The following is a 68,133-nucleotide window of genomic DNA, read 5'->3' on the forward strand; positions in this document are numbered from 1 at the left end:
AATGACTTGGGATGTCTTTCTACATTAAAGGTGTTCTAAAAATGCAAGTTGTTATTGTTTGGCTACATAATAGCCACCGTTCTATTAAAGTATTCAATAACAGAGACAGTTCAGTGACATAACACACTAAATATTTGTACGAGTATTATTAAATGTGGCTTTATTCATGAAGTCTAGTCTTGATTATTAGGCGACAGCTTGGAGATTCTTTTTAGATCCTTAGGGCCTACTGAATTGCTTATTAGTTGGTGATAAATTAGGATCTCCCTGATGTATGCAACACAAACATACTTCTGAGGTTGGGGTCAAGATGAATGAAGGGGACATCAAAGAGGGAGCTTATTTTGTGACTGATCAATTCCATATAGAATCATGGAAAGTTTACGGCACCGAAAGAGGCCACTTGGCCCATGGTGTCTGCACCAGCCAAAAAAACGGCCTAATCTCACTTTCCAGCATTTGGTCCATAGTCCTGTAGGTTACGGCACTTGAGGTGCATGTCCAGACACCTTTTAAATGAGTTGAGGGTTTCTGCCTCCACTACCTTTTCAGGCAGTGAGTTCCAGAGCCCCATAACCCTCTGGGTGAAAAAAAAATTCCTCATCTCCCCTCTAATCTTTAATTATATATGCATACTATATATGCAGAACCAAACTAACACATGGGCTAACTTTTCTTTACTCAAATTCTATCCTAACTTTATCTACCTCCACAAAAGCAGGATGGTTTGTTGAAAGGGCAAGCAACAGGAAGGTCTGAGTCATGCTTGTGTCTACTGCATTCACTGCTCCCAATGCGGTCTCTACATCAGGGAGACCAAAAACAGGCTGGATGACCACTTTGTGGAACACCTTCGCTCAGTCCGCAAGCATGACCCAGATCTTTCTGTCACTTGCCATTTCAACACCCCATCCTGCTCTCATGCCTGCACCAATGTTCCAGTGAAGCCCAATGCAAACTGGAGGAACAGCACCTCATCTTCCGATTAGGTACTTTACAGCCTTCTGGACTTAACATTGAGTTCAACAACTTCAACTTCAGACCATGAACTCTCTCCTCTATCTTCACCCCTTTTTTAAAAATGAATTTTGAAATAAGGAATTATTTTTCATCCACTTATTTTTATTTTCATTCATTTATTCATTGTTTCAACCCCTTTTTTATCCCCCCCTTTTTATCCAATTTTCAATCCCTTTTTCCCCCACCACCCCCTGCAAGGGCCATCTGTTACTTGTTCATAAGAGCAAAAAACTACGGATGCTTGAAATCCAAAACAAAAACAAAAATACCTGGAAAACCTCAGCAGGTCTGACAGCATCTGCGGAGAGGAACACAGTTAACGTTTCGAGTCCATATGACCCTTCAACAGAACTAAGTAAAAATAGAAAAGAGGTGAAATATAAGCTGGTTTAAGTGGGGAGAGGATAGAGCTGGATAGAGGGCCAGTGATAGGTGGAGATAGCCAAAAGATGTCATAGAGAAAAGGACAAAGAGTTGTTGAAGGTGGTGATATTATCTAAGGAATGTGCTAATCTAAGGAATTTTGATTCCTTCACCCCACCCCACCCCCACTAGGACTATCTGTACCTTGCTTGTCCTGCTTTCTACCCTTAATTAGCACATTCCTTAGATAATATCACCACCTTCAACACCTCTTTGTTCTTTTGTCTATGACATCTTTTGGCTATCTCCACCTATGACTGGCCCTTCCCCCCACTTAAACCAGCTTATATTTCATCTCTTTTCTATTTTTACTTAGTTCTGTTGAAGAGTCATACGGACTCGAAACGTTAACTGTGTTCCTCTCCGCAGATGCTGCCAGACCTGCTGAGTTTTTCCAGGTATTTTTGTTTCTGTTACTTGTTCATGTTGTTCTTTCCAAAGTGCTTACCCTTGTCCTGCTATTATCACATTCTGCTTTCTTACCTTAATGCCTATATCAGCACCTTTTTTTAGCCCTTACCACTACCATTAACACTCCCTATGTCCTTTTGTTCATGACATCTTTGTCAATCTCTCCTTTGCCCTCATCTATCACTGGCCTTCTATCCAGCTTCACCTGTTCCCTCCCTCTTAAACGGTATAAATTTTATCACATTTCTACTTCTCTGTAGCTCTGAAGAAGGGTCATAAGGACTTGAAACGTCAACTGTTTCTCTCTCTGCAGATGCTGTCAGACTGGCTGAGTTTTTCCAGCATTTTCTGTTTTTGTTCAGGAAGGTCAGGAGACTTGCTTTAGGACTGTGGTTTTTTCTTCAAGTTTGGAATGGTGAGATTAGCAGAAAGACAAAAGTGCTTTGTCTTGTAATTTATTTATAGTATTCAGGATAAATTGATTTTTACTGTGTAACAGTTGCTGCACACATCATTGAATTAAATGTAAACAATATGGATGTAAGCTTACTTAGCTTTCTTGTCTGTGTATGTGGGTTAATCTATGCATCATTCATGCCTTTGTTAATCTCTGGACTCAACAATTCCAATGCACTCCTGGCTAGTCTCCCACATTCTACCTTCTGTAAACTTAAGCTCATCAAAACTCTGCTGCCCGTGTCCTAACTTGCACCAAGTTCGGTTCTCCTCCCACCCCTGTGCATGACCTACATTGGCTCCTGGTCAAGCAACATCTTGATTTTAAAATTGTCATCTTTGTTTTCAAATCCCCTCCCTATCTCTCTAATCTCCTCCAACACCACAACCCTCTGAGATATCTCTGCTCCTCTAATTCTGGCCTCACATGCATTCCCAATTATAATTGCTCCACAATTGGTGACTACGCCTTCAGTTGCCTAGGCCCCAAACTCTGGAATTCCCTCCCTACATCTCTTCACCTCTCTACCTCTAATCTCTCCTCTAAGACACTTCTTAAACTCTACCTCTTTGACCAAGCTTCTGGTCATCTGACCTCATATTTCATTATGTGGCATTGTGCCATGCTTTGTTTTATAATATTCCTGTGGAATGTCTTGGAAAATTTCATTATGCTAAAGGTGCTATATAAATAGAAGTTATTGTTGTTAATAACTTGTGGCATTAATGGTAATATGTCTGGACATTGTGGGTAGGTTTGTGATGTTTCTGCGTTTTCCTCACCTCTTTAGAATTTCCTTTTGCACCTTTTTGATTGAACCAATAAGGGTGAGACTTGGCGGCCAGTTTTTTTTTGGCTGACTGGCAGGGAATAGTGGTGAATCGTTCTTTTTTGGACTGGTGGGAGGTAAAAAAGGACTAATGGTGCCCTGAGGAAAAACCTTTATTACGCAGCAAGTCTTCAAGTTCTGGAATGTACTTTGTGAGGAACCCGTTTTTTTGCGAAATTTGAAGGACATTGAATTTTGAACATTCTTCTTCTCGAGTATTTTTAAAAGTTTGCAATATTAATTAGAGGCTGTGAATATGCCATTCTTCAAAAAAAACCATGGGTCAAGATACATGTCTGACGGGGAACATCCAGGCAGGGAAGAGCTTTTTTGTGTATCTAACAATGAACTGCTGTGACCAGGCTAAAGACTCTTGCTGATTGGTTAAAAACACCTGGCCTAAGAGAAGCATCCTTTGAACATCTTTGTCTTTAAAAACTTTGTTAGAGTGAGTGTGTGGGTGCCTTAGAAACATGCTGCAAGGTCAAGGCTCTCTCTTTCCCCCTCTCTCTCTGTCCCACCTTTGTGTTAAACCTTCCCCAGAAATGTCTCTTCGGGATAACTCATCTGTACTTTGAAAGTCTGCAAAGTTGTGAGAAGTAAGAGTCATCAAGGACAGTTTCACCAAAAAAATCCATCTGAAGGAACTTCCAGACCTATTGTGACCAGAATTTTGTTTGATCAACAGCGTTGAGATCTCTTCAAATTTTATCCTTTCAAAACAAACATTCCCATCCTCCAGCCTCTTCAGGGAACTGTGTTTGTTTTGTGTGTGTGTGTGTGTGTGTGTATATGGGGGTTTGTGCGACTGTAAAGGGGGAAATCATTAAACTTCGAAATCAAAACTCATGTTAACTAGTTTATTAACTTGTTTTTAAAAATAAGTTAGTTTTATAATAGATCAATTATTTCTTGGTGTAAACTGAAAGGAGCCTGGTTAGAGTTTTTTTTAATACTGGGAATAACAGTATCAAAGGGTAAACAATTGGCCAGTTTTGTGGGTAAATTAAACATTTAAACTATTGTTACAACCTGTGGAGAAGTGGGGCTAGAATTAAAAAAGGGATTACTGTCACAAAAGTATAAAAATTCTCACATTATTGTGCGTTATTGTAAAAGCAGGTTAATAGCGGGGTTTGGATAGTTTCTCTGTGTGTGGGATTTATTAGATTGGAGATAGCTGGTCTGGAGGCTTTAACTCATCAAAAGAAGCTATGTTTGAAATGTTAAATATGTAAACATGGCTGAAGTTTTAGAATATGAGGTATGGAGAATTTACATTTTTAGATAAATCAGGGTTGTTTGAATTTCAAAGAGATTGTAGGATGTTACACCTAGTCAGAGAAGCTAGGCCAACAGTGTGTTTATTTTTCCCAAAGTTTACTGATAATTAGCACAATGCAATGATTTATATTATGAGAAAAGTAAAGTTCCAAAGACATATAGGAACATTGGAATTTGCATTAAAAGGGAGAACCATGTATAAAGGATTGAGGCTATGTGTCAGGGAAGGAATTGTAAGATCTACCACCTGTGTGAAAAGCCTCTTTTAACACTGAAGTGTTAGTGCATTAAGCTGCTGTCTACAGAAACTGAAGCTGGGAATAGCCACTTTGAATTCTACTGTCCAGGGTATCGTCGTGATTTGCCTGGATCTGTTTAAAATCTATTTAATTTTACTGCCACCTTAATGGGGGTTTAACTGGAAGCCAGATTAATTACGGGTTTTGGGAGTTTTTATCGTAGTAATTTGTAAACCTATGTATGTGCTTGAAATCTTTTCTTTTGTTAATTAATGTTTAATTTAGCTTTCTAAAAATCTCCAAAGTCGTGGTAGACTTATTACTTCTGAATTCAGGGCATGCATCTCGAAATAAAATACAAGTTGCAAAATCATTGTGACCGCGTGATCAAGTTTCCCTTGTGGATTTGATCTGCCTGGCACACATCATCTGCCGTGTCATAACATCACAAACAACCAAGAGCCAAATGAACTTAAACATGTCTGCGCACTCTTCCCATCACAGTCTATAACAACTGCCTGAGAGTGTGGAAGGGACATTCAATTGGAGCTTCAAAAAGGGATAAGTGCCTGAAGAGAAAAAAGTTGGCAGAGCTATGGAGAAAGGATGGGGTTGTGGGATTAGCTGAGTTGCGCTTGAGAGCTGGTATGGGCAAGATGGGCTGAATGGCCTCCTCTGCAGTGTAAACATTGTATGATTTCATGATGCTATGATGCAGATTTCCCTTGGCATTGACACTGCGAGCCAGAAAATACAGTATTTTATAATACAGGTGTTAGCAACAAATGTTTACAGGGATTGTATTACAAGAATGACATGTTGCATTTACAGCATGTGGCCATAAAATGCAATTTTTTTCAAATACTAATTAATCTCCTATGACACTACACATGGAGTCAGGTGGAGGCATTAGTTTAGGCTCATGTATGGTATTTAGGACTCACAGATACGATTCAGTTGATTTGGCTCTTGCTGGTTTGTGATCCCTTTTGTTAAATTATTTTGGAGTTGGGTGGATGACCTTAGGGCAACCCAGTGCAGTACCTGCACAATGGGGAGGATGTAATTACTGTGTAACATAGTACATTTACAATGGGAACTCCCTATTAGAAATTTACAGTGTAAGAGGTTGTCAAAAGATGTGCACATAGGGAAGACGTTGATATATTATAGATCTGAGTTGATCTCCTGTAGGATTGCACACAGACAGTTGAGCTAAATGTACCCCTCAAGTGAAGCAGTCCCAAAATGGACCAGGGCTGTTATGTTTTTATTAACTAAGACTTTGTACATTCTAATCCATTTGAGGGATATTTTGGTGAAGGGAGATCTTTAAATAAAAGCAGAAAATATTGGAAATACTCAGCAGGTCAGACAGCGTCTGTGGAGAGAGAAACACAAGCCCTGATTTTCACTCCCGGGTCAGGAGCATAGAGATGGGCATTTCCAGCTCCACCAACTCAACCCGGCAAAAAGAAGCCCAGAAGATCAGATTTTCATTTTTGGTGGTGGTGGTGGTGGGGGGTGGTGGGGGGGGGGGGGGGGGGGGGGGGGTGGGCAGGCAGGATTAGAAGTACCAAAGGGTGCCATACCTCTCCCAAAGGTGTCCCGGGGCCATAACCAAAGGGGTATCTTACCTCTCTAATGGGGTATCCTGGCTATCCAAATGAATCTGCAAGGTTCAGACCTGTTTCTACCAGGTCTAATCTGTAAACTTTGGCTTTCAGACACCTACCTCCCCAAAATCACATGAGTGGAGGCTGCTGCTGATTTAAATGGGCAGGTGAGCTATGGATGTGCAATTTGTTATTTGCCCCCATCCCCCAACCCCTGTGAAAATAGCAGAGGCTGGGTCTTGGGGGGGGCGCAAGACTTCCAGATTCAGGCCTCTGACTGCACTTTCACCAAGGTGGAGAGTCTGTGCGAAAATTCAGGCCAAAGCTTCAGATATCGCCTGATCTGCTGAGAGTTACCAGCATTTTCTGCTTTTATATTAGATTCTCAACATTTACCGTATTTTGATTTTGTCTCTGCATATCAGTCATACATTGAAATTAATATTAATTATTAATTGGACCAGGATTTTGGGAAGTGTGATAGATGTGAATCCTATTGGTGTTTGAACCATTGTCAAAAGAAGAATTTTCTCGACTGTAAAACGCTTTGAGGTGTCCGGAGGCGGTGCTATATAAATACAAAGTTTCTTTTTAAAAGGTTTTTACTCCAAAAAACAAAATGCCCAAATCACCTTAAATTGTCAATAGAAATGTCAAAATATTGTTCCTGAGCTATGAATGGCTGGCTCACAAACCAATCATTCAGTACCTGCGCTGTGACTGGCTGATTCTGTACCGGTCATTCAGTAGCTGAGCTGTGATTGGCTATTTGTAAGCCAACCATAGACTTGCTGAGCTGTGATTGGCTGTTAACCACTCCAGCTGTTAGCAGTTTTGTCTCTGGAGCTGAGAATCCGCTCGGGCCCAATCCAGGCGATCGCCCGTTTTAGGGGGTGAGAGGAAGTTCGCGCCTGAAACAGGGAAAGAGCGGTCCGGGTTTGTGTCTGGGTCTGGGTCTGGGTCTGGGTCTGGGTCTGGGTCTGTGTCTGGGTCTGGATCTGGGTCTGGGTTTGTGTCTGGGTCTGGGTCTGTGCTTGGGTCTGGATCTGGGTCTGGGTTTGTGTCTGGGTCTGGGTCTGGGTTTGTGTCTGGGTCTGGATCTGGGTCTGGGTTTGTGTCTGGGTCTGTGTCTGTGTCTGGGTCTGTGTCTGGGTCTGGGTTTGTGTCTGGATCCGGATCTGGGTCTGTGTCTGGGTCTGTGTCTGGATCTGGATCTGTGTCTGTGTCTGGGTCTGGGTCTGGGTTTGTGTCTGTGTCTGTGTCTGGGTTTGTGTCTGAGTCTGGACCTGGATTTGGGTCTGGGTTTGTGTCTGGGCCTGGGTTTGTGTCTGGGTCTGGACCTGGATCTGGGTCTGAGTTTGTGTCTGGGTCTGGGTCCGGTGATTGAATAGTTTATGCTGCCTGCTGTTGCCGATCTGCCGTCTCTGCTCTGCTGAAATGTGGTGAATGTTGAGCAGTTCTCGGAGTCGCTGATGCCGCTCCCTGTGGATCGGGGGAACCGGCCCGTGAAATGTGAACATGATCCAGGACTTTGTGTTCCTGGACTAACCCGGGGTGTGGGGGCAATGATCCAGCTAACGTGTGTCTGTCTGTTGTAGGATCATCCGTGCTTTTTGTGAAGATGTTGGGTTAATGATTGTTAATGCCCTCGGGACAGAGATTGAGAACTACACAAACTGGAGAGAAGCAGAGTCCAACTTGGAGCCTGGACTCAGCAGCATGGCCCGGTCCTTGTGGGGAGATTTGAAATCATTCCTGCAGAGAGACAATGTCTCCTCCATAGACCTGACGGCTGACACCGTCACCCTCCATTTCCCGGAGGATGAGGAGGAGTTGCCGACATTCAGCGATGCCAACAGACTGCGAATAGCCACCCAGGATGAATTGGCTGTCATCCCCAGTGTGGTTTGTAACGGGAGCAACGTTGACAGCATCAACCTTCAGCCGGGATACAAGGAGCAAATTCTGGGGGTCCGGGAGGAACCTCAGGCAGACACAGGGGGCAACGAGAAGAAGTGCAATAGTTGCATTCAGAATTCAGAATTGGTCAGGAAAAGGAGAGTAAAAAGAAAACTCTGGATTGCAGTTACACTCTACACTCTGTTTACTATCGGGGAACTAGTGGGTAGGTTTGAAACAGATTTTTTAAAGTATGTGGACCATTTATGCTAACTTAACTTTTGAGGGATGTTTATCACTGTTTTATTCCTTTTCCAATCTTCTGAGGTGTCCCTCCCTGGGGTGAGATCCCTTGATGCAATTGCCCTTTTTAATAAGGTAATAATAGTTCCTAGATAGGGAGAGGCTAGTGGGAGCTGAGCAGGAGTGGAAGGGGGTAGGGTGCGTTTTGGGGACAGAGGTTGTGACAATGGGAAGAGAATTCCAGTACAGAAAGCCGAGATAGGTGACAGTTTTTCTACCAGTGAGGGAGAATGTCAGGGAGGTTGGTTAGAAAATCAGAATGGAAACTAGAAGACAGTCTCAGGAATAGAGTGAAGAGATGGAGATTGCTACGAGGATTTTGAATTTTCCGTAACATGGGGGCGCTGGGGGTTAAGACTGTGTAGGGCAGAGGGACAGGGAGGGCAGTGGGTTGGTGACTTGACATTTCTGTCGGGAGAGGATGGGAAGTTTCAGTGATGGGGTTGAGATTTGGGCACAGGTAATTTAGATCAAGGTTCAGGATCTGCATTATTTATTTCAGCTAAGTGAGAGCAGTGGGATGGAGTTGGGGCTGGGCTGGAGGTGAATTGAACTGCTTTTGCCCAGTTTTAATTGATTTTCATCTGTGACATTGCCATTTCATTTTGATTGTGTTCTAAGAACTGAATAGGTTATGTTGCATCAACTTATTGTTGCGAAATAAGATGTACTAAGTAAACTTTGACATTTAATTATTGGAACTATAATTATCAATTCAAATTTCATGAATTGAAAAATCCGCTTTTCTCTTTGGGATTTTACTTGGAAATTGTGAACCGTCTGTACAATATTGTCAACGACAGATCATTTCTTGCTGAATCCACAGTAACATAAAATTGTTAATCTTCTCTTTTTAAGGGTCTAAAGTACAATTTCACTTACCATTTCCAACAGCACCTGGTGCTAAAGCTGAGTTAACATCATCAAATGTGTTCCCATGGAGGGTGATCATGCCTGTCATCTGGAGTCACACGTATGGGAAAGGCAGGGAAAGACTGTTCCAGTATTTGTGAAGAAGAGAAATTTAACCCAAATGCCCCTCACCTGTTGATTCTGCTGTGGTCTAACTGTGGAGATGAGACACAGATTACAGGCGATTCAAGCTTCCAGTTGATACCTATACTGCTAGATTGGTACATAGTCTGTATTCACTCTGTCTAAATGATTCTTTCTTTGATATACTGTATAGGAGGATGCATCTCCAACAGCCTGGCAATTATGACTGATGCAGTTCACATGCTGGCTGATGTCCTTGGGATTGTTGCTTCCTTGGTTGCACTTTACCTTTCTGGGAAACCTCCCAGCAGCAGGTTTACCTTTGGATGGCATCGCTTTGGTATGTGAGCAGAATCTGTCCTTTATTAAGAAGGCATTGCTTTACTGTGTTCACTTTGTTTAGGGTTTTTTTTTACAGGTTTTAGTCCATAAAAAGTTTTGGTGGGTTAGATGGGTGACCACCTTCTGTTTTTTGGCTTTGAAGGATCAACGAGTGTATTTCCTAATTTAGTTTGATGGATGGTGGGCACTCTGACATTTAGCCCAGCAGACAGCGATCGATCTCCTGGTGTTTCAAAGGAGCAGCAGTGTCAGCATTACTGCAGTACTCCTCACTTACAGAAAGATATCTCACAGCATTTACGTGGCACCAGAAACAAACCAGCCACTGGCCCAAAAGCCAGTTGAAGAGAGAAAATTTCAGGAGGCTTTTTCTGGGGGAGGGTGACCAGCCAGAGGTCATGGTCCACATTGGGACCAATGGATTGGGTAGGAAGGGGGATGTGGTCCTGCATTTAGAATTTAGGGAGCTAGGTAGAAAATTAACAAGCAGGACCTCTAACGTAGTAATCTCCAGTTTACTCCCAGTGAGTACAGAAATAGGAGGATAAGGCAGATGAATGCGTGGCTGGCAAGATGGTGCAGGAGGGAGGGCTTTAGATTCCTGGGACACTGGAACTGGCTCTGGGGGAGATGGCACCTGTACAAGCTGGACAGGTTGCACCTGAACAGAGCTGGGACTGAGTTCTTTGCGGGTCGTTTTGCTAGTGCTGTTGGGAGGGCTTTAAACTAGGGGTGTGGGAACCAAAAGAAAATATTAGAGAGGAATACCAGGGTGCACAAAACACTGGGAGGGACAGACAGCTTTAGTATAGAGAATAGTAAGTTAATAGGTAAAGTCAGGGTGAGGGAGAAAGTAACAAAATCTAAATTGGGGTTACTGTGCATGTATGTAAATGCACAGAGTATAGTAAATAAGATTGGGGAGTTACAGACGCAGATTACCATGTGGAAATATGATGTTGTGGCGATAACAGAGACCTGCCTCAAGGAAGGGCAGAACTGGGTGTTAAATATTCCCGGGTGCAAGGTGTTCAGGAAAGATAGGAAAGGAAGGAAAGGAGGAGGGGTGGCGGTATTGGTTAAGGAGAGAATTGTAGTGCTGGAGAAAGAGGATGTCCCAGAGGGTTCAAGGACAGAATCAATTTGGTTAGAGCTAAGGAACAAAAAGGGTGCAATTCCATTGCTCGGTGTAGCCTATAGACCGCCAACTAGTGAGAAGGACGTAAAAGAACAAATCTGCAGGGAAATTACAGAGAGATGCAGGCATTATAGAGTCGTTATAATGGGTGACTTTAATTACCCGAATGTAGACTGGGACAATGGTTGTGTAAAGGGGGGAGAGGGGCAAAAGTTCCTAGATTGTGTTCAGGAGAATTTTTTACAGCAGTATGTGTCCAATCCAACAAGAAAAGATGCACTGTTGGACTGGTTCTTGGAAATGAGGTGGGCCAAGTAGATCAAGTGTCAGTGGGGGAACATTTAGGAGACAGTGATCACTGTATTGTATGTTTTAGGATGATGATAGAAAAGGACGAAAGGGGGTAAGAACAGAGCTGGGCCAGATAGACTGGAATGAAAGATTGGTGGAAAAAAACTGTAGCTGAACAATGGGCTACCTTCAAAAAAGAATTGGTTTGAGCACAGTCAAGGTATATTCAATCGAAAGGGAAAGGTCGGGCAAACAAATCCAGAGCCCCTTGGATGAAAAATGAGATTGAAATCAAGATAAAGAAGAAAAAGTGTGCTTATGACAGGTGTCAGAAAATATAATTGAGAACCAAGAGGAATACAGAAGGTTCAGAGGAGAGGTGAAAAAGCATATTAGAGAATTGAAGAGGGATTATGAGAAAAGACTGGCAGCCAACATAAAGGGGAATCCCAAAGTCTTCTATAAGCATATAAATAGTAAAAGGGCGGTAAGGGACCTAAAAGGGAATTTACACATGGATGAAGGGTCCATGGCTGAGGTACTAAATGAATACTTTGCATCCTTCTTTACCAAGGAGATAGATGCTTGGTGACAGACGAGGAAACTCTGTCACTAGAAGGATTCAAAATTGATCAGGAGGAAGTGTTGAATAGACTGTTGGTACTTAAAGTTGACAAGGCACCGGGACCGGATGAGATGCATCCAAGATATTGACGGAACTGAGAGTAGAAATTGCAGGGAAACTGGCCAGAACCTTTCAGTGTTCCCTAGACTCAGTGGGAGTACTAGAGGACCGGGGAATTGCAAACATTATGCCCTTGTTCAAAAAGGTTGTAAGGATAAGCCCAGCAATTGTAGACCAGTCAGTTTAACTTCAGTGGTGGGCAAAATTCTAGAAACAATTATTCGGGATAGAATTAGTCGTCACATGGAAAAATATGGGTTGATAAGGAAGAGCCAGCATGGATTTCTAAAGGGGAACTCGTGTTTAACTAACTTGGAGTTTTTTGAAGAGATTAGAAAAAAGGTCAATGAGGGTAATGCTGTTGATGAGCTGTACATGGACTTTGAAAAGGCATTTGATACAGTGCCACACAACTGACTTGTGAGAAAAGTTATTGCTCATGGAATAAAAGGGACAGTAGCAACGTGGATACCAAATTGGCTGAAAAATAGGGAGTAGAGAGTAATGGTCAATGCTATTTTTTGGGCTGGAGGAAGGTTTGTAGTGGAGTTCCCCAGGGGTCGGTATTGGGACCCTTGTTTTTCCTGATATATATTAATGATCTAGATCTTGGTGTGCAGGGTCAATTTCAAAGTTAGCGAATGATACGAAGCTTGGGAATGTCGTGAATTGTGAGGAGGATGGTGTGGAATTTCAAGAAAACATAGACAAGTTGGTGGAGTGGGCAGATAGGTGGCAGATGAAGTTCAATGCGGAGAAGTGTGAGGTGATGCATTTTGGTAGGAAGAACATGGACAGGCAATATAAAATAAGGAGTGAAATTTTGAAGGGGGTACAGGAGCAGAAAGACCTGGGTGTATATGTGCATTGATCATTGAAGGTGGCAGGACAGGTGGAGAGAGCAGTTAATAAAGTATATAGTATCCTGGGCTTTATTAATAGTGGTATAGAGTACAAGAGCAGGTCGGTTATGCTGAATTTATATAAGACACTTGTTAGACCTCAGCTGGAATAGTGTATACAATTCGGGGCACCACATTATAGGACGGATGTGAACACATTGGAGAGTGCAGAAGAGGTTTACAAGAATGGTTCCAGGGATGAGAAACTTCAGTTACAACGATAGATTGGAGAGGTTGGGACTGTTCTCCTTGGAGAGAAAGTGGCTAAGAGGAGATTTGATAGAGATGTTCAAAATCATGAGGGGGCTGGACAGAGTATTTAGGGAGAAGCTGTTCCAACTCAAAATGATAAATAACAAGAGGACACAGCTTTAAAGTGATTTGCAAAAGAAGCAAATGTGACGTGAGAAAAAAACTTTTCTTTTTCACACAACGAGTGGTTTGGGTCTGGAATGCCTGGAAGTGTGGTAGAGGCAGGTTCAATCGAGGCATTCAAAAGGGCATTATATGATTATTTGAATAGAAGCAATGTGCAAAGGTAAGGGGAAAAGGCAGGGCAATGGCACTAAGTCATAATGCTCATTTGGAGTGCAGACATGATGGGCTGAATGGCCTCCTGTGCCATTAAGGTTCTGTGATTCTGTGAAAGCTGGAGGATGGGTGTTAAAGGGCAGGAGTGACTGAAAGAGCATCTGATAGTTGTGGAGTAGAGGGAGTAATATGTGAGTGTGTTTGAGGAGTGATGGCTGTGTTGGCTGCAGAGTATTATTACTGGACAGTAATTGACAGTGTTATTTTTGTTTCTTTAAACAAGGAACATTCCCTCAGGTTGAAATATTTTGCTTGGATTTCAAGTTTCTTTTCCAGGTGATAAAGCTGTGTCTGTTGTTATATTGTGTGTTATATTGCGTGAATTTGCCTCGTTAAACAGAAGCAGAGGGTGACTGGACCAGCACTGTTTAGTGGGCTAGCTGTTCAGAATATGGCATGGTACAAAATGGGAAGCTTTCACTTTTGGATTGTTCCTTCGTTGTGAGTATAATAGCTAGAAACTGAGCACAGAGAGAAATGAATGGAGGAAGAACATGGGACAAAGAAGAATTATGGAATGACCTTTGAGGAACATGGAGAGACAATATAAAATAAAGGGTACTATTCTGAAGGGGGTGTAGGAGCAGAGGGACCTTGGTGTATATGTGCATAAATCAGTGAAGGTGGCAGGACAGGTTGAGAGCGGTTAATAAAGGATACAATATACTGGGCTTTATTAATAGGGGCATGGAGTGCAAGAGCAAGGAGGTTATGTTAAACTTTTATAAGACACCGGTTCAGCCTCAGCTTGAGTATTGCATCCAGATCTGGGTGCTGCACTTTAGGAAGGACGTGAAGACATTGGAGAGGGTGCAGAAAAGATTCACGAAAATGGCCCCAGGGGTGAGGAACTTCAGTTATGAAGATAGATCGGAGAAGTTGGGTCTGTTTTCCTTGGAGAAGAGAAGGCTGAGAGGAGATTTGATAGAGGTGTTCAAGATCCTGAGGGGTCTGGACGGAGTAGATAGGGAGAAGCTGTTCCCACTCATGAAGGGACTGAGAATGAGAGGGAACAGATTTAAAATAATTGGCAAAAGAAGCAAAAATGACATGAGAAAAAACTGTTCCACTCAGGTGTAAGGTTAAGGTTTGCAATGTACTGCCTGAGAGTGTGGTGGAGGCAGGTTCAAGTGAAGTGTTATCTGAAAAGGAAGAATGTGTGCAGGGTTACAGGGAGAATGGCTTTAAGGGAATTGCTCATTCAGAGAGCTGGTGTAGACATGATGGGCCAAATGTGGAATATTGCCCAGGTATGTCCTGTACACAAAAAGCAGGATAAATCCAACCCGGCCAATTACCGTCCCATCAGTCCACTCTCGATCATCAGTAAAGTGACGGAAGGGGTCATCAACAGTGCTATCAAGCGGCACTTGCTTAGCAATAACCTGCTCACTGTCGCTCAGTTTGGGTTCCGCCAGGGTCACTCAGCTTCTGACCTCATTACAGCCTTGATTCAAACATGGACAAAAGAGCTGAACTCCTGAGGTGAGGTGAGGGTTACTGCCCTTGACATCAAGGCAGCATTTGACCAAGTGTGGCATCAAGGATCCCTAGCAAAACTGGAGTCAATGGGAATCAGGGGAAAACTCTCCACTGGTTGGATCCATACCTAGCATAAAGGAAGATTGTTGTGGTTGTTGGAGGTCAGTCATCTCAGCTCCAAGACATCACTGCAGGAGATCCTCAGGGTAGTGCCCTCGGCCCAACTATCTTCAGCTGCTTCATCATAATTGTAAGGTCAGAAGTGGGGATGTTCGTTGATGATCGCACAATGTTCAGTACCATTTGTGACTCCTCAGTTACTGAAGGAGTCCATGTCCAAATGCAGCAAGACCTGGACAATATCCAGGCTTGGGCTGACAAGTGGCAAGAAACACTTGGGCCACACAAGTGCCGGGCAATGACCATCTCCAGCACAATAGAATCTAACTATTGCTCCTTGTTATGGCAGAGCAGATAGCAAATGTTAAGCTGCTCAAAACCGAGGGAAGCTTGAAACATCTGCCACAACTATTTTTGCAATTCGTATTTTTATTTCAAGATACATGCCTTGAATTCGGTAGTAATAAGCCCACCAGCTCTTAGAGGTTTTTACAAAACTACATTAAACATTTATTAATAAAAGAAATGATTTTATGCACGTACATAGGTCTGCAAATTACTATTATGATAACTCCTAGCTCCCCTAATTAACCTGACTCCCAGTTACACCTCCATTAAGGCAACAATAAAACAAATACATTTCAACAGACCCAGGAAAAACACACAATACCCTGTACACTGAGTTTTCTTAGCTTCAGTTCCTGTAGACAGCAACTTGATACCTTGAGGCTGGAGGCTTTTCACACTTGTTAGATCTTAGAATTCCTTCTTCTTACATATGACCTCATTTCCTTTACTCATGTTTCTCTCTCTTTAATGTAAACCCCATTTACATTGGGGGGGAAGTGCGGGAGTGTGTGTGGGTGGGCGGGTCTCCGACCGGCGACTCCGGTTGGGGGGGGGCGCCGCCACTTTATGTGGGCGGGCCAATTAAGGCCCGCCCAGCATGGCGCCCGCCAGGAAGCACTGTGCGCTCCCTGTGTGGGCGAGGGGATTCCCTCAGCTGGGAGTGCGCTCTTTCACGCATACAATAAATCACAATAATATTATGAAAATGATTATACTTTCATGACACCCTTGACATTCAATGGCATTACCATTGCTAAATCCTCCACTATCAGCCTGGGGGTTACCATTGACCAGAATCTGCACTGGACCAGCCAAATAAATACTGTGGCTACAAGAGCAGGTCAGAGGCTGGGAACTCTGCAGAGAGTAACTCACCTTCTGAGTCTCCAAAGTCTGTCCCCCATCTACAAGGCACAAGTCAAGAGTGTGATGGAATACTCTCCACTTGCTCAGATTAGTGCAGCTCCGACAACACTCGAAAAGCTTGACACCATCCAGGACAAAACAGCCCGCTTGATTGACACCCCTTCCTCAAACATTCTCTCCCAACTCCACCACTGAGGAGGAGCACAGCAGCAGCAGTGTGTGTGCACCATCTACAAGATGCACTGCAGGAACTCACCAAGCCTCCTTAGGCAGCACCTTCCAAACCCATGACCACTACCATCTAGAAGGACAAGGGCAGCAGATAGATGGGAACAACACCACCTGGAAGTTCCCCTCCAAGCCACTCACCATCCTGACTTGGAAATATATCGCTGTTCCTTCACTGTCGCTGGGTCAAAACCCTGGAACTCCCTCCCTAACAGCACTGTGGGTGTACCTACACCACATGGACTGCAGCGGTTCAAGAAGGCGGTTCACCACCACCTTCTCAAGGTCAATTAAGGATGGGTAATAAATGCTGGCCCAGCCAGCGAAACCCACATCCCGTGGATGAATTTTAAAAAAAAGAATGGTCTCCTTCTGCATTGTAACAATTCTGTCATCTGGGCCAGAACCATTCTTACCACATTGAAGTTGCCTTTCCCCCAGTTGATTATCCTTACTCTGGATTGTTTCTTGTCCTTTTTAAAGTCCAACTTAATCCTTATGATACAATGATCACTGTTTGCTAAAAGTTCTCCTACTGACACTTGACCCACTTGGCCCACCTCATTGCTGAGAACCAGGTCTAGCAGTGCCTTCTTTCTCACTGGACTGGAAACATACTGTTGTAGAAAATTCTCCTGAACACACTCTAGGATCGCTTGTCCCTCTCTCCCCTTTACACTACTCCCATCTCAGTCTATATTTAGATAATTAAGGTCCCCCATTATAACTATTCTAAAATGATGCACCTACCTGTAATTTCCTTGCAAATTTGTTCCTCTACATTTCTTTAAGCTGAAAAGGAGGAGTCTGAGAGGTGATCCAAAGAAAAATCTGGAATCTTACTTTAAATTAAAGTGCAAGAATAGGACAAGGGGACACTGAGACCACCCACTTATATTGCCGTAGCATTACCCATCTCTGCCCATCTGTTGTTGAAACCCTCATCCTTGCTTTCACTGCCTACTTTCCCTGTGCTTGCTGCCTGGTCCAGCAATGCTTCAATTTTAAAATTCACATGCCAAGGGTCTGAATTTTTCCAGGGAAGCTGAAGTCCTGGAGCTGACCCCACTGCAGCGGGCAGCAGGATCCTGGGGTGGCATTTTTGAGGCCAACAGCTCAGTGGCGCCATCATGGCAGTGTTCGTGGTTGAGGCTGCAAGTCCAGGATGAGGGCACACAGGCAAGACGCCCTCAAAGAGCAAGTAGGTTTTTGTGGGGAAGCCAAGTCGGGGTGGGGTGGGGGGATGGGGGCATCATGGTGCATGTGGAGGCAGCCAATCCAATACATCCAGGAGCCGCTCTGTGGGTCATGGTGTGACCATAAAGAGGGCTCCACCCTTGGGAACCCGCTCGGAGGTCACCAAGGTTCTCCTGGCAGTTGCCCCAAGCAGCAGTGGCCCTTATGCAGCGATGGGACATAGCCTTTAATTGAACCTTTTAGTGGCTCAATTGGCATCTGAGGGTGGCCAAGCTGCTGAGTTGCCCACTGCTGGCACTATGCCACGACAGCAGGAAGACATCAGTCTCCCCTTCCAATTAATAAAAGTAAATTTAGAACTCATCAGGAGCATAATTCATAGAGAGGTCAGCACATTGCTCCATCTGGGAGTTGGTTCCATACAGAGAAACCCTGCAATCGTTTCAGATAACGTTAGCTGCAGCAATCGGCTGGGGGGGGGGTTCCAGGATCTTTATGGAAAGATGAGTTACAATGAATTGAAGTGCTTCCCTCATTCATAACAACCTCATGACTAGACATGGTTTTGTAAACTTCTGTTCACAAAAGCTCCTGCATCTTCAAGGTTTATCTTTTATCAATGTAAAGAATTGAGTTGTTTTTGGAAATAGTTTGTTTTTTTCAAAGATCCAGCACAGGTACAATGGGCTGAATGGCCTCCTTTTGTGCTATATTATTCAATGAATATTTATTTGGTGCACTAGGGTTACGGGAGAAGGCAGGAGAATGGCACTAGGTGAAATGCTCATTTGGAGAGCCAGTGCAGACACGATAGGACGAATGGCCTGTGCTGTAACAATTTTGTGAAAGTAACTCACTCCTGGATTTGTAGCTGAGTTTACTGTAGAGGAACACGTGTATCTGTAGCCCAGCTGAAAATCATTACTTTGGAATAACATTCTGTGATTAGTTGAGTCAGCAGAGAATTGCTATCTGAACTTTGTATCATGTGCTTGCTGGTAAGACAATAATCACGGTTGGATTAGTCTGTACACTGAACCCTCAGCTCAGCAGCTATAACAAGACTGGGTGTTGCCTTGCGCAGTTCAATACTGTGAGGGGTAACCTTGAGCTTCTGTCAAATACAATGTGATTGTGATTCTTGTTGGCCAAATTAGAAACACAGGTTGATAGTGCAGTTTGTGAAAGGCTGAACTTAGTGCCAAAACTTGGCAATGCTACATTGATGTGTATTTTTAGACTGCAATATCGTGTTGATGATGAAACTTCAGTTTTTTTCAGTCCCGTGGTCTCTTGCACATCCCCCATTCTCTTTGTTTTATCACCGGCAGTGTACCTTTACCATTTAACTCTAAGCTCACGTTATGAAGTGTTTCACCATTCTCTCCTCCTTTAAAACCACTTCTGCCTAAGTTTATTGTACCCCCCCCCCCCCACCCACCCACCCCACTCCCATAGCTTCTTTCTTGGCTCAGTATTAATTTTTATCTGATTATGTTTTTGTGAAGCACCTTGGGACATTTTTAAAAAGTTAAATGCGTTATATAAATACAAGTTGTTCTGTTTTGAAATTTGATGGGTTTGCAGGTGGGTGAGGGTGGCCTATAAAATTCTCCAGGTGGCTGCTATCCAAAAATTCCTGTCCCAGGTAATGCTCAGGCCAATGCCTGGACTGGTAGAAACATAAATAGCTAACAGGAGTAGCTCATTTGACCCTTATGGCACAGCCGATGGTAAATGCTGAGCTGCTCAAATCCCAAAGGGAAACTTGAAACAACTGCCACAACTCTTTTGCAATTTGTATAAATTGATATGCGTGCCTTGAATTCAGTAGGAATAAGACCACCGAGTCTTATAGGTTTCTTACAAAACTAAAGTAAACCTTTAATAATAGAAGAAATTATTTTAAGTACACATGTAGATCTACAATTTACTACTATGGTAACTTCTAAATCCCCAAGTTAACAAAAGTGTAACTGTGAGTTAGGTTAAAGCAACAGTAAGACACATAGGGCAGAATTTTGCCGTTGGCGAGCAGGGGGTGGGGCCTGCTCGCTGACGCGTAAAATGACGTCGGGCGGAACCCCCGACGTCACCGTGCCCCATTTAAATTTTCAGGAAGGCGGGGGCGCAGCAAAATCAGCTGTGCGCCCGCCAACCTGTCAATGGCCAATTGAGGCCATTGATAGGATCATTTAAACAATTAAAGGACCTGCCCATCCAACCTTAAGGTTGGCGGGTCGGCCAGGAGCACCGGCGGGCAATAGAAAAAACATGAAACCTCATCCACCGGCGGGATGAGGTTTCATATAGGGTTCTAAAAAGTTTAATAAAGTTTTTTTGTAATTTATGAACATGTCCCATCTCATGTGACATTGTCACATGAGGGGGACATGTTAGGGAATTTTTTTTTTCTATTTTTAATCTTTTAAAAAGTGTCAGCGATCTCCCTGAGGCAACACTTCGTGCGCATGCGCGAAAGAGCGCCCTCTCGCTTTTGGGGAAACCCCCTCCCGCCCGCTGGACGTCATGCTGGGTGGGCCTTAATTGGCCCGCCCACGTAAAATGGCGGCGGGTCCCGCCTCTCTGGCGGGGATCGTCTCACTGGACCCTTAGTTCCCTAGTATTTCTGGGAAATTATTCGTGTCTTCCTCCATGAAGACATAACTAAAGTAGTTGTTTAATTGCTCTGCCATTTCCTGGTTCTCTAGGAGGGTGATACTGGCTGGCTGGCTATTGCTGCTCAGACGTTGTATTGATAGACTCGATATTTAGCAGTTTTGGTGACCATCAGCAATCTGCAGATATTTAGGGTAGGGAGTCACAAAAGCCTTGGCACTTTCCAAGCTTCACTTAAGATATTTGGGTTTGAATGTGACATGTCTCATGAATAGAGGGAGATGATGTGTTCCTAACAAACCACATGTGGATTATAGCCGGTGAAATGCAGCAATGGTCATTGGAGGCCTAGCTGACCAGGTGTGCGTGTGCACACACAAAATAAGTTGTGGGAAGCAGAGAAATTAGACAAATGCTCCAAATTATGTGATGGTCAAACCTCATTTATGAGTTTCACTCATTAGTTCATAGAAACAGGAGGAGGCCATTTGGCCCCTCGAGCCTGTTCCGCCATTCAATGCGATCATGGCTGATCTGCGATCTGACTTCATATACTCACCTTTGCTCCATATCCCTTAATACTTTCGGATAACAAAAAAAAATCAGTCAATTTCAGATTTAAAATTCGCAGTTGATCCAGCATCAGTTGCTGTTTGTGGAAGAGAGTTCACCCTTTGTGGGAAAAAGTGTTTCCTAATTTCACTTCTGGAAACTCTGGCTCTAATTCTGGCCCTTAGTCGTAGACTCCCCAACCAATGGGATCTCTATCTACTGTTCACCTGCTTGAAAACTCAAAAAAAAAAATCACCATTTAACCATCTAAATTCTAAGGAATCCAACCCCCCAGTTTGTGTAATGTCTCCTTTTAATTTAACTCTTGGAGTTTATGTATCATTCTGGTAAATCTACACTGCACTCTCTCCAAGGCCAAAATATACTAAGGTGTGGTGCCCAGAGCTATTTACAATATTCCAGGAATGGTCTAACTGGGTCTTTGTATAACTGAAGCACGACTTCCACCCTTTTGCATTCCAGTCCTCAAGACAGAGAGAGCATCATTCATTAGCCTTTGATTATTGTCTAAACCTCGTGACATTTTAATGATCAATGAACCCACACTCCCAATTCACTTTGAATTGCCAGCGTTTCTCATTTTAACATTTAGAAAATGCTCTGTTCTATTTTTTTTTTAAGATCCCACCTGGATGATCTGATGTTTTCCTAAATTGAAATCCATTTGACAATTTTGTCCATTCACTTAACCCATCATTTTTTTAATCTTATGTTTCCATCTACACTGGTTACATATTCCATCCGTGTGTCATTGGCAAATTCAACTGTGTGGTTTTCCATTCAATCATCTAAGTCCTTAATTATACAGAGCGTAGCTGAGGGTCCAACAGGGAGGCTTGTGCAACACTAGTCATATGCTGCCAGTGGCTGCCTGTTATTGCTCCCTTCATAGTTGTTGGTGCTGACATCTGGCTTCTTTTTGATTCTAACGTTGACATTGTTGTGATTGGAGTACACTGTTTCCTTAGCTTTGTGGTATTGATGTGGTCCCTTTGCTCTGTTGCCCAGAGGCCCTAGCTGCAGTGCTCAGTGTGATGCTGATCTATGCTGTGACTATTGGGCTTGTCTATGAAGCTGTTCAGAGGACCATACACCAGGACTTTGAGATCCAAGCCGATGTGATGATCATCATTGCAGCAATTGGAGTTGCTGTTAACCTTGTGTAAGTCTACTGGTTGCTTTTAACAACCTCATTATCTTTCTAATGTCACAGATGTGCTCTGCTGGTGTCAACACATTAATGCACAAAATATATTTACTTTGCTTTCCTGAGCTGGTTATTTGTTTTGTAATAAGTAATCCTGGATTAATTGCTTATAACTTCAATTTTCAGAGGCCTGTCCTCTGAGCAGTTGTGTTTTGACCAGTGTTGTGAGCTGATAGTGCCTAACAGTGTCATCATTCACATCACAGGGGAAGGAGGCCATTCAGCCCATCAAGTGGCTGTGAGTAACTCTGTCTGAACAGTGACCCAGGGGTGCAAATGCTGCCCGGTATATACTTCTCCAGAAACACAATTCTAAGTCTAGCCTAAAACATTACGCTGCAGAAAATTTACCACAATGAGAGTTTATTTCCATTCCAGCTGAATAAAATTATGTTGTTTGGTTGGAAGTGGATTGTGATTTTCTACTGCTGGTTGGGGTGATCAGCACGCAGAACACACCAGAGACAGTGCAAAAAGATAAGGCTGAATCATTTGCTACAATCTTCAGCCAGAAGTGCCGAGTGGATGATCCATCTCGGCCTCCTCCAGAGGTCCCCAGCATCACAGATGCCAGTCTACAGCCAATTAGATTCACTCCATATGATATCAAGAAACAGCTGAAGGTACTGGATACTGCAAAGTCTCTGGGCCCTGACAATATTCCAGCAATAGTACTGAAGACTTGTGCTCTAGAACTTGCCGCGCCCCTAGCCAAGCTGTTCCAGTACAGCTACAACACTGGCAACCACCTGGCTATGTGGAAAATTGCCCAGGTATGTCCTGTACACAGGAAACTCTTTCGAGTTATCAACAGTCACAGATTGCAACTCTTTCGAGTACAATCACAGTTCTTGGTTTCCGGGAGTGGGACATGAACCCACAACCCTCTGATTCAAAGGCGAGGGTGCTATGAACTGAGCCACAGCTGACACCTCCCTGTACACAGGAAGCAGGACAAATCCAACACAGCCAATTACTGCCCGATCAGTCCACTCTCATTCAAGAACAAAGTGATGGAATGGGTCATTGACAGTGCTATCAAGCAGCATTTACTCAACAATAACCTGTTCACTGACATCAGTTTGGGTTCTGCCAGAATCACTCCGTTCCTGACCTCACCCCGAAGGGGAGTGAGAGTGACTGCCCTTCGATGTCAAGGCAGCATTTGACCGAGTGTGGCATCAAGGAGCCCTAGCAAAACTGGAGTCACTGGGAATCAGGGGAAAACTCCACTGGCCGGAGTCATTCCTAGCACAAAGGAAGATGGTTGTGGTTGTTGGAGGTCAGTCATCTCAGCTCCAGGACATCACTGCAGGAGTTCCTCAGGGTAGTGTCCTCGGCCCAACCATCTTCAGCTGCTTCATCAATGACCTTCCCTCCATCATAAGGTCAGAAGTGAGGATGTTCGCTGATGATTGCAAATGTTCAGCACCATTTTCAATTCCTCAAAATACACCTGGACAACATCCAGGCTTGGGCTGATAAATGGCAGGTTACATTCACACCAACCAAGTATCAGGCAATGACCATCTCCAACAAGAGAGAATCTAACCATCACCTCTTGACATTCAATTACATTACCACCACTGAATCACCCACTAACAACATCCTGGGAGTTACTATTGACCAGAAACTGAACTGAACTAGCCATATAAATATGGTGGCTACAAGAGCAGGTCAGAGGCTAGGAATCCTGCAGCAATTAACTCATCTCCTGACTCCCAAAGCCTGTCTATCTTCTACAAGGCACAAGTCAGAAGTGTGATGGAATACTGTCCACTTGTCTGGATGAGTGCAGCTCCCACAACACTCAAGAACCTCAACACCATCCAGTACAAATATTGGCACCCCAGCCATCACTTTCAACAGTCCATCCACCACTGACACAGTAGCAGCAGTGTGTACCATCCACACTATGCACTGCAGGAACTCACCAAGGCTCCTCAGGCAACACCTTCCAAACCCATGACCACTACCATCTGGAAGGACATAGGAACACCATCTCCAGACTTGGAAATATATCGGCCGTTCCTTCACTGTCACTGGGTCAGAATCCTGGAACTCCCTCCCTAATAGCACTGAGTGTATCTACACCACATGGACTGCAGCAGTTCAAGAAGGCAGTTCACTCCCACCTTCTCAAGGGCAGCTAGGGATGGGCAATAAATGCTGGCCTAGCCAGTGACGACCACATCCCGTAAATGAATTAAAAGTCAGTCAAAATGACAATTCATTTTACCTGCAGTTTAGGTTCGTTGTGCTGAGGTGCACCAGCCTTAAAGAGTTTGAGTTTGACAGAGGTATAACCATCAGGCAAAGACTCAAACATTGAATTAACAAATAATGGCAAAGTTTATTGAGCCTAAACAAAATGAAACAAACCAAACACTTTTCAATTAACCAAAGACTAACCAATGAACTGAAACTTAAGTAATAAGAGGAAGCAAATGTATTTATCAATAAAAGCTGACAGACTTCACATGTTCAAATGGGTGCTCCAATCCAGAAGAAACAGAGAACAACATCAACCCTTCACACAGACAGATGTTCACATCTCCCTTCAAAGAATATTGCACCATCTTAGGATCTAGGATGGCAGGAATTTCCCTCTGTCTCAAGCCCAGCACAACTCTCACCTCTGTTCCCCCAAAGATCTAGACCAGTCTCCTTTCACTTGGTATACACAGCAAGATGGGTTCTCAGCACCTCCTTTTAGGCCTAAAAAGACATGTCACTCCCTTAGCCCAGGTTGTTGCAACAGCTAATTAGTGAATGATGTTGTAAGGGTTAATTTAATTGGTTCTGGCTAATTGTGCTCATTACCTTTAAACTTAAGACAATGGTAAAAACAAAAAGCTAAAAGCTACTGCGGATGCTGGAAATCCAAAACAAAATAAAAACAGAATTACCTGGAAAAACTCAGCAAGTCTGGCAGCATCGGCGGAGAAGAAATCAGTCAACGTTTCGAGCCCTCATGGCCCTTCAGCAGAACTGAAGCATAGTTTCAACAAGGGAGAAATATAAATTGGTTTACTTCAGGATGTACCCCTTATCTTAATGCCTTTACGAGTATCCCATTCATCAGACCAGAACTCAGCCAGTCTAGGCCAGTGTGTTCTTGATAGGCCAATACTGGATAGCGTAGATTTCTTTTTCATAGCCAATGTTACAGCACTTCTAAATTTCAAACTTAAAATCTTAACATAGAAATACCACAGAAATAATATAATCTGGCTCTTAATAGCTATTTGATTAATTACTCATCCTTCCGTTACAGGGTAATTGAGTACTTCTAACAACATGGAAGTATGATGTCATTGCTGTCGCAGAGACATGGTTGAGAGAAGGGCAGGATTGGCAGCTCAGTATTCCAGGATATAGGGTCTTCAGGCGAGACAGGGAAGGAGGTAAAAGAGGAGCGGGTATTGCAATATTGATCAAGGAATCGATTACAGCAGTAGGGAGGGATGACATCTTCGAAGGCTCCTCAAATGAAGCTATATGGGTAGAACTTAAAAACAAAAAAGGAGCAATCACATTGCTGGGAGTGTACTATAGGCCCCCAGACAGTCAGAGAAATAGAAGAGCAGATATGTAGACAAGTTTCAGAGAAGTGTAAAAATAATAGGGTAGTAATGGTGGGGAATTTCAACTTCCCCAACATTAACTGGGCTAGTCATAGTGTGATAGATTTAGAGGGACTGGAATTCTTAAAATGCATCCAGGACAGCTTTTTAAGCCAGTACGTAGAAGGTCCTACAAGAGAGGGGGCAGTCCTGGATTTAATTTTAGGGAATGAAGCCGGGCAAGTGGTAGAGGTATTAGTGGGGGAACATTTTGCAGATAGTGATCATAACTCCGTTAGATTCAAGGTTGTTATGGAAAAGGACAAGGATGGGCCAGAAATCAGAGCTCGAAATTGGGGGAAGGCCGATTTTAATAAGATCAGATATGATTTGGCCAGAGTAAACTGAGAGCAGCTAACTTTAGGTAAATCTGCGTCAGAGCAGTGAGACTCATTCAAGAAGGAAATAGGGAGTGTACAGAGCCAACATATTCCAGTAAAGACAAAGGGTGGGACCAACACATCTAGGGAACCTTGGATGTCGAGGGATATACAGGATTGGATAAAGAGAAAAAGGGAGGCTTATGGCAGATACCGAGGGCTCCAAACAGCGGAAGCCCTAGAGGAGTATAGAATGTGGAGAGGGGAACTTAAAAAGGAAATTGGGAGAGCAAAAAGGGGGCATGAAGAAACATTGGCAGGTAAAATAAAGGAAAATCCAAAGTTATTTTACAAGTGCATTAAGAATAAGAGGATAAAACTAGGGAAAGAGTAGGGCCCATTGAGGACCATAGTGATAATTCGTGTGGAACTGGAAGAATTAGGCAGGGTTCTAAATGAATACTTTGTGTTGGGGACAATGTGGATATGGAAATCAGGCAGAAGGACTGTGATATAATTAAAGAAATTAGCATAGAAAGGGAGGAGGTTCTAAGTTGGCTGGCAGCCTTATAAGTGGATAAATCTCCAGGCCCGGATGAAATGTATCCCAGGCTGTTGAGTGAGGCAAGGGAGGAGATAGCAGGGGTGCTGGCAATAATTTTCAATACCTCTCTGGCCACAGGAGAGGTGCCAGAGGACTGGAGGACAGCCAATGTAGTACCATTATTCAACAAGGGAGGAAGGGATAAACCAGGGAACTACAGGCCAGTCAGTCTAACCTCTGTGGTGGGGAAACTATTGGAAGCAATTCTGAGGGACAGAATTAATCTAGGCTTGGAGAGGCAGGGATTAATCAAGGACAGTCAGCATGGCTTTGTTAATGGGAGGTCATGCTGATCAATTTGATTGACTTTTTCGAAGAGGTGACCAGGTGTGTAGATGAGGGCAATGCATTTGACGTAGTCTACTTGGACTTCAGCAAGGCTTTTGATAAGGTCCCACATGGGAGACTGATAACAAAGGTAAGAGCCCATGGGATCCAAGGCAATTTGGCAAATTGGATCCAGAATTGGCTGAGTGGCAGGAAGCAGAGGGTGATGGTTGAGAGGTGTTTTTGTGACTGGATGCCTGTGTCCAGTGGGGTTCCACAGGGATCGGTGTTGGGTCCCTTGCTGTTTGTGTTATATATAAACGATTTTGACTTGAATGTAGGAGGGTTGATCAGTAAGTTCACGGATGACACGAAAGTTGGTGGAGTGGTAAATAGTGAGCAGGATAGCCTGAGATTACAGGAGGATATAGATGGGTTGATTACTGGCTAATGGAATTTAATCCGGATAAGTGTGAGGTGGTGCACTTGAGCAGGACAAACAAGGCACGGGAATACACGATGAATGGTAGGTCCCTGGGAAGTACCGAGGATCAGAGGGTCCTTGGTGTGCATGCCCACTGGTCCCTTAAGGTAGCGGGACAGGTAGGTAAGGTGGTTGAGAAGGCATATGGGATACTTGCCTTTATTAGCCGAGGCATAGAATATAAGAGCAGGGAGGTTATGCTGGAACTGTATAAAACGCTGGTTAAGCCACAGTTAGAGTATTGGGTGCAGTTCTGGAATCCACATTATAGGAAGGATGTGATTGCACTAGAGAGAGTGCAGAGGAGATTTACCAGGACGTTGCCTGGGCTGGAGAGTTTTAGTTATGAGGAGAGATTGGATAGACTGGGGTTATTTTCCCTTGAACAGAGGAGATTGAGGGGGGACATGATTGAGGTGTATAAAATTGAGAGGCATAGATAGAGTAGACAGGAAGGAACTTTTCCCCTTGGTGGAGGGATCAATAACCAGGGGGCATAGATTTAAGGTAAAGGGCAGGAGGTTTAGAGGGAATGTGAGGAAGAATTATTTCACCCAGAGGGTGGTGGGAATCTGGAACTCACTGCTTGAAAGGGTGGTAGAGGCAGAAACCCTCAACATTTAAGAAGTATTTGGATGTTCACTTGCGATGCCGTGGCATACAAGGCTATGGACCTAGTGCTGGAAAATGGGATTAGAATAGTTAGGTACTTGTTTGACCGGCGCAGACTCGATGGGCCGAAGGGCCTTTTTCTGTGCTGTAGACCTCTAAGACTCTATGACTCTATGACAATCTCCTGTTGCTGATCAGTAATTTCTTCACAGTGCTATCATAGATTAGCTTGTGGTAATAGGTTAGCAACGTCAACATAGCTTCCTTTCTGCCCACATGTTAGTAGGAAATGGCCTTTAAGATAAAATGCTCAAGTTAAGCAAGCACACTAAATCCTTCTAGAATAAAATCTAAAATCTAGGTGGCTTACAAGTTCCTCTGGCAGCTCCACAACACCAGGACCTGCAGAAATATTGTAGAACCACTGCCTGAAGAGTAGCTGCAAACACCACCTGGTCCCTAGAGCTTTGTGTTCTGTAATATTTCACCTTCTGGGGGTGTCTTCCTGCTGATGGAGCTGTTCAGAGTAATAATGGAGCCTGTGATACTGACTGTGTGGTGCGACTACAAGTGTTTCACTAATTCTATTTTTTTTGTGTTTCTTAATTTAAATTGAACAGGATGGGATTTTTGCTGAATCAGTCCAGTCACACGCATTCCCACTCTCATTGCCCATCAGGACATACTGCAAGAGGAGCTCGGGGGAATGCTGAACATGGTCATAACCCGGGGAGTCTCGCTGTCAGAGCTGCTTTTGTCCATGCTCTGGGGGATCTGTTGCAGAGCGTTGGTGTCCTGGTAGCTGCTTATATCATCCGCTTTAAAGTATGTATGGCCTTTGGTGACTGAAAAATAGAAAACCATGTGCTTCTATATCAACTTTCATGACTCATTTTGTCCCAAATCACTTTACAACAAATGAAGCACTTTTGAAGTGCGGTGACTGTTGTAATGTAAGAATTGCGTCACTGGGCACATTTGTATTTAATTGCGAAAATGCATAGTCCTGCCAGCTGTATGGGTCCACAGTGAAGAGGAACATTCTTATTCTCTATGGTGAATGGCTCCACAGGATAAAATTATTCTTCCTTTGACCAGGATTGATATAATGAAAAATACCTCAGCAGGGAAATGGAAGTGGACTTTGGTTTGGATTGGAAAACACAATAATGGGGGTTTTTACTCCGCATCCAACATACTAACTATACCTGGGGGTGCTCAACACTGATACTTAGTGTTGACATTACCGTCTCTCAAAAGACCATTCAGCCATCCTGTTCATGTTTGCTTAACTGCACACGAGCAAACCATCTCCATCACATTTACCTGCCCTGTTCCATATCCCTTCACTCCCTGTTCATTCATCCTCCTCTCCTATCTGACCTTGAATATTCACATGAATCCCACAGCCTCACAACTCTCTAGGTGAAGAAGTTTCTCTTGCCCTCTGTTCTATCTCTTATATTTAATCTTCTAAAGGAGATACAGGAGCAGGGGGACCTGGGTGTACATGTGCATAAATCATTGGCAGTGGCAGGGCAGGTTGAGAGAGTGCTTAATAAAGCGTACAATATCAATAACAATATAGAGTACAAAAGCAAGGAGGTTATGTTAAACTTGTATGAAACATTGGTTCAGTCTCAACAGGAGTATTGTGTCCAGTTCTGGGCACTGCACTTTCGGAAGGATGTGAAGGCTTTAGAGAGGGTGCAGAGAAGATTGACGAGCCAGGAAAGTGGGACTAGCTGAGTTACTGTTGCAGAGAGCTGGCACAGACAGGATGGACCAAATGGCCTCCTTTTGTGCTGTAACCATTCTATGATTCTATCTATGGCTGTTGGTGCTTGATCCTCAGAACAGCCCACTTTATGTATTCAGTCTGATCCTTTCATCATTTTAAACACCTCTACTGAATCACCTCGTATTATCCTCTGTTTTAATGAAAAAAGACACAAGTTTCAGACCCAATCCCAGTGAATCTGTGATGCTTTCTCCCTAAAGCCTCAATATCCTTCTGTTAGTGTGGAGGGTGGGGTTGGAAAGGGATTTTATATTTTCATTTGGATGATTGTAAAGCTTGCTGCCAGTTATTGTCTGGTTGCCTCGATCTCATTCCTTATATTGTCACATTGTTGTTTGTGGGACTTTGTGGGCAAATTGGCTGCTGCATTCCCTCAGAAATTGCTTAGAGTAACACGGGCCAGTTTGTTTGGGATGTTTGAACGGTGTGTTGTGTGTTGTGTGTGTGTGTTTGTGTGTGTGTGTGTGTGTTGTGTGTGTTGTGTGTGTGTGTGTTGTGTGTTGTGTGTGTGTGTTGTGTGTGTTGTGTGTGTGTGTTGTGTGTTGTGTGTGTGTGTTGTGTGTGTGTGTGTGTTGTGTGTGTGTGTGTTGTGTGTGTGTTGTGTGTGTGTATGTGTGTGTGTGTTGTGTGTGTGTTGTGTGTGTGTGTTGTGTGTGTGTGTTTGTGTGTGTGTGTTGTGTGTGTGTGTGTTGTGTGTGTGTGTTTGTGTGTGTGTTGTGTGTGTGTGTGTTGTGTGTGTTGTGTGTGTGTTGTGTGTGTTGTGTGTGTGTGTGTTTGTGTGTGTGTGTTGTGTGTGTGTGTTGTGTGTGTGTGTTGTGTGTGTGTGTGTGTGTGTTCTACTCACCCATCGGACACAGGAATCTGATTTGAAAGCTGGATCACTGCTCCCAACCAACTGCAAAAAGGGGGGTGGGTGTGCGTGCTTGTTTTTGTGTCTGTGTATGTCTCTGTGTGTGTGTGTCTGTCTGTGCATGTGTGTCCCTGGGTGTGTCTGTGTGTAGCTGTGGCTGTGTGCCTATATGTGTGTGTGTGCCTGTGCCTGTATGTGTGTGTCTGTGTGTGTGTGGGGGTTTGTGTCTGTGTGTGTATGTAGATGTGTGCCTTTGTGTGTGTCTGTGCGGGTGATTGTGTGTCCGTCCCTGTGTTTATGTGGGTGTTGGGGAATGTGTGAATCACATGACTAATTCAGTCTCTGACACAAAATGCAATTTCTGCTGCCAATCCTCCTTCATTTTGACTGTTTCTCTTTTTGCAGCCTGAATATAAGATTGCTGACCCAATCTGCACCTACATTTTCTCCTTCCTGGTGCTATGCACAACTTTCCAAATCCTGAGGGACACTAGTTTAATCTTCCTGGAAGGTATGAGCGCAAAATAATGATTTCACTCTAGATTTCAGGTGACAAGTTGAAGGGGGAGGTTAGTGTAATGCGGTGCTGGAGAATTAGATTGATGAGTGGCCATCTTTTCCCACAGCCACTCGATATGTGTGCACTCCCTCCCTCACACAGCCACTCGATGTGTGCACACTCCTCCCTCACACAGCCACTCGATGTGTGTGCACTCCTCCCTCACACAGCCACTCAATGTGTGTGCACTCCTCCCTCACACAGCCACTCGATGTGTGTGCACTCCTCCCTCACACAGCCACTCGATGTGAGTGCACTCCTCCCTCACACAGCCACTCGATGTATGTGCACTCCTCCCTCACACAGCCACTCGATGTGTGTGCACTCCTCCCTCACACAGCCACTCGATGTGTGCGCACTCCTCCCTCACACAGCCACTCGATGTATGTGCACTCCTCCCTCACACAGCCACTCGATGTATGTGCACTCCTCCCTCACACAGCCACTCGATGTGTGCGCACTCCTCCCTCACACAGCCACTCGATGTGTGCGCCTTACTCCCTCACACAGCCACTCGATGTGTGCGCCTTACTCCCTCACACAGCCACTCGATGTGTGTGCACTCCTCCCTCACACAGCCACTCGATGGAATTTAACATTGGGAGGCAGTTTCAAGCTTCCTTTCCATACTGAGGGGTATTGGGATGAGAGGTTACTCTTTCCGTAATTATATTGATCAAATTGCAAAAACACTTCCTTTTTAAAAAAAAGCACCAAATTTGCATCTGATTGTCTCTTTGGATGAGATGCAAAAAATTGTTAGATTCTCCTTACTGAGTGTGCACACTGCACAATATCATTCCACTGCCTGAGAATGTGGTGGAGGCAGACTCAATTGTAGCTTTCAAAAAGGAATTGAATCGGTATCGGAAAAGAAGAAATTGCTCGGCAAGGGGGAAGAGGCCATGGAGTGGAGGAGCTGAGTTGCTCTTACAGAGAGCCAGTATGGACACAGCAGGCAAAATGGCCTCCTTCTGCACTGTCACCATTCGAAGATTCATTACAGATACGTTATTCAGATCAGGTGCTGTGTTGGTTGTCTTTAGCCCCAGTTTTCTGCATGGGGAGCCTCACCCAATCATTCATTCCAGCCAATGTCCCAGACTCCATCACCAGAGGTGGTGGCACAGTGGTATACGGTCAGGAGGGAGTTGCCCTTGGAGTTCACAACATCGACTCTGGAGCCCATGAAGTCTTATCGCATCAGGTCAAAACATGGACAAGGAAACTCCCAGCTGATTACCACGTACCGCAACCCCCCTCCCACCCCTCAGTGCTGCTCCATGTTCTACGCCACCAGTGGAAGAAGCACTGAGGGTGAAAAGGGTGGAGAATGTACTCTGGGTGGGGGACTTCAATGTCCATCACCAAGAGTGGCTCAGTGGCCCCACTACTGACCGAGATGGCCGAGTCCTAAAGGACATAGCTGCAAGACTTGGCCTGTGGCACATGGTGAGAGAACCAATAAGAGGGAAAAACCTGCAAGATCTTGTCCTTGCCAATCTATCTGTCATGGATGCATCTGTTCATGACCGTGTTGGAAGGAGTGATCATTGCAAAGTTCTTGTGGAGATGAAGTCCTGTCTTCACTTTGTTATGGCACAGCCGATGGTAAATGCTGAGCTGCTCAAATCCCAAAGGGAAACTTGAAACAACTGCCACAACTCTTTTGCAATTTGTATAAATTTCAAGATGCATGCCTTGAATTAAGTAGTAATAAGACCACCGAGCCTTATAGGTTTCTTATAGTTAAGTATATACTTAAGTATATATAAGTTAAACCTTTATTAATAGAAGAAATGATTTTAAGTACACACATAGATCTACAAATTACTACAATGATAACATCTAAATCCCCTAGTTAATCTAACTCCCAGTTACACTTTCGTTAAAGCAACAGTAGGACGCTTAGATTTTAAAAGACCCAAACAAAGATACACGATACTCTGAACGATCCCATTCAAAGTGAGTTTTCTTAACTTCAGTTCTTTGTAGACAGGCTTAGATGCTGGAGGATTTTCCCACGTTTTAGATTTTAGAATGCCTTCCCTTGCACTGAGCCTTCTCTCCTTTATCCATATTTTCCCCTTTGAATGCAAATTCCCATTGTTTCACTTTGTCTTTGGACTTTACCTCTCCAATAATAAAAATCTCTCATAGTACCAATTTTACCAGTAATCTTTGGGAAAAATAAACACACTGTTTCTTAACTTTTCCTGGCTAGGTGTAACATTTCATCTCTCCTTTGAATTCTATCTAGTCTGATTTATTTAAAAATGCAAATGTCCTTTTAAACCTATGTTTACCTACTTAACGTTTCAAACCCAGCTTATCTACTCTTACATCAAAGCCTTCAGACCAGCTGCCTTTAATTCAATTAAGGTGCATGCGCACACACACTATTACCCTACTTTACATTAAATTCCAATAACATTATGAAAATTATTATATCTTCCTTACAACATTGAGGATACCCTCCACTGTGCAATGTGACACTACCACTGTGCTAAATGGGAAACATACAGAGCAGCTCTAGCTTGGCATCATGAGGCGCTGTGGGCCATCAGCAGCAGCAGAGTTGTATTTGACCAGAATCTGTAACCTCATTGCCCAGTATATCCCTCACTTTACCATTGCCATCAAGCCAAGGGACCAACTCTACTTCAATGAGGAGCATAGGACAGCATGTCAGGAGCAGCACCCAGTGTATTGAAAAACGAGGTGTTACATTGTGAAGCTACAACACAGGATTGCTTGCAAGCCAAACAATGGAGGCAGCGTGCGATAGACGCAGATAAGCGAGCACACAACTAATGGATCAAATCAAAGCTCTGTCGTGAATGGTAATGGACAATTAAATAAGTAACAGGAGGAGGAGGCTCCACAAATACCCCCATCCTCAATGATGGGGGAACCCAGCACATCAGTGCAAAAGATAAATCTGAAGCATTTGCTACAATCTTCAGCCAGAAGTTCTGAGTGGATGATCCATCTCGGCCTCCTCCGGAGGTCCCCAGCATCATAGACGTCAGTCTTCAGGCAATTCGATTCACTCCACATGATATCAAAAAATGGCTGAAGGCAATGGATACTGCAAAGACTACGGAAGGTGTCGTCGGCAGTGCTATCAAGCGCTATCAATGAGTAATAACTTGCTCAATGATGCCCAGTTTGGGTTCCGCCAGGGCCACTCAACTCCTGACCTCATTACAGCTTTGGTTCAAACATGGACAAAAGAGCTGAACTCCCAAAGTGAGGTGAGAGTGACTGCCCTTGACATCAAGGCGCATTTGACAGTGTGGATCAAGGAGCCCGAGCAAAACTGGAGTCAATGGGAATCAAGGGGAAAACTCTCCATTGTTTGGAGTCATACTTAGCACAAAGGAAGATGATTGTGTTTGTTGGAAGTCAGTCATCTCAGCTCCAGGATATCACTGCAGGAGTTCCTCAGGGTAGTGTCCTCGGCCCAACCATCTTCAGCTGCTTCATCAATGACCTTCCTTCCATCATAAGGTCAGAAATGGGGATATTCGCTGATGATTGCACAATGTTCAGCACCATTCGCGACTCCTCAGATACAGAAGCAGTCCATGTTCAAATGCAGCAAGACCTGGACAATATCCAGTGGCAAGTAACATTCACACCACACAAGTGCCAAGCAATGACCATATCCAACAAGAGAGAACCTAACCATCACCCCTTGACATTCAATGGCATTACCATCACTGAATCCCCCACTATCAACATCCTGGGGGTTACCATTGATCAGAAACTGAATTGGACCAGCCACATAATACTGTGGCTACAAGAGCAGGTCAGAGGCGGTAATACCTTGCCCTGCAGGATAATGGCTACCCTGATCAGTTCATTTCGCGCTGTATATCTCACAAACTCATGAACGGGCCTAAGGCTGTCGCTTTCAGCCTTGAAAAGTGCCCAGTCTACCTCAGATTACCCTGGAAGGGTAAGGTATCTCAAACATTTGAGCAACAGGTGAAGTTAGCTGTTTCACGCTGCTACTGTGCAGTAGCAACACGAGTGGTATTCGCCACTAGCAGGATGCTGCCGACAAGCCAAAAAGACATTCTGCCTATCATACAAATGAGTAACGTGGTGTATGAATTTCCGTGCCAGCGCAATGCTGGGTATGTAGGCCGTACGTCACAAAGACTGGCGGATCATATCAAACAGCATGTCCCATCGCTGTGCGTAACTACCCAACCAGCCTGTACTTCAAAACTCAAAACACAGTGTCCGACATTAGATTTGATTCTGTGATTGGACAACATTTGCTAAATAATCCTCAGTGTGCTAAGAATTACGCTGACAGCCAATTTAAGATCGTCAGTCGGGCTTGCATTTAACATATTTGCACGTACTGGAAGCTACATATATTAATACACAGGGCCCTGTTCTTTTCAGACAGAAAGAACATTTACACACGTTGTGCCTGTTTCAGCTAAACAAAATAAGTGACAGCCATTCGCTGACTTATATCTCAAGACAATGCCTTGACCAATCAGGGTCAAGCTGCCTGATTTAAATTGCAAACAATACATGGCAGTTAACTGTCAGTCACCACCAGTGGTGCATCCTCCATGGCAACCCCTCTACATCAACATCCACTTGCCAACCAATCAGCATTCTCTTCTCATACAGTATAAATTGTTGTTTTGCCCTTATGTTGGTATTCTTGTGAAGTGTCCTGATGAGTGCAAGATGAAAAGCTTCGACATGTCTCTTTTTTCAGCAATACTCAGGTTCTGTCCTACCGAATGACTAAATATATACATATATGAATAACGTGTCACAATTTCCCCTTTTATTTTGTACACTTGCCCCATTCTCTGAAACACTTTCTAAATCTAATGATCTTTGCGCATTATTCTGATTCGAGCCTCTGTTTGAAATGTTTAAAGTGTCAATGTGATGAACAGCTTCAATGTTGTAATGATTGGAATGTTAAATGTAACAGACTTTCAATAAGAGTTTCTGTAGAAACAGCTGATATCCAAAAATAAATGTTAACACTTTCAACTCGAATTTGAAATGGAAACATTGATTGGATCTTAATGTTTAGACCCTGCTCACTGCACAAGGGAATAATATTGGGAATAGCAGCACAAGTTTATGTAAATCCCCCACTTCGCACACCACCAGCAGTAATGCTCGGTGACATATCTGGATGTTATGTGGCAATTACAGGTGTCTGAATAGTTTGAGCTACTTTGAGCCAGTTTGTAAATGAAAGAATTGACAGTGAAGGATTGGGATTTACTGGTAGGAAATCAGAATAAGGAGGTGCAGAATAGAAGAGCAAAGAGCAGCCGGCAGATGTATTTTGCCCCACACAGCAGGTTATTACAATACAACCTGAATTACTGCAGTTAGTGGTTAAGGCAGAGACTGGATGGTTTATGAAGGAAGAATGCAAGGAAATGGCATAGGATTAGATAATTATAGTTTGATGGGCTAGCAGGTGCAAAGGGCTGAATGGCCGCCAGTACTGTAATTTCTCTGGTTCTATGAAAAACACCATTTTATACAGTATTTAAAATATTATACTGAGATGTTGCTCAACCCTAGTGAGATTTACCACCCAATCTACAATCTCGTGGCCCAGGATTTGGTTCACTACAGGATGCTGCACATGTCGTGTGACTCTGTAGATGGGGGTCATCAGTCACTTTATGAAATGTTCTTTTTGTCCTGTGTCAATTCACGATAAACACCCATTATCCCAGAGCAGGTGGGTGTTTCTCTGAAATCTTGTCCTCAGTATGACAATACAGGAAGGTGTAGGTTTAATGTTCAAAATGCGTGTTGAAGATTTGTGCTCTGCAAGGATTGGTTGATGAACCACTTAGACAAGGTTAAGATCCTCTAAAACTGACTTTTCATTGGTCTCTGTCCCCCTCAGGAACTCCAAGACATCTTAATATTCACCATATACGTGATGCTCTGTTAAAGATTGAAGACGTCCACTCTGTTCAAGATTTGAATGTGTGGTCATTGACTGTGGGAAAAACAGCAGCAATTGTTCATCTACAACTGAGTAAGCAGTTTGCATGTTTATCTTGGCACTTTCTGGGCACATACCGGGATTAACCTTTTGACACACTCTTGGGTTAACCCTGATAGTAAAAACATTGAGCAGTTACTGAGCTTTGCCAGTGGAGTAAAGGATCAATAACATGGGTTTCAGGTGGAGAGAAAGAGAGGGAGGGAGAGAGAGGGAGAGAGAGGGAGGGAGAGGGAGGGAGGGGGGGGGGAGAGAGAGAGAGGGAGGGAAGGAGAGGGAGGGAGAGGGGGGGAGAGAGAGAGGGAGGGAAGGAGAGGTGGGGAGAGGGGGGAGAGAGAGAGGGAGGGGGAGAGGGAGGGAGAGGGGGGGAGAAAGAGAGGGAGGGAGGGAGAGGGAGGGAGAGGGAGGGAGGGAGAGGGAGGGGGAGGGAAGGAGAGGGGGGAGAGAGAGAGGGAGGGGGAGAGAGAGGGGGGATGGTGTGAGGGGGAGAGAGAGGGGGGGATGGAGTGAGGGGAAAGGGGAGAGAGAGAGAGAGAGAGAGAGGGAGTGAGTGAATTTGTTATGGTTTCTGTATCTTGCTGATAGCTGTTGAATTCTGATTGATCTTCGTGTTTGTTTAGTTCCAGAAAGTTTCTCCAGGTGGGAAGATGTTCAGTGTAAAGCACAGCAGATCTTGCTGTGTACCTATGGAATGCACCAATGCACAGTGCAACTGCAGATCTTCAAGGAGACTCTGAACAATGTTTGCACTAAGTGCAGGTCCTCGGATGCTTTAGGAAGTGGACTGGAATTTGGGGGAAGAGAGTAAATCCATTCAATAAATTGTTCAGAAAATCGAGAACACACAACTTTTATAAAAATTAAAAAGCAGCATTTTGAAAATCTTTACCTGGCAACAGTATTCCAGGAAAAACAACTGTGATATTGCAACTGGTGCCTCACATAGTCACCTCACTATGCTTTCTAGCTAGAAAGAGCTCGGTCTTCACTGTTTATTTTGAAGGACCGTTTGCTACTCAACTGCTATTCAGACAGGTGAACACCTCCAATCTTTGGTCATTATATTCTCCTGTTATTGATTTGCCACAGATTAAACTCCACATGTTTTTGAATTTTCCATTTAACTATGAAAACAGCTCGATTTTAGCTATTTAAATGAGATATTTTAGAATTTTTATTGACTCGCTATAGTTGTGATTTAGGGTTTTTCAGTATTGCATATTCTGGGATTGAGGCACCAGGATGAGAATTGGTGAATGAAATGGATTGATTCCAGCCTAAGGACAATAGCCTCCTTCTGAATCATTCTATGAGTTTTCAAAGGTTCAGGAACTGGATCAAAATTTGATTCACTACGAACCAGACGTGTTGCTTCAGCCAAATGAATCAATGATCATGAAAGTGCCTCTAATGGAGTTATATTTTTACTCCCTCCAAATTTCCCTGTGTTTACTTCTGGTCCCATCTCCTTCTCCCAGCCTAGGGAGCTGGGAACAACTCCTGTTGCCAGTAAGTGCTTTTGAAGCAATGTTAAGGGGTTTGCTGGGAGATGGGAGTTATTCACTTTAAGGTGCTGCAGCAACGCTCTCTCCCCAGTCCCATTTTCCCTGAGTCTCCAGGGTTTGGATCTGATTATATACGGTGGTTTGAAGGCGGGTCTGTACCTTGTGTGACTATTACCTGAGGCCTAGGCAGGACCATTGCGTAACTGAATTAGTTACAGTTGAATGTGCAATAGTGCAGCCTGTCTGGAACATGGATATAAAAACTCGAAACTAATACTTTTTTATTACCTATAAAAAAAACAGAAAATTCTGGAAATACTCAGCAGGTTTTTTTTCATTCCTTCATGGTGTGGGACATGCATTTATTGCCCATCCCTAGTTACCCTTGAGAAGGTGGTGGTGAGCTGCCTTCTTGAACTGCTGCAGAACATGTGGGACATGCTGGTCTAGCAGAATCCCTGAAAAGAGAGAGAGAGAGAGTTCTGGTGAAAGATCATCAAGCTGAAACGTTAACTTTGTTTCTCTCCACAGTTGCTGTCAGACCTGCTGAGTTTTTCCAGCATTTGCTGTTCTTATGTCAGATTTCCAGCATCTGTAGCTTTTCCTTTATCTGAAGTTTTGAATATCAGTATTTACTGTTAAACAGTATTTTATAATCAACACTTTGAATTGTATATTTTTCAAATAAATTTCCTGTAATATTTATTTAGCTGACCTCTTCATGCCTGTCCTCAAACATCACAGAAACTAACTGTTTAATGCCTAAACCTCCCTCGGAGAAATCACACTTTATAAACTTTTTATAAGGAAAAGAACTGAAAACTTAGTTAATGATTTGTACAAGTTAGTGAGATTATCTTTGTAATTATGTGAATGAGCTTCCTTGGTCCCTGAACAATGATAATATTACAAACTATTCTTCAATAATGTATTCAGACCCAGGATATACTTGATCCTGTTTAACATCATTAACTTAATTGCACTGTGGCCTCAACTCAAGAAATTAAAATTATTGTACTACATTCTGCCTTTTTCTAAATGTTGGGTGTAATTCCATACTTATCAATATTCATGTGTTAACTTTGACAGTGAGTGCTACTCACTACAGGAGCCATTACTGCCTTGCCTGGTGTCCACACATTCCCTTAGCAGTGACCACTAATCCAGGATTATGGGACCTCATTGTTACTCTGAACAATCGTCTTGATTTACCTGCTTCAACCTCTCATTGGCTAGACTTTTACTCAGCCATCTCCCTATCCTGAGGGGGATGGGGGTGTTGGAGGGTGGAGGGAGTTGGGGGTGGAGGGTCTGGGGGGGTTAAGGGGGTGGAGGGAGTTGGGTGTGGGGTGTGGGGTGTGGGTGTGGGAGCAGGATGGAGGTCATCCCACCTTTGCATTTACTCTGTGACAAATGGTCTCTCAGAAAATAGGAGCAGGAGAAGTTCATTTGGCCCTTCAACGGCCCTTCTACCCCAATGCCGTATTCCCAGTCTCTCCCCATATCCCTCGACACCTTTCTAGTCCATCTATTTCCTTCTTAAACAGTCTCCTGTTTATTGCTAACGGCTCACTGTCCACCCCAGGGTTAGAGAGCTAAATGGTCTGTGTAACATTTAAATGTTACAGATTTTGAAGTTTCTGCATTTTCTAGTCCCGAGTCCTTTCCAGAATTCAGTGATCAGGATATGGGGTTTGGGGGCTGTTTTCTGTTCGCTGTCCCTGGAGGTGAGTCCGCAAGTGGAGGCTCTTCTGCTGCAGGTAGATGGGCTGCTAGCTAAATGCAGGCGCTTCACATCCGAATCTGAACTGCCCGGTCCACATGTTTCCAGTTGGGGGTCATTCGGTCGAGAGAGAAACAAGAATTCACTTTTCAGCTCGAAGATCTTTCAGAATAGGTCACAAACCTGAAACCTTAACTCTCCCTCGCCACAGACGCTGCCGGACCTGCTGAGTATTTGCTGCATTTTCTGTTACCATTTCAGATTTCCAACATCCGCAGTATTTTGCAGGATGAGAGGGGTCATTGACGGATGGTTATGGACCCTGATCACAGCCAATAAATGACCCAGTCCAGATGTGCTTCAGCTCAGGGTCTGAGCAGGACTGAGTGAGTTGATGTGGGGCTGCGGTTAATGTTCAGTAGGTGGGAATATGTGGGGCACCTGGAGGTGATGTGACTGGTTGTTTTCAGATAACTCCTATGTAAACATTCACAGAAACCGGTCTGAGGCAAAAAGCGAAATGGGTTGAATCTCTTTGTAGCGGCGGGTTTTTGCTAATGACCAGTTTCAGTCCCAAGTGTTTGATCACAATCTGGGAAGAGATTTGGTGATTTTGAATTAATGACTACAACATGAACAAAAACAAAAATAGCTGGAAAAATTCAGCTACAACATGAACCATCTGTATTAATATTAACCTGTTTTCAAATAATTAATTCTGCATCAATTCTACATCTAAAATCGGTGTAAATTCTACCCAAATATCCCCAACTTTCTCTCAATTCCTCTCTCTCTCTCGAATGTTTAATTGTTTCGCTAATAATAGTTGGACTCTCCAGTTTCGCGCTGATTTGTAATTATTACATTAAATCGGTGACTTTGCAGCTTTGCTGCTGCTTTCTCGCTGTTTCCACTTTCACACAAACTGCACCAAGTTACAACAAATACAACAATTTGCACCGAGTGAAAGGATCTGATTTGCTGAGAATCGGGAGCAGTTTTTCCTGTAACAGGAAACTGGCTGAACATTGGGATGAACATGTTGCTATATAAATTCCCGCTCCCCTCAAATCTTTCGCGTGGAGATTTTAAAGGAACCCGCCCTGGGGCCGAATGAAATGAGGTGGGAAATCTGGCCGAGGGTTTGAGCAGAATGTCCGGGAATTTCAGCAAAACCGGATTCAGAATTTGCATAAATCCCCCATCGGCTAAATTCATCGGCGATTTCTCCCGTTTAGCGGCCACTCAGCAGCCGGACTCCCAGCAATAAAACAGGGGGGCGGGGGGGGGTCACTCAGACTGGGGGGGGTCACTCAGACTGGGGGGGGGTCACTATCAGACTGGGGGGGGGTCACTATCAGACTGGGGGGGTCACTATCAGACTGGGGGGGGTCACTCAGACTGGGGGGGGTCACTATCAGACTGGGGGGGGGTCACTATCAGACTGGGGGGGGGGTCACTCAGACTGGGGGGGGTCACTCAGACTGGGGGGGGGGTCACTCAGACTGGGGGGGGGGTCACTATCAGACTGGGGGGGGGTCACTCAGACTGGGGGGGGGGTCACTCAGACTGGGGGGTGGGGGGGTCACTCAGACTGGGGGGTGGGGGGGTCACTCAGACTGGGGGGGGGGTCACTCAGACTGGGGGGTGGGGGGGTCACTCAGACTGGGGGGGGGTCACTCAGACTGGGGGGGGTCACTCAGACTGGGGGGGGTCACTCAGACTGGGGTGGGGGGGTCACTCAGACTGGGGGGGGGTCACTCAGACTGGGGGGGGGGTCACTCAGACTGGGGGGGGTCACTCAGACTGGGGGGGGTCACTCAGACTGGGGGGGGGTCACTCAGACTGGGGGGTGGGGGGGTCACTCAGACTGGGGGGTGGGGGGGTCACTCAGACTGGGGGGGGGGTCACTCAGACTGGGGGGGGTCACTCAGACTGGGGGGGGTCACTCAGACTGGGGTGGGGGGGTCACTCAGACTGGGGGGGGGTCACTCAGACTGGGGGGGGGTCACTCAGACTGGGGGGGGTCACTCAGACTGGGGGGGGGTCACTCAGACTGGGGGGAGTCACTTAGACTGGGGGGGTCACTGTCTGAGGGGGGGTGGGGTGGTCACAGTTCAAACTTGGACCTTTTCCTCTCCTTAAACTACATTTAATCCTTCGGACGCTTTGGTTTTGCTGGTTTCACTTGTTCAGGAGTTTCAGGTTCACGGGCTGGATTTGGCTGTGAAAATACCCACAGGGAATTTCACACAAATAAAAGTTTAAGTTGCTCATTTGCTGAGAAATTGCAAACTAATTATGTAATTAATGTGAGTGAAGGGAGTCTGAGTAATGGTGAAGAATTTGTCACTTCACCTGTTTGATTATTGTGAACATTGGGGATGTTTAAGTGACTCAATCCCGAGAGAAAGTTGTTAGTGTCATTGTTAAAAATATCCATAGTTTAACTATCAACAGCAAAGTGGGACATAAAATTATTCCTGAGGATATAAATTTAAATCTGTTACAATAAATTATAAACCTCAATTTTCCCCAAGTGCTGAATAATCTTCAAACACGGCTGCGTGTTAAATGGGGGGAGTCAGGAGCGAGAATAACGGGTTTAATAAAGGCGAGAAATGCAGACGCTTTGACTGAAAGTTCCCCGGAGTTTCCCCGGCGGGTTGGCCAGTGAGAGAGGGGCCGAGCGGTCGGATGCGCCATCTGGCGGCTGCAATTGACTTAGCGGCTGAGAGGCCGGATTGGGAAAGTGAAACCGAGAATCTTTGTTGACCGGTCAATTGCCTCATTCTGGAAAACAGTTTAGTACCTTCCGTACAGGACGGGGAGAAGAGAAACTGAGAGGGTGAATGAGGGAGGGAGGGATGAGGAGGGGAGGGATGAGGAGGGGAGGGATGAGGAGGGAGGGATGAGGAGGGAGGGATGAGGAGGGGAGGGAGGAGGAGGGATGAGGAGGGGAGGGAGGGACGGGGAGGGAGGAGGAGGGGAGGGAGGGGAGGGAGGAGGAGGGGAGGGAGGGGGAGGGAGGAGGAGGGGAGGGAGGGGGAGGGAGGAGGAGGGGAGGGAGGGGGAGGGAGGAGGAGGGGAGGGAGGGGGAGGGAGGAGGAGGGGAGGGAGGGGGAGGGAGGGAGGAGGAGGGGAGGGATGAGGAGGGGAGGGAGGGGGAGGGATGAGGGGGGAGGGATGAGGAGGGGAGGGAGGGGGAGGGATGAGGAGGAGGGGGAGAGAGGGGGAGGGGGAGAGAGGGAGGGGGAGTGTGGGGGAGGGGGAGGGAGGGGATGAGGAGGGGATGAGGAGGGGAGGGAGGGGGAGGGGAGGGAGGGATGAGGAGGGGAGGGAGGGGGAGGGATGAGGAGGGAAGGGAGGGGGAGGGATGAGGAGGGGAGGGAGGGGGAGGGATGAGGAGGGAGGGAGGGATGAGGAGGGAGGGAGGGATGAGGAGGGGAGGGGGAGGGATGAAGAGGGGAGGGATGAGGAGGGGGTGGGGGGAGGGTTCGGTGTGACAGGCTGGTTTTCACAGGCAGAGCCGCCTCTGTTGCTGCTTTTTAACCGAGGGGTTTAGACACAGTCAGTCTGAGCTTTTATGTAGCTTTGTTTCCACTCTGACTGCGGATGGAGTTGGAACAGGATGTGGTTTATGATGAATTGTTAGATTTAGTAACATACGATTTCTAAAAGTACTTACGAAAGTGACCAAACAAAAAAGCAGCAACAGAGGCGCTGCCTGTGATAACCAAGCCTGTCACACTGAACCCTCCTCCCTCTCCCCCCTCCTCTCCCCTCCCTCTCCTCCCCCTCTCCCCTCTCCCTAATTCACCCTCTCAGTTTCTCTTCTCCCCGTCCTGCACGGAAGGTACTAAACTGTTTTCCAGAATGAGGCAATTGACCGGTCAACAAAGATTCTCGGTTTCACTTTCCCAATCTGGCCTCTCAGCCGCTAAGTCAATTGCAGCCGCCAGATGGCGCATCCGACCGCTCGGCCCCTCTCTCACTGGCGGCTGTGCTGAATTAATCCAAGTGCCCCATTTCCAACTGTTCGCTGTTTGCAATCCCACATTTGCTATTCTCTCCGATTGCTTCATCCTCTCTCTCTCTCCCTGATTTCTTCACGCTCAGAATTTTGAGATGACCTGAAATCTGTTATAAATTTAAGTTATCTTTCTTAAAACAATTGCAAGGATTTGCTAACTGATTTAGATGTCACTCAGAATCACATCCTCACACTGGAGATTTTAGACCTGGTTTCTGTAATGGGTGAAATAGTGCAGCAAATATGATATAAACCCCCCTCTTTGCCCTTTACTCTGCTATTATCCAAGTCTACTTTTTTATTCATTCCCAGGATGTGGGCGTCACTGGCTGGGCCAGCATTTATTGCCCATCCTTAGCTGCCCTTGAGAAGGTGGTGGTGAGCTGCCTTCTTGGACCACTGCAGTCCATGTGGTGTAGGTACACCCACAGTGCAGTTAGGGAGGGAGATCCAGGATTTGATTCAGTGACAGTGAAGGAACGGAGATATATTTCCCAGTCAGGGTGGTGAGTGGCTTGGAGGGGAATTTGGAGGATAATTGAAATTTCCCTTTATCACTATTGTTCCTGCAACTTTCTATAATTTGCCTGTACATTTTCTCCTCTATTTCCTTACTACTGTTTGATGACCTATCATGTACATCAGCAGTGTAACAACTCCTCAATTATCCCTTCATTCTAACCAAACAGACTCTGCCTTTGACCTCTCTGCTCTGCTAGAGCTGTTACATTTAGTTAGGAACTAGGGATAATTTTAATTAAGTTGCGTGCATTAGGAATAAGTTATTGCTTTCAGTTTAAGTTAAATTTATATGTTGTATGTGTGTGTTAAGAAAGGGGCAACCTGGATTTTGGTCACTTTAGAATGTTGCCTGCAAGTCTGTGGGTTTGTTTGTGTACTAGCATTTTAATGAAGTTTTACGACCTTTGGTGGTTTAGGGAAGTTAAAACAAAGCAGGGGACACTCCGCAGTAGTTTTTTGTTTTTAACACTCTGCTGTTGTCGACCAACAAGTGGCGGGTGGTGGTGGTGGGCACAGAGACAGAGAGAAACAGAAAAGCAATTTGAGTTCAGTTGGTAGAACATTCCACAGAAACTGTCAGAGCAGGAAGGGAGCTGCAGGGAGCGGGTCCCAAAGATAGAATAAAGTTCCAAAAACCAGGGAGTTGAGCAGAAAATGGTCCCAGGAAGGCAGTGAAGTTAAGGGAAAAAGAACAGGAATCTGGACTGGTTCTGTTCAGTAGAATTGAAAGTAACGAGCAGAGGAAAAGGTTCCAAATTAAAGAGAGGAAGCTGTAGGGAAGCAGAATGTTGGCCATCTCCCAAGCCTGTAAGTGAAGGATACAAGAGATTGGGATGTTTAGGTAGAGACTGTTTATTACACACTACAGAGCTGACTTTTCCCCTCTAACACACTAGACAGCCAGTGCTGAGTAACTCTTTCTTATATACAATTGAGTATAATTAACAAATCAACACTCAGCACCTGTTCACCTTATTACCTTTAAGCACTGCATATTTGACATTCATTAAGCAGAAGTTATTAGATGCTAACGCCAAATCAAGGCAAAGTGGGCTTGCGAGAAGCCAGAAGATCCAAGGGGACAGCCAAAGATGGGTGACTCCTTACTACGGGCCTGTGAAGTAGTGGTGTTCTGTTGGCATGGCGATCCTGGGGAGAGGAACATCAGAAGGAGAGGTTGAAACCTTAGAGACAGATCCTTTTTGAAGATGTCCAAGTGAAAGCGTAGCTTAGGAGAAAATTCCAAGGTGTGTACTTCGAGAGTGGAAATTGGAAACCCTTGTATGAAGGACGGAATTCAGTGAGACTGGTTAGTTCACGGTGTGACAAGTGTCTGGGGGGGTGTGGAGTTGATGAGGGATCCATAGCATCTGTTTGGGGTGGCACCTGTCACTTGGCTTTGGAGTGTGGTGTGTCTGACCACAGTTTACCTATTAGTAGGTGGACTGTATACTTACTGTGAACATTAGAGTATAAGATAGATTTTTGTAACTTGTGTTATCCTTACAAATCTGTATGTATCTGTAAAGATATAGTTGTGGGCGAATGAGCATTGTAATATAGTTCTTTTTCTCTTTAATGAATGTTTTATTCTTTTGTTAAAAGTTCCACAGCTGACTCCTGTGAATGTGTTCAGTAACTGCTCTCCACATTTCCAAACAAAAGCTAAAAGTTAGGATCTACCAAGCTGGATCTACCCTGGGACCTGACTTGTCTGATAGTAACATTAGCTGGGATTGTAACAAGTATCTTTGATCAATACTACCACCACCACTCTCTATTTTCCTTTCCCATCTTTCCTGAACACTAAAGGTCAGGGATATTAAGTTCTCAGTTCTCCCCTTCTTTGATACGAATCTCTCTTATTACACTATATTATAGTACAATGTGACAATTTGTGTTTACAGCTCATTAACCTCATTTACTATGCTCAATGTATTTACACACATGCACTCCAAGTCTATTTTAGACCACGTTGCATTTCTCTCAATTCCTGTGTGATCCCTCTGGTTTCAAAGCTGCTCTTTAGAATGATGCTGTTTGTTACTCTGTGTACCCCTCCTCGAATGCTTCACATCCACCCCCACCCCCCACCCCCACCCCCCACCCCCAGCCTAGTTAGTTTGAACCCTGTCCCACAGGACCACATTGCTCCCAATCCAGTCTCGCTTGAACAGATCCCTCCCACTCCAGAACTGATTCTAATGCCCCAGGAATGTAAATCCCTCCCTCCTTGTGCACAGTTCTGGGCACCACACTATAGGAAGGGTGTGAATGCATTGGAGACAGTGCAGAAGAGGTTTACAAGAATGGTTCCAGGGATGAGACACTTCAGTTATGAGGAAAGATTGGAGAAGTTGGGACTGTTTTCCTTGGGGTGGAGAAGGCTAAGAGGAGACTTGATAGAAGTTTTCACAATTATGAGAGGTCTGGACAGAGTAGATAGGGAGAAACTGTTCCTGCTCATAAACAGATCGAGAACCAGAGTTTTAAAGTGTTTTGCAAAAGAAGCAAATGTGAGATGAGAAAATACTTTTTCACACAGCGAGTAGTTAGGGTTTGGAATGCACTGCCTGGAAGTGTGGTGGAGGCAGGTTCAATTGGGGCAATTCAAGAGGGCATTGGATCATTATCTAAATAAAGACAATGCTCACGGTTACGGGGAAAAGGCAGGAGGTTGGCACTAAGTTAAAATGCTCAGAGATAGTGCAGACAGGATGGGCCAAATGGCCTCCTACAGCGTAACAATTCTGTGATTCTCTTTCACCTTCTCTGCCACCACAAATTAATCTCTCATTTAACTGATCCTAAAATCATGAGGGGTGTGGCATTGGAAATCTTCTATTTCCTGGTTGTTATTCGATAATTTCTCAACATCTTGGTGATGCCTAACAACCAAAAAAGTCAAGCTCGTGAGTCACTGTTCATGTTACAAAGGTCATCAATGAAAAAACTCCCAGACACCACTCCCTGTTCCCACCATTTGCACCCAGTGGAGAGAGATCACTTGTAATTAGTAATCTCTCTCCGGCCTGATTGAAAAACTGTAGAGAGTGAGACTTGGTTAAAATACCCCAATTGAAGAACAGTTTACTCAGCAGGTTTCACATCCAGCCTCTCTGTATCTTCTCAGCTAAAACACTGTGTAAACATCTTCTCTCGGTTATGTGATGTAACGACAGTTTATGGTATTTTACTTTTTATGCAAAGACATCAATCAGTTGAAATAAGATAACATTTTTCATAGCATCTGTTAAAAATGAACTTTGGGAGCAACTCATTCAACAGAGCAATCCTGCTCAGACAGAGAGTTTCTGATCACTTTTGCTGGGGATTGATAGAGTAATGGCCTTTCAACATCTACCCGATCAGAGCTCTCTCATACTCCTATAATGTTAAATGAGATCACTTCTCATTCTTCTAAACTCCAGGCAATATAGGCCCATTCTACTCAATCTCTCCACATCAGACAACCCTCTGAACCCAGGAATCAGTCTCATGAACCTTTTGTTGCGCTCCACCAATGGCGAGTCCTTCCTGAAGTACAAAGACCAAAACTGTACACACTTCTCCAGGTGCAGTTTCACCAAAGCCTGGTATAACTGCGACAAGACATCCTTACTCTCGTATTCTATCTCCTTGCAATAAAGACCATCCAAAGTGCCGTTTGTCTTACTAAATCTTGCTGTATCTGCATGTTAACATACTGAATTTTGTGTACCCAAATTCCTCTGCACACCAACATTCAATAGCTTTTCACAATTATAAAAATCCTCTTTGTTCTTCTTGCCGAAATTAATAAACTCACATTTCCCCACATCAAACTCTATCACCTTCCTGCAGACTCTTTGTGTCCTCCTCACGACTTACACAAGAAACAGGAACAGGAGTTGACCACTCGGCCCATCGAGGCTGCTCTGCTATTCAATACGATCATGGCTGATTTTGGGCATTTTTGCACCTGCTCCCCATATCCCTTTAATTCCCTGACACTCCAAACATCTGTCTATCCCAGCCTTAAATCTATTCAACAATGGAACCTCCACCACCCTTTGGGGTAGAGAATGTCAAAGATTCACAAGCCTTTGAGTGAGAAATTTCTCCTCATCTCGGTCCGAAATGATCAACCCCTTTTCCTGAGACTGTGTCCCCGTGTTTTAGATTCCCCGACCAATGGAAACAACCTCTCAGTACCTATCTGGTCCCTTCAGAGTTTTATAGGTTTCAATGAGATTGCCTCTCATTCATAAGAACATAAGAAATAGGAGCAGGATTAGGCCATTCGGCCCCTCAAGGCTGCCCGGCCATTCAATGCGATCATGGCTGATCTGCCCCAGGCCTCAACTCCTCTCGTGCCAGCTCCTCATAGCCCTCAGCTCCCTGATATTCTAAAAATCTATCTACCTCCTCTTTAAATGCTTTGTGATCAAGTCTCCACAACTCTCTGGGGTAGAGAATTCCAGACATTCACTACCCTCTGAGAGAGGAAATTCCTTCATATCTCACTTTTAAATAAATGTCCCCTTATTCTGTAACTATGTCCCCTAGTTCAAGGTTCCCCCAATAGTGGAAACATTTTCTCAACATCTACCCTGTCAAGCCCCCTCAGAATCTTGTACATTTCAATAAGATCACCCCTCGTTCTTCTAAACTCTAATGAATAAAGGCCTAACCTGTTTAGCCGTTCTTGATAAGTCAACCCCTTCATCCCAGGAATCAGCCTAGTGAATCTCTTTTGAATTGCCTCCAATGCCAGTATATCCTTTCTTAAATACGGGGACCAAAACTGTACACAGTACTCCAGGTGTGGCCTCACCAACATCCTGTACAGTTGTAACAAGACTTCCCTATTTTTAAACTCCAACCCCCTAGCAATACAGGCCACAATTCCATTTTCCACTTTAATTACTTGCTGCACCTGCATGCTAACTTTTTGTGTTTCATGCATAAGAACACCCAGATCCCTCTGTGCTGCACTTTTTTGGAGTCTCTCTCCATTTAAATAATAGTCTGCCTTTTGATTCTTCCTACCAAAGTGCATGACCTCACACTTTCCTACATTAAACTCCATCTGCCAAGTTTTTGACCACTCACTCAGCCTATCTATATCCCCTTGCAGATTCCTTATGTTCTCATCACAACATGCCCTCCCACCTATTTTTGTACCATCAACAAATTGTTACCCCAGCCAATCTGATTTGTCCGGTCAATATGCAGATTAAAATCACCCATTCTTCTAAACTCCAGAGAAAATAGACCCAACAAGCTTTCTCAACTAACAATGTATTGTCAGCAAACATAGGTACACTACTGTTAGTCCCTTCATATAAGTCATAAACATAGATTGCAAACAGTTGAGGCCCCACAACAGATCTTTGTGGAATCCCACAAGTAACAGCCTTACAACCTTAAAATGACCCATTTATTCCTGCATCCTCTTTTCTGTGCTTTAACTAATCCTCTATCCACGCTAATATACCAGCCCTCACCCGTGAGCCCATAAACAAAAGCAAAATACTGCAGATGCTGGAAATCTGAAATAAAACAGAAAATGCTGGAAACACTCAGTGGGGTCAACAGCATCGGTGGAGAGAGAAACAGAGTTAATGGCCGGAAATTTCCAGCCTCTCCTCACCCCCCCGCGGCGGACCCAGAGAGCCATTGAAATCCGCATTCACATCACCTGGACCGGAAGATCCCGCTGGTTCGAGGGGCTGGAGAATACCAGCCTATGTTTCGGGTCAACAACGTTTCATCAAAACCCCACTAGCCCTTATCTTGTGTAGCAACGTTTTGAGTGATACCTTATCAAATATCTTTTGAAAATTCAAATATACCACATCCACTAGTTTCTATTTATCTACACTGTTGGTTACATTCTCAAAAACCTCTAAGAGATTTGCAAACACAATTTCCCTTTCATAAAGCCATTTTGACTAATCATAGTCTGATTTTCTAAGTGTTTTGTTACCACGTCCGGCATTTTCCCAGTGATTGATGTCAGTTCCCGGTTTTCTCTCTTCCTCCTTTCTTGAATTAGCAGAGTTACACCCAATTCACTGGCACCGATCTTAAATCTGGGGAGTTTTACAAAATCACACCCAGGTACTGTCACTATCTCTGCAGTTGCCCCTTCTACATCCCTGAGACCTAAGATGTCAGGTCCTAGACAGATCCAGAACGTTTGTTTAATGTCTCTATCATTTCCTTACTCCTGATTTATAATTTCTCCTGCCTCTGCCTCTTAGGGTCCCACATTTACGTTTGCTAATCTCTTCCTGTTTACATTCTTGTTTAAGCTCTCTCACAATCAGATATATTCCTTGCTAGTTTACTCTCATATTCTGTTTTCTCTGTCTTTATCAATTTTTAGGGAAATAAAATAACTTTTAAAATGGGTGGGACATCTCATGATCCAGTATTTCAGTTTCCAGGAACAGGCGGGGCTTTTGCAGGAATACATTTCTGGCATTTGGTCTTTGGAATTAACAGAGGGAAACTGCAGCCTGGAGAATGAAGCAATTTTCAGATAGTTAATGGTTTGAAATATTTCCAGTACTTACTTCCTTTTCTCAGAAATGCAGAGTTGGTGGTGTGAGTCAGCACAAATCCGCTGGTCATCTGACAGCGAGACTAACAGGAGTAACAGATAAGAGAAGCTTTCTTAGCTTCGGAATAACGATACTGCCCATTAATGTGTGGTTTCTGAGTGAGATTTGAATGTATTCTGACAGAGTCTGGCATCTGGATATTTCGACATTTAGGAGCAGAGAGATACAGAGAAAAATACATTCACTGAAGGTGATTGCTGAGTAACTTTATCAAAAGTGAGTTTCACTGATGAAATTGACAGCAGGTCTGGCAGTTTTGCTCTTCTCTACGTCAGGATTTCCGTATCTCTCTCTTGCCTTGTTCACCTTCATTGCTTTCCATTTCTCTCCTGGTGTTTGACAAGGTGTTTACTAAAACCCGCTTTCACAGCCATATTTCCTTCCTTTAGATAATATCACCACCTTCAACACCTCTTTGTCCTTTTGTCTGTGACACCTTTTGGTTATCTCCACCTATCACTGGCCCTCTATCCAGCTCTTCTTGTCCCACCCCCCCCCCCCCCCCCTTAAACCAGCTTTTATTTCACCCCTTTTCTATTTTTCCTTAGTTCTGTTGAAGAGTCATACGGACTTGAAACGTTAACTGTGTTCCTCTCCGCAGATGCTGCCAGACCTGAGTTTTTCCAGGTATTTTTGTTTTTGTTTTGGATTTCCAGCATCCGCAGTTTTTTGCTTTTATCTTAGTTTCACTGATGGTTCTGGGCAACACAGTACTGACCCTCGACACTGCAGCACTCCCTCAGTACTGACCCTCCGACAGCGCCGTGCTCCCTCAGTACTGACCCTTGACAGTGCGGCACTCCCTCAGTACTGACCCTTGACAGTGTGGCGCTCCCTCAGTACTGACCCCCCGACAGTGCGGCGCTCCCTCACTACTGACCCTCGACAGTGCGGCACTCCCTCAGTACTGACCCTCGACAGTGCGGTGCTCCCTCACTACTGACCCTCGACAGTGCAGAGCTCCCTCACTACTGACCCTCGACAGTGCGGAGCTCCCTCACTATTGACCCTCGACAGTGCGGAGCTCCCTCACCACTGGCCCCCAACAGTGCGGCACTCCCTCACTACTGACTCTCAACAGTGCAGAGCTCCCTCACTATTGACCCTCGACAGTGCGGAGCTCCCTCACTATTGACCCTCGACAGTGCGGAGCTCCCTCACTACTGGCCCCCAACAGTGCGGCACTCCCTCAGTACTGACCCCCTGACAGTGCGGAGCTCCCTCACTACTGACCCTCGACAGTGCGGAGCTCCCTCACTACTGGCCCCCAACAGTGAGGCGCTCCCTCAGTGCTGACTCTCAACAGTGTGGCACTCCCTCAGTACTGACCCCCTGACAGTGCGGAGCTCCCTCACTACTGACCACCGACAGTGCGGCACTCCCTCAGTACTGACCCTTGACAGTGTGGCGCTCCCTCAGTACTGACTCTCCGACAGCGCCGTGCTCCCTCCGTACTGACCCTTGACAGTGCAGCGCTCCCTCAGTACTGACCCTCCGACAGTGCAGCACTCCCTCAGTACTGACCCTCTGACAGTGCCGTGCTCCCTCAGTACTGACCCTCCGACAGTGTGGCGCTATTTCAGATTTCTGCACTGTTGAAGTTGCTGCTTTTCAGGTAAGGGGTAAACTGAAGCTCTCTCTGCTCTGTCTGTTAGATCTATAAGATCCTGTGGAAGAATAACAGGCGGGTCTGCTGCCCTGTGGCTAATAATTATCCCTCAACCAATATCCCTGAAACAAATTATCTGATTAATATCTCATTGCTGTATGTGGGATCTCGCTGTGCACAAATTGCTGTGTTTCTGGCTTTACAACAGTGGCTAGAAAGCACTTTGAGATGTTCTGAGATTGTGAAAGGCACGATGCAGATTTCTGTTCTTTGAAGGATGTGGAAATGTTCATTCTCAAGGGAGAGAAGGACAAACCTCATAAATAGACTCAATTCAGAAACTGTAAATGTCTGTCTAGTTCTGATCAAATCTCAGTAACCCAGTGACTGTCGAATGGGCCACAGCAAGTATATTGATTGTTTTTTGGACTATCAGATGCCTGACCGTTACTCTAGACAGTTCTGGAGTTGTGAAAATCAAATTAACTTATAAGATATCATCCCTTATTGTAAGTAATAGGAATTGAATTCCCCCCTGTTCCAGGGCAGGAAATGTAAACGTTCAGATTCATCTCCTGCCACACATTTTCAGCCAAGTCAGATGAACGTTCTGAGAGTGAATCTCACCATCCAGATAATCCTGGGACATTCACACCGATTCTAACCTGCAGCCATTGCCCACGGCACAGTCACACGATTCAACCAGAACATAAGAACTAGGAGCAGGAGTAGGCAATTCAGCCCCTCGAGCCTGCCCCGCCATTCATTACGATCATGGCTGATCTCATTTCGGCCTCAACTCCAATTTCCCGCCCTCTCCCCATAACCTTTCAACCCGTTACTAATTAAAAATCTGTTTATCTCCTCCTTAAATTTATGCAGTGTCCCGGCATCCACTGCACTCTGAGGTAGTGAATTCCACAGATTCACGACCCCTTTGAGAAAAGTAATTCCTCCTCATCTCTGATTTAAATCTACCAGAAACTTGCTGATTAATAAGAACAGGAAATGCTCCTTGTGCTTTATAAGTCTGCAGTCCCTGTCGATATACCATCAATGTGCATTGATCATCGATAATTGCACATCCTCCTGTGACGATGCTGGTGCCGATAGACAGAAGGCAGTGATCTGGAGTAGGACAGCCTCATCAAATTGGGGATCTCCTGTCTCCTTGGTAAGAATTATTTGTGTATTGAAAGTTGATGAATCTGATGTGGGTTTAAAACAGTTTTGTTGTCTGCTGCTGGGTCAGGAAAGAGATTCCGAAATCAACATCTTTTTGGGAAGAACAATAGGATTCGGAACCTGGGCTGACTTTATTGGTGATGATCATTTCACAGTCTCTATCCAGTCCATTTAGGAATCCTGCTGCTGAGCACTCTTCAATCAGAAACAAAAGGTTTTCTTGCTCAATGGGGCAATGGGTCCATTTCTGTGCCTGATTATAAACAGGGAGCTGTCTTCGCAGCCAGCAAACTGTTTCATTAATTTGCTATGAGATTGGTCGATGATGATTCTGACTCGACACAGGGGGCAGGGCCAGGGGTACGCGGCCTGGTGCAGGGGTACGCGGCCAGGTGCAGGGGTACGCGGCCTGGTGCAGGGGTACGCGGCCAGGTGCAGGGGTACGCGGCCAGGTGCAGGGGTACGCGGCCTGGTGCAGGGGTACGCGGCCAGGTGCAGGGGTACGCGGCCCGGTGCAGGGGTACGTGGCCAGGTGCAGGGGTACGCGGCCAGGTGCAGGGGTATGCGGCCTGGTGCAGGGGTACGCGGCCCGGTGCAGGGGTACGCGGCCCGGTGCAGGGGCACGCGGCCCGGTGCAGGGGCACGCGGCCTGGTGCAGGGGCACGCGGCCTGGTGCAGGGGTACGCGGCCAGGTGCAGATATTTATGGCTAGGTACAGGTATACATGGCCAGATACAGGTATACCTGGTGTATATAGGTGTGCACAACTAGACTCTGTGCAGTTTTATTTATCCTAGAAATCTCCAGGACAAATTATTAACTGTACAAAATTTTCTATAAAAAACAAAATGCTTACTATCAAACAAACAGCCAACGGTTTATCTGTGCAGTTTGCGGAGGGGAATCAGTTAGTGATGAAGAATAAAAATCATCTCAGATGTGAGATACAAAACAGTGATCTTAAAATCTAATTTTGCATTTAATTACACACTCTGATCACACTTAAATTATATGTTGTTTATTTAATGTAATAGTTTATATATTTTATGGGTAGGAATGATTTCAATGACTGAATCACAGATGTTGCTTCTCCACCGCCCAGTGGAGATTCACCCTGAAGACAGAGGTAGGAGTGGAGGGAGGGAGGGAGGGAGGGAGGGAGGGAGACAAGTGGGGAGGGGGAGGTGGGTAAGCATACTGGAATATTGATGATTTGTGACGAAATCCTAAAATTGAAGCAGAAACGTCTCTGCGCTGCTCCAGTCAGAGTTTGAGCAGAAGTAAATCAGTGAACTGCTCAGTGCTAACATCACCAATAATCCGCACGCTCATTTGGTGTAACGTTTCAGCATCTGAAGCTCCTCTACTGGCTCCCATTTCTGGGTGATGGTCATGAGCTGCATGAGGAAAGGAGAGACAAGCAGAGGGTTTTACTGTCTCCAACTCTCAGCTGTTAATCCAAACATTTTATCAGATCTTTACAACACAAATGATACTGGCTTTAGGAATACTGACTATTCCTGGTTGTCACTCAAACAGCCTTTAATCCCATTTCCAAAAGGTTAATGAAAGAAAATGGAAAAATATACAACTTCTTTTAACGTCCTGGTGAGTCTGGGTGGGTTTGGGGGAGGGTGGGGCAGGTAAGTGGAATATCATCCTGGAGATGCACTTGAATGAGCAGAAGTTCCTCAGCATTTAAACCCATCAACGGGATTAGAGTTCACCCTTCCCAAAACAATGTGAAAGGTCAGCTCGAAATAATGTGCAAAGTGAAAACTTTGGCCTCTCTCTCCTCACAACACTGCAAATTCTCAATAAGGTTCATTTTAAATAGAGTGTGCTGAAGCAAAGGGACATTCTGAATGACTGGTCACAACTCTCTGCACTGATCATTCATTTTTAATCATCTTGGAATTTCTCGATCCATGCATTTGGTTCTCCTCACACAGACTGGGGCAAGGTGCACATGTATTTCAATTTTTGTCTCAATTGAAATTAAATTAAAGGTAGATATTTTAGGAAATGTGTTGGGACTTTGTAAACATCCTCATCAATTGAAATTTCCAGCACCAACTGGATCCTGAACACGGGTAGAGGAATCAGTGGGTAAATTAATTTATTAGACATTGCCTGAGCGAGTGAAATTAGCAGATTCTGGAGAGATGGTCACAGGAGGAGAAAGTCTTTGTAACTCTCATTTAGCGCCTGTTCAGTGGTGTGAGCTGACAGGGGCACTGCTGGACTCCTTAACTGGGGCATGAATGAGTGACATCAGCTTGCAATCCTGACTCACCGTTAAGCTGTTTGCCAGGATTCTCTTCAATTTATGTGTCACTGTGATTTGCAAATTTCTCTGGGCTGCTAATGTTCAGCCCATACTCTTCCTTCCCTTTGTCTATTATTGCCTAATGTTGGGTTTTGCCTTGAATCACACACTTTGGGAAAGGACTGGCTCATACCCAGCATCAGCAGCTTAGAAGAACGAGAGTTGATCAAATACCTTCTGGGATTTCTTGGGGTCCACGTTCTCCCAGGGAGTCGGGTTCCCTGTTTTATTGATTCTACAACAGGTGAAAACAACATTAGAAACAACAACAAAGAACCAGTTTATCAGTATTTTAAAAAGTGATTAGATCTCACAGTCTAGTTTTAGACTGTGTCCTCATTCCTGAGTGCTCTCTACACACGCACCCAGCCTGATCCAAACCCAGCAACACCCACCCACCACACACACACCCCGACCCAGCGATTCACCCACCCACCCACCACACACACCCCCACCCAGCGATTCACCCACCCACCACACCCCCCCACCCAGCAACACCCACCCACCCACCACACACACCCCCACCCAGCAACACCCACCCACCACACACACCCTCACTCAGCGATTCACCACCCACCACACACACCCTCACTCAGCGATTCATCACCCACCACACACACCCTCACCCAGCGGTTCACCCACCCACCCACCACACACACCCTCACCCAGCGGTTCACTCACCCACCCACCCTCACCCAGCGGTTCACCCACCCACCCACCCCACGCACCCTCACCCAGCGATTCACCCACCCACCCACCACACACACCCTCACCCAGCGATTCACCACCCACCACACACCCCCCCACCCAGCGGTTCACCCACCCACCCACCCAGCGATTCACCCACCCACCCACCACACACACCCTCACCCAGCGATTCACCCACCCACCCACCACACACCCCCCCACCCATCCACATACTGAAGACACAAGCCTGTCTCCATCCACAATCAGCACACTAACGCACACAGGAAAATCACTTTCATACACAAACACAACAGGGGCATAAACACTGCTCAGGGCTCCATGACTTTGCAGTTCACAATTTGCAACAAGCTGGGACTATTCAATTTGTAAAATATATAATTACACTTCTTCCCTTTTCCTCTTTTGTTCTGTCAAATTCAAACATACATTTACAGGAAATTAGCTGCTCCGAGTGAACTGAGAAATATAAATGGTTAACAAAGCCGGGGAGGCGGGGAGGTTCCTGAGACCCCCGGGTTCAGTGGATCTTACATGATATCGGTCTTGGTGGTGAGGAAGTAGATGCAGGTACCAGTACCGGCTGATGCAGCGGTGGTCATTAGAGCCACAATAGGAATGAGCTGGAGAGAGAGAAAGAGAGAAATTTACTCAACCAAAAATAAAACTACCACAAACAACAGAAAATAGAATCAAAAAAAGAACAGAAAATAATAAACCAAATTGTGTTTGTTCTGAGAAATGATTGCAACAAAAATTAGAGCTGGGGGTTTTGAGCCTGTGATTGTGAGGGAGATGCGAGTGACCAGAGCCCAGAGGCAAAGTCCCATTCACCCTCTGAGCTGCTCATCTCTGCCCCTCAAAGTGTCCCATCCAATTCTCTGTCGGAAATGGACTGGGAGGGACAGGAGATAATTAATAATTAAGGGGAGAAGCGATGAGTTTTGGAGAAAGGGCTGGTGCTCCCAGAGTTTCACTTGTCCCCCAGGGGCGGGGTGAATATTACAGCTGAGAAATGTGACCCCTGAGTTTTTAACAGCCCGAGGCTGCGCCGGGGCAATGAAGAATGTTCAACAATTATAAGTTCAACAGTTGGAATTTTACTTTAAATTAACGGTTTCTCACAGAATTCGCAAAATCCGCTTTCTTACTGAAAGTGAATTAAATTTCTAAAAATGTTGGCGTCCCCCCCCTGAAATTGATTGAAACAGTTTCCAGGGGGAATTAATTGAGACGATAATTCAGAGAAAACTTTTTTGTTAAAGAAACGAGACAATTGGAATTTGAAATAAATTCTCACCTCTTTCCTCTTTCGCAGCAGCGCAAAGAATCGCAACATTTTCAATCGGTAAAACTTCTGGTTATTGCAAAATGGAAACAAGAAAAACGCTCATTAATTTATTCAAGTTATCTGCAGATTGTTGGCAACTTTTTATTAATTTGGTAACTATTTATCAACAATAACAACAGGAAAGTTTGTTTACCACTGTCTCAGCTCTTCTCCAGGCGAGGCCAACCAGCTGAGCTGTAAAGTTTTCTGCTTCCTGACTCTCTGATGTGTTTTAGTATCAGCCCAGGTAGGTCGCCTCTCCCATCACGTACACAGGAATCAACAGCAACCGACTCATATCGAGAGCAAAAGGCACAGTGATGGGGATCCGCGAGCTGCGGTCTCAGTGCGCACTCTGCTGGCAACAGCTGGAATGGCACCGAAACCCCGGAAACAACCGCAAAGGGGAGGGGAGGGGGGAGAGACGCTCAGACGGAGAGTGAGAGAGAGACAGGGAGAGAGTGAGACAGACACAGAAAGAGAGAGAGACAGAGTGATTGAGTGAGACAGAGAGAGAGAGAGTCAGGGAGAAAAAGACACAGAGAGAGAGAGTGAGACAGACAGAGAGAGAGAGAGAGAGTGTGAGACAGACACAGAGAGAGTGTGTGAGACAGACAGAGAGAGAGAGTGTGTGAGACAGACACAGAGAGAGTGTGTGAGACAGACACAGAGAGAGAGAGTGTGAGACAGACACAGAGAGAGTGTGTGAGACAGACAGAGAGAGAGAGTGTGAGACAGACATAGAGAGAGAGAGACAGACAGAGAGAGTGAGACAGACACAGAGAGAGACAGTGAGACAGACACAGAGAGAGAGAGTGTGAGACAGACATAGAGAGAGAGAGAGAGACAGACAGAGAGAGTGAGACAGACACAGAGAGAGAGGGTGTGAGAGACACAGAGAGAGAGAGTGTGAGACAGACACAGAGAGAGAGTGTGAGACAGACACAGAGAGTGTGAGACAGACATAGAGAGAGAGAGAGACAGACAGAGAGAGTGAGACAGACACAGAGAGAGAGACAGTGAGACAGACACAGAGAGAGTGTGTGAGACAGACACAGAGAGAGAGTGTGAGACAGACACAGAGAGAGAGAGAGTGAGACAGACACAGAGAGAGAGTGTGAGACAGACACAGAGAGAGTGTGAGACAGACACAGAGAGAGTGTGTGAGACAGACAGAGAGAGAGTGTGTGAGACAGACACAGAGAGACAGTGAGACAGACACAGAGAGAGTGTGAGACAGACACAGAGAGAGAGTGTGAGACAGACACAGAGAGAGAGTGTGAGACAGACATAGAGAGAGAGAGAGACAGACAGAGAGAGAGAGTGAGACAGACACAGAGAGAGAGACAGTGAGACAGACACAGAGTGTGTGAGACAGACACAGAGAGGGAGAGTGAGACAGACACAGAGAGAGAGACAGTGAGACAGACACAGAGAGAGAGAGTGTGAGACAGACACAGAGAGAGAATGTGAGACAGACATAGAGAGAGAGAGTGTGAGACAGACAGAGAGAGAGAGAGTGAGACAGAGAGTGTGTGACAGATACACACACAGGCCTGAATTTTCAGCTTGGTGGGCGGGCGTGATCGGCAGGCCTGGGAGTAGTCGGGAAATGGACCACTGACCACGATCGGCCTCTGTCTGTGATTTCCCGCTGGCTGGCCAATTAACGGCCAAGCAACATGAAGCGTGCGCTGAAAAGCTCATTGCTGCTGGGGCGGGGGCAGGATGGGGGTGGGGAGAGGGTGGGGGTGGGGGTGGGGATGGGGAGAGGGCGGGGGCAGGGCGGGGGTGGGGAGAGGGCAGCGGTGGGGAGGGGGTGGGAGTGGGGAGAGGGCGGGGGTGGGGAGAGGGCGGGGGTGGGGTGGGAGTGGGGAGAGGGTGGGGGTGGGGGCGGAAGTGGGGAGAGGGCGGGGGTGGGGAGAGGGCGGGGTGGGGAGAGAGTGGGGAGGGGGAGAGGGTGGGGAGGGGGAGGGCGGGGGTGGGGAGGGGGAGAGGGGAGGGCGGGGGTGGGGAGGGGGAGAGGGTGGGGGAGGGCGGGGGTGGGGAGAGGGCGGGAGTGGGGAGAGGGCGGGGGTGGGGAGAGGGCAGGGATGGGGAGAGGGCGGGGAGGGGGAGAGGGTGGGGACGGGGAGAGGGTGGGCAATGATGTTTCCATGGGCGGGGCTGAGTGCTGACAGGAGCAGGTTTGATGAAAAATGTAAAGGCCGTTTCGCCCGTCCGCCAACTGTAATGTTGGACAGACTGTGTAAAATGACAGACAGATGCACCATTAATGGGCTTAATTGTCCTCCTAAATTGTCGCCGGGCGCACTTCTGACTTTTGTGCACACATGCTGACTGAAATATCGTGCGAGTGCGGGATGATGTCGGGACACTCGCCCGCGTCATCTCGCACACTTCACTCCCATTCAGGTTGGTCGGGCATGTGCCCACCCAGTCAGCATAAAATTCAGCCCAGCGAGTGAGATAGAGAGAGACAGACAGAGAGACAGGCACACACACAGAGAAAGGCAGACAGAGTGAGAGGCAGGGGATGAGAGACACACACACACAGACAGTGAGAGAGTGACACAGACAGTAGACAGTGAGACAGTCACAGAGACAGAGTGAGGCAGAGAAAGTGAGAGAGAGATAGAGAGACAGTGAGAGACAACAGAGGGAGAGAGGTAGTCACAAGGAGGTGAGGAGACATGGGCACAGAGACAGACACAATAGGCACACAGAGGTAGACACAGACAGACACATTGTCATGCAAATGTTGCACAGAGACACAAATTCCCATTAGAAACTAGAAAGAGGGCCACAGAGACAGATCAACTTCAGTCTAAAATCTGTTTAATCAAATGGTTAAAATACTTATTTCTGCTAAATCACCCAACTAATTAACTTCCATTTATTTGATCATTTTGTTTATAAAATTTGTCACTGGGAAAATACTTTCTTCTACTTTCTATCTTTCACAAAGCACAGTTTGAATTTGAAAGGGTCTATTTCACAGCCCTGTTGAAGGGTCATGAGGACTCGAAACGTCAACTCTTTTCTTCTCCGCCGATGCTGCCAGACCTGCTGAGTTTTTCCAGGTAATTCTGTTTTTGTTTTCTATTTCACAGCCCGGTACTTGTTAGGTTCTGTACTTTTAGGAATGGGACTTTGATCACAGTCTGTGGGTGTTACTGATAATTATTTACCTGTGAAGGAGTCAGCACTTGTTGTAAGTAGCTTCTTACCACACACGGAATAACCAGCATCTTTCATCTACTGGGTGGAAGAGGACCTGAAGGAAATAAAGATGTTGTTGAAAGAAGCCAGTTCCACCCCATCCCTCCCAACCGGTCACACTGAACATGGCAACAACTGGCTGCACCACAGTGTGCGGAGGGAGGGACACTGCAGATAATCCCCGTGGTTACATGGAGGGGGTCTCACTGCAGCCGATCATAAGAAGATATCGAAACAGGAAATTTGTGGCATTGCCGGGCCTTTCGGCCCCCATTGTGCCTGTGCCAGTGGTAAACACTATCCAACCTAATGCCGCTTTCAGCTTTTGGTTCACAGCCCTGTAGGTTATAGCACGACAGGAGCAGATCCAAGTATTTTATAAAATGCAATGAAGGTTTCTGCCTCTAAAACCCTTTCAGGCAATGAGTTCCAGATCCCCCACCATCTACTGAGTGAAAACGTTTTTCAAGATTAGCAAAAACAAATGTGGGTCCATTACAAGTGGAGTCAGGAGAATTTATACCAGGGAATAAGAAAATGGCAGGGAAACTAAACAAAGAATATTGGTGGACTGTCCATCACCAGAAATTGAGAAAGAGAGGTCAAGGGAAGTGTCCACCAATATTCATTACAAGCCCACCGACTCCCACAGCTACCTCGACTACAGCTCCTCACACCCCGCTTCCTGTAAGGACTCCATCCCATTCTCTCAGTTCCTTCACCTCCGTCGCATCTGTTCCAATGATGCCACTTTCCAAAATGGTACTTCTTACATGTCTTCCTTCCTCCCTAACCGAGGTTTCCCAACCACTGTGGTTGACAGGGCCCTCAACCATGTCCGACCCATCTCCCGCGACTCCGCCCTCACACCTTCCCCTCCCTCCCAGAACCATGATAGGGTCCCCCTTGTCACCCCATCAGCCTCCACATTCAAAGGATCATCCTCCGCCATTTCCGCCAACTCCAGCATGATGCCACCACCAAACACATCTTCTCTTCAGCCCCCCTGTCGTCATTCCGTAGGGACCGTTCCCTCTGGGACACCCTGGTCCACTCCTCCATAACCCCCAACACCTCATCCTCCTCCCATGGCACCTTCCCATACAATCGCAGAAGATGCAACACCTGCCCCATTACCTCCTCCTCCTTCACTGTCCAAGGGCCCAAACACTCCTTTCAGGTGAAGCAGCATTTCACTTGCACCTCCTTCAATTTGGTCTACTGCATTCGCTGTTCCCAATGCGGTCTCCTCTACATTAGAGAGACCAAACGCAGACTGGATGACTGCTTTGCAGAACACCTTCAGTTCGTCCGCAAGCACGACCCAGACCTCCCTGTCACTTGCCATTTCAACACCCCATCCTGCCCACATGTCCGTCCTTGGCCTGCTGCAATGTTCCAATGAAGCCCAACGCAAACTGGAGGAACAGCACCTCATCTTCCAATTAGGCACCTTACAGCCTTCGGGGCTTAACATTGAGTTCAACAACTTCAGACCATGAACTCTCTCCTCCATCTCCACCCCCTTTCCGACCCCCCTTTTTATAATATTCATTTTCATTTTTTAATTTTTATCCACATTTTTATTTTTATTTATTCATTGTTTTATCACCACCTATTTTCAATCTTTTTTCCCACCAATGTCACCTCCCCCCACCCCATCCCCACATCTGTCACTTGTTCATGTTGTTCTTTCCAGAGTGCTCACCTTTGTTCTGCTATTATCACATTCTGCGTTCTGACCTCAATGCCACCATCAGCATCTCCTTTAGCCAGTATCAGTATCATTAACACCCCTTTGTCCTTTTGTCTATGACATCTCTGGCAATCTCTCCTTTGCCTCCACCTATCACTGGCCTTCTGTCCAGCTTCACCTGCTCCACCGCCCCCCTTAAACAGTATAAATTTCACCACATTTTTACTTCTCTTTAGCTCTGAAGAAGAGTCATACGGACTCGAAACGTTAACTCTGTTTTTCTCTCCACTGTTAGACCTGCTGAGTTTTTCCAGCATTTTCTGTTTTTGTTTCAGATTTCCAGCATCTGTAGTATTTTGCGTTTATCTTAAAGACTTTGTGTCTGTCTTTACAGAGGAAAATGCTAAAAACGCCCCAGAAATAATGGAGAATCAAGGGACCAGTGTAAACAAGGAACTGCAAGATATTAATATCAGTAAAAAAAAAGTACTGGAGAAATTGATGCGACTTAAAAGTAGATAAACCCCCTGGACCTGATGATCTACATTCCAGAGTGCTGAAATAGGTGGCTGTAGAGATAGTGGATGCAATGGTGATCATCTTCCAAAATTCTATAGATTCTGGGATGATTCCTGTAGATTGGAAGGTGGCAAATGTAACCCCACTGTTTAAAAAAGGAGGGAGAGAGAAAATGGGGAATTACAGATGTGTTCGCCTGACATCAGTAATAGGGGAAATGCTAGAATCTATAATAAAGGATGTGGTAACAAGATATTTAGAAAATAATGGTAAAATTGGCAGGTTCAACATGGATTTATGAAGGGAAAGGGAAAGGGATGTAATTAGCAGAATAGATAAGGGGGAACTGGAGGATGTGGTATATTTAGATTTTCAGAAAGCTTTTGATAAGACCCCACACAAGAGGTTAGTAAACAAAAGTAGAACACATGGGATTGGGGAAATATACTGGCATGGATAGATTACTGGCTAACACACAGAAAACAGGGAGAAGGAATAAATGGGTCATTTTCAGGCTGGCAGGCTGTGACTAGTGGGTACCGCAGGAATCAGTGCTTGGGGCCCCAGTTATTCACAATCCATATCAATGATTTGGCTGCAGAGATTAAATGTAATATTTCCAAGTTTGCAGATGACACAGAGCTAGATGGGAGTGTGAGTTGTGAGGAGGATGCAAAGAGGCTTCAAGGTAATTTGGAGAGGCTAAGCGAGTGGGCAAAATTCTGGCATGTGGCATATAATGTGGAGAAATGTGAGATTACCACTTTGGTAGCAAAAACAGAAATACAGAGTATTTCTTAAATGGTGAGAAGCTGGGAAATATTGAGCTTCAAATGGACTTGGGTGTCCTTGTTCATGAGTCACTGAAAGCTAATGTACAGGTACATCAAGTAGTTAAGGCGGCAGATGGTATGTTGGTCTTTATTACAAGAGGATTTGAGTACAGGAGTTAAAATGTCTTACTGCAATTACATAGAACCTTGGTGAGACCACAGCTGGAGGATTGTGTGCCGTTTTGGTCTCCTTACTTAAGGAAAGATATACTTGCCATAGGGGGAGTGCAATGAAGGTTCACTAAATTAATTCCTGGGATGGAGGGATTGTTCCAAGAGGATAGATTAAATAGACCGGGCCTTTATTCTCTGGAGTTTATAAGAATGAGAGGTGATCTCATTCAGACATACAAAATTCTTACAGGGCTCAACAGGATAGATGCAGGAAGGATGTTTCCCCTGGCTGGGGGCAGGGGGTCTAGAACCAGGGGGCACAGTTCCAGCATAAGGGCAGGCCATTTAGGACTGAAACGAGGAGATATTTCTTCACTCAGAGGGTGGTGAATCTTTGGAATTCTTTGCCCCTGAGGGCTGTGGAGGCTCAGTCATTGAGTATTTTAAGACCGAGATTGATAGATTTATACATATTAAAACATCAACAATTACAGGGATAGTGCAGGAAAACAGCGTTGAAGTCGAAAATCAGCCATGAAGTCACCGAAGGGCGGGGTGGGCTCTAAGGGCTGAATGGCCTACTCCTGCTCCTATTTCTTAAGTTCTTAACTCTCCTTTAATCCTTTCTACTAATTACTTTAAATCTATGGTCCCTGGTTATTGACCTGTTAGAGGAAATAAATCTTTTTTATCCATTTCTTCTAGACCCCTCATAATTTAATACATCTTAATTAAATATCTCCTCAGTCTCCTCGGTTCCAGGGAAAACAATCCTAGCTTAGCCAATCTTTCCTCAACTAAAATTCTCCAAAACTGGCAAAATCCTCATAAATCATGGCCCCTGCATTTAGTCTAAATCATTGATATATATCACAAATAGCAAGGAAGCCAGTACTAAACCCTCTGGAACCCCCTTGGAACCAGTCTTCCAGTCACAAAAATACCCATCAACCATTACTCTTTACTTCCTGCCTCTGACCAGTTTTGAATCCAACTTGCCACTTTATCCTTGAATCCCTTTGCTTTTGTGACCAGTCTGCCACTCGGGACCTTGTCAAAAGCCTTGCTGAAATCCTTGTGGATTATGACAATCACACAACTCACATCTACTCTCCTGTTATCTCCTCAAAAAATTAAATCGGTTTAGCCAGGGATAACCTTAGCAAAGTCCATGCTGACTGTCCTTGATTAATCCGACTTGGTCCTTGATAATCGACTCCGGTCCCCATGAAGTCTCGGGTCATCAGGTCAAACTTGGGCAAGGAATCCTCCTGGTGATTACCACATATTGCCGCAACCCCCCTCCCCTCCCTCCCTCCCCCTCCCCTCCGCTGATGAATCAGTGCTCTTCCATGTTGAACACTACTTGGAGGAATCACTGAAGGTGTAGAATGTACTCTGGGTGGAGGATTACAATGTCCATCACCAAGGGTGGCTCATTAGTGCCACCACTGGCTGAGTCCTAAAGGACATAGCTGCTAGACTCGGTCTGCGGCAGGTGGTGAGGGAACCAACAAGAGGGAAAAACATACTTGACCTCATCCTCACCAACCTGCCTGCCACAGATGCATCTGCCCATGACAGTTTCCGTAGGAGCGACCACTGCACAGTCATTGTGGAGACCAAGTGCCGTCTTCACATTGAGGATTGCCTCCATCGTGTTGTGTGGCACTACCACCATGCTAAATGGGATAGATTTCAAACAGATCTAGCAGCTCAAGACTGGGCATCACTGAGGCGCTGTGGGCCATCAGCAACAGCAGAATTGTACTCAACCACAATTTGTAACCCATTGGCCCGGCATATCCCCCACTCTGGGAGTCAGGTTAATTAGGGGAGCTAGGAGTTATAATAGTAATTTTCAGACCTATGTATGTGCATAAAATCATTTCTTTTATTAATAAATGTTTAATATAGTTTTGTAAAAACCTCTAAGAACTGGTGGACTTATTACTACCGAATTCAAGGCATGTATCTTGAAATAAAAATATGAATTGCACTGGCAGCTGTTTTCAAGCTTCCCTCGGTTTTGAGCAGCTTAACATTTGCTATCTGCTCTGCCATAACAAGGAGCAATAGTTAGATTCTATTGTGCTGGAGATGGTCATTGCCCGGCACTTGTGTGGCACGAATGTTACTTGCCACTTGTCAGCCCAAGCCTGATATTGTTCAGGTCTTGCTGTATATGGACGTGGACTGCTTCAGTGTCTGAGGAGTCGCAAATGGTGCTGAACATTGTGCAATCATCAGTGAACATCTCCACTTCTGACCTTATGATGGAAGGAAGGTCATTGATGAAGCAGCTGAAGATTGTTGGGCCTATGGAAATTATATCCTTCCTTAGATAAGGAAAAACTGTACACAATACTCCAGATGCGGTCTTTGTAGACTTTCTGTCATATCGAGCACTTACGTTTCCCCTTTTTGCCTTATACTACCCTGTATAGTTTACGTCAAATGGCTGGAGAGGGGTGTGGGGTGAGCATGTTGTATTCATATCTGGGAGTCCTACCCTTTTTATTTATGAGAAAAATATTCGTTCTGCATCTTTGTCTCATTCTTGAATGCATCTCACTGTTGTGACACTGATTTACATTAAAGTAGCTGTTCCCAGTTCACTTTAGCTAAATCACATCTCAACTTAGTGAAATTGGCCTTTCCCCAATTGAGAACTTTTACTCTTAGTTATGGAAAAGGACAAAGATAGACTATGTTAAATCCAACTTGCATAATAATCATTACCCAAAACAATGTTCTCCCACTGATACCCCTTCCACCCACTCAACTTCATTCCCTAGAACTAAGTCCATAGCTGTCCCTTCTTTTGTACTAGCTACATTATGTTTTCTGGATGCATTTTAATAATTATCCACTCTATATACCTCTTCTATGGGTTTTATCCCAGTTAACATTAAGGTAGTTGAAATCTTCTATTTACTGCACTATGATTTCTGCACTTCCCAGCAATTTGCCAACATATTTACT

General features: G+C 45.1%; 2 protein-coding genes across 2 annotated transcripts; one reads left to right on the forward strand and one right to left on the reverse strand.

Moving 5' to 3' along the window:
* Positions 1-7,083: 7,083 nt before the first annotated feature.
* On the forward strand, positions 7,084-39,422 carry slc30a4 (solute carrier family 30 member 4). The gene is made up of 8 exons (XM_078530209.1): positions 7,084-7,172; positions 7,878-8,404; positions 9,671-9,817; positions 21,869-22,022; positions 28,601-28,805; positions 31,037-31,142; positions 37,111-37,245; positions 37,833-39,422. The coding sequence occupies exons 2-8, from the start codon at positions 7,912-7,914 to the stop codon at positions 38,018-38,020; spliced, it is 1,428 nt and encodes a 475-aa protein (XP_078386335.1). The 5' UTR covers positions 7,084-7,172; positions 7,878-7,911; the 3' UTR covers positions 38,021-39,422.
* A 15,974-nt stretch (positions 39,423-55,396) lies between these two features.
* On the reverse strand, positions 55,397-59,034 carry coxfal3 (cytochrome c oxidase associated subunit FA4L3). Its single transcript, XM_078529923.1, has 5 exons — positions 58,919-59,034; positions 58,735-58,791; positions 57,969-58,057; positions 56,904-56,964; positions 55,397-55,797 (listed from the first exon to the last, which is right to left on the reverse strand). The coding sequence occupies exons 2-5, from the start codon at positions 58,771-58,773 to the stop codon at positions 55,729-55,731; spliced, it is 258 nt and encodes an 85-aa protein (XP_078386049.1). The 5' UTR covers positions 58,774-58,791; positions 58,919-59,034; the 3' UTR covers positions 55,397-55,728.
* Positions 59,035-68,133: the final 9,099 nt, after the last annotated feature.

The sequence above is a fragment of the Cetorhinus maximus genome, chromosome 26, assembly GCF_964194155.1.
Source record: "Cetorhinus maximus chromosome 26, sCetMax3.hap1.1, whole genome shotgun sequence".
Taxonomy (NCBI): domain Eukaryota; kingdom Metazoa; phylum Chordata; class Chondrichthyes; order Lamniformes; family Cetorhinidae; genus Cetorhinus; species Cetorhinus maximus.

Excerpts from the sequence above, each read along its gene's own strand:
- slc30a4 (XM_078530209.1), top strand. The coding sequence starts at position 7,912 with ATGATTGTTAATGCCCTCGGGACAGAGATTGAGAACTACACAAACTGG. Across the intron at positions 8,405-9,670 it reads TACTATCGGGGAACTAGTGG|GAGGATGCATCTCCAACAGC; the intron begins GTAGGTTTGAAA and ends TATACTGTATAG. Across the intron at positions 9,818-21,868 it reads CTTTGGATGGCATCGCTTTG|AGGCCCTAGCTGCAGTGCTC; the intron begins GTATGTGAGCAG and ends TCTGTTGCCCAG.
- coxfal3 (XM_078529923.1), bottom strand. The coding sequence starts at position 58,773 with ATGTTGCGATTCTTTGCGCTGCTGCGAAAGAGGAAAGAG. Across the intron at positions 58,058-58,734 it reads TGCTGCGAAAGAGGAAAGAG|CTCATTCCTATTGTGGCTCT; the intron begins GTGAGAATTTAT and ends CTCTCTCTCCAG. Across the intron at positions 56,965-57,968 it reads ACCACCAAGACCGATATCAT|AATCAATAAAACAGGGAACC; the intron begins GTAAGATCCACT and ends CACCTGTTGTAG.